This window comes from Eucalyptus grandis, chromosome 11 (genome assembly GCF_016545825.1).
Source record: "Eucalyptus grandis isolate ANBG69807.140 chromosome 11, ASM1654582v1, whole genome shotgun sequence".
NCBI lineage: Eukaryota > Viridiplantae > Streptophyta > Magnoliopsida > Myrtales > Myrtaceae > Eucalyptus > Eucalyptus grandis.
The window spans coordinates 4,213,019-4,285,107 of NC_052622.1; the positions used below are offsets into that span (position 1 = coordinate 4,213,019).

Here is a 72,089-nt window from a genome sequence, read left to right on the forward strand (position 1 = left end):
CGAAGAAATCAACTAGAATAAACTTTATTGTTTACGCAGCACTGGGCCCAGATCCAACTCCGAGATCGTAGAATTATGTACCAGAAATACTCATTTTCATATTGATGAAGTGTTTCCCGTCGGTCAAAAAAAAAGTGTTTCCCGAGAAGGATGGTAGGACCCCTGGTCAGAAGCTGCTTTTTCCTTCCTTTTTATGGTGGTAGGGACCGTGCGACCGATGTCAACAAAAATCCGTAGGACTAATTAAGGCAAATAGTGCAGATAAACTAATGAAAGGTATTAAGCATATTTATGCAAGACATTGTTTAAATTAGGATTTGCTCCTTCTTTACTTTAAGGAGATGAAATTCATTTCATCACTATGTTAATTTACGTCGATGACATTTTGATAACCAGAAATGAAATTGGTTAATTTTTCCATTTAAAGGAAACTTAAATAGAAATTTCAAATCAAAAGACATAAGAAAAATTAAAATATTTCTACGGAATTAGAAGTTGTTTGAAACAAAAGTGGAATTTTGCTTTCACAAATAACATTAAAGCACTGTTCATTCAAACCGGGAACAGAACGCGGCAACGCGATCATCTCCACTGGCTTAGCTCTCGTCGTTTTCTCTTCAGCCTCGCCACTGATCTTCACGCTCTCGGCCTATCAGTCTCGGACGATGACGACTCGATCGGCCTCAGATTGCGTCGGTCGATGAAGGGACGCCGCACCGGCGGGAGGGCCGATAGAGTGAAACCCAAAAAAATCTCATCCTTTGAATTGGCAGACAGTATCCAGAAATTCCCTTTGCCCACGAACTCTCTCCGATGAACGTTGCTTCGAGAAATCTCTGCAGACAGCTGTTCCTTGCTACATTCAGGCGTTGACGGAATCCATCATTCGATATTCACCCTTACCAGGTCGTTTTCATTCCCAATTTGTCTGTTTGATTTTCTGTTTCGCCTTTGTTCTCTCTCTCTCTCTCTCTCTGGTGTTTGATGGAATAACAAAGTCGGACTCTGTTTCGAAGAACGCCCCGTTCAAGAGAGATGGAGAATCGGCGATGTTTATCCAGCTTGATTGCTGTTTTGTTGAGAGGGGTTGCGGAAGAGTTGTGTGGCAGTGACGCCGTTACAGAGTTATGCTACTGCGGCAACAGAGATGGCTGCAAGAGAGGCATGGAAATCCCCTTTTTCCCCGTTTAAAACAATGAGGGAATTCAGTAGACATTGGTGTGAAAGTTTCTTTAATTGGCTAACCATGAAAAGAAGCAGCATGGATTGGAAAATCGCTTGGCCAGGCATATCAGATTCAGTTCATTTGACAAAATGAGTTCCGAATGCTCTTCACATGAGAAGAAACTAAGAAAACTTCAATTTGTGCCGCCCACATGCCAATAAAGGCTCGTCATAGAATCTTCATGAATTCGAAAAGAGACGATGAATAGAATCTAATGTATGTCCACATTGAGCTTGTAAAACCATGGGTTGTGCCTTGAAATTCAGAGTTGGTACATGGCTTAAGGGAAGCGTATTCGATGCTACTACAACTTCAACAGTTCCAAAGGTTGGGTTGAGCCACCGGAAACCTTAAAGAAGCAACTAATTTGAGAGATTGTTTCCAGAAATGGAAGTTATCAAATCAACATTAGTAATCAGCTTCCTCTGTATCATGACCTGTGGCCACATGGTGACTGCTAACACTAGGATCAAGGAAGGTATCATGTACATTCAGGAGCATTCCATTCATTAGAACGAAACTTGTGCTTTCATCCAATTTGCCGAATCAGAAGCAGATTTCATCCTAGCAATTCTGCAGTTCTGTTCTCACCAAAATTGAGCTAAAAGCAATGCTTCCTCTGCTGTGTCAATTGCATAGTATTGTTCACCCAAGTCTTCTCAGTGGTTCTGATAAAGGACCCTCCAAAAATGACATCATCCCTTCTAATAAAGGTCGAGCACACGTTGCCACCTGCCTTCAGAGAAGTTTATCTTGTGAATGCGGTCCAACTGGCAGAGAACTTTCCATGATAACCGTGGCTGATGAGCATTGCCGGCCATGATTTGTCTTAAAATATGAGAGCCACGGTCAGCGGACTTTTCTTGATGCGCATTTTTGGAGTGAGCCGGTAACTCTCTGCTCAAGTAGACATTTTGCAACAACCAATGAGCTCTGAGGAAGACAGTAGGAGGATCCTTTTCAAAGCATCTGAAGGATAAAAACAGAAAATTATTGACACGATGCACGCTTAACCTAGAGCTAACATAGTTTAGCAACTCTCTGTGATTTAAATCCAACAGTTTTCCTTGTCATGAGGATCCTATTGTGTTGCTTTTCTTCAGACATATTTACCTTGCTGCAACTTCGGAAGAAAGGATACTCGGGCTTAAATTTGCTGGCCGGTTCAAGAGCTCTGCACAAGCTCAACTCTTTCAGCTTACCTGCAGCAGTCGCAAACAGAACATGAAAAAAGCTTTCCATTTCTAGGCATACACTATTTTGGTCATGTGAAACTCATGTCCATCGACATAACAATGCTAAATCAATAGATGCGAGCTTTTCTAATGGTCTAACTTCTGAGGCCTATTTGCACAGCAATGTCATTTTCAGCACATTTAAGTCCAATATGACCGGTTCTGCTCGTCTTCATTGGCTTGACATACATGAGATCACCCAACACATACATATGCACACACGAGAGAGCTAGAGGCAGAGAAGAACTATGGGGATGAATTAGCTCTAACACAGTCTCTCTTAACTAGCGTCGTGGAGAGTTCCTATACAGAATTTGAATCAAACACAAGAACAACAGAGTCTGGAGGAGAATTAACTAGTGATTAAGATTCACACCTCGAAAATCTCGCGATGAGCAGTTTAAACTTTGGTCTCTCCCCAAACTCCGCAATGATGAATGTGCATAGGAACCGCCATGAACTTCACAAACTTGATCAGATTTTGTCGCCTTACAAAGCCGAGGACTCTTGGGTCAATGCACTTCATCTCCCAAGACTTAAAGCTTAACCGAAACATCACGGCAATCGCCGGCATCTTCCACTTTCGCAAGGCAAATCCACAATTGCTGAGGCTCAGTTCCTCGCATCACCACTCATTGGCGGACAGTCTATATCGGAGACGCCTTTATCAAATATGATTACATGGAAAATGGAGTCCACTTAAGATTTGAAGACCAAAAATTGGCCCTCGCAGATAGGGTAAATGCTCTGCAAATTCATTTCAACCCTTTGAAGTACGACCATCTCATCACATTTTCCAATTCCTTAGGCTAAATAATTGCACCATTTCTCACTTTGACAAGCATCCTTTTTTGAGAGATTTTCACCCTATTTTCTCATGAACCTCTTTGGCATTCCCTGTTGGAAGAATAAGACCCATAATCTTAATAAGCCTAAGAGACTTGATTTCAAATTCAAAATGAACAACCAAATAGGAATGCATTAACCGAAAAGGACATCCTGAAGCAAATCCTTATCGGTTCATTTAGATTCAGAATGTGGCAATAATGAGTGTGTGCATCTGGATTATTATGAACCTCACACGGGTGGGTTCCAGATCTGTTCTTCATCCTCGTCGAATCTCGGAAAATCTCAACTGAGATGGCTAGATGCGATGAGATGTTGACGGTGGTGGTGTGGAGAGAGGGAAGGAGAGAGAACTGAGTAAGCGATAGAGCGAGCTATACGGAGCCCCGAGCTGATGGGTTCCAGATCTGTTCCAAGACTGATGGAGACTCACCAAGTTATTTTTGCTTATGTCATGATAACGGCTGGACGATTAGTTGGAATTGCTCTAAAGTTTGATTAAAGCAAAGATTCATTTGACGTGATTAATGACTAAGAGATCGGCTACCTAACCCAAAAAATAATAATAACAAATTAGGGAGTGCCCTATTAGAACGAGTCCTTTCTATGGTCGGATTCCAATCTTGCGTTTCTAAATAGAAGTGAATGAAAGAACCACATATGCTAGATGTCTACATCACGAAGAATCACACTTACCTTTGTGGGGATTTTGTATAACTTGAACACTATAAGTGACCCGACAGCTCGTTTATCTAAAAGATTTTTAGTGGAGAGAAGCACCATGAATTGACAGCTCACGTGGGCGTTTCGGACTCTGTCTCGATCGATACGAGGCTTACTACCGAAACTGAGGGGTCCAACTATCCTGGCTAAGCCATTTGGAGATGTGGGCTTCTTTGGCCATGGAGTGTGCAGTCGGGCGTTGACCCAATCGGATCGTGCCGGCTGCATGAATATCGCCCAGAAGCAAATAACAAAAGTTCGTCCACATACCGCCGGAGCACAATTCAAGATTGCAGAATCATGTATAAGTACTACGATTTCACCGAGTAACTTAGGACTTGTAAACAAAAGATCACTTCATATTTCAAAGGGGGGAAAAAGTTATGCCACTCCCTGGCTTTCCGAGTTAGCCCCTTTTCCTACCAACTCTCTAAAACTCGCACTAATGTCAAGTGCTCATCACAATTCCACATGTGAGGCGCGAACTCATTGTGGTTATACCCAACTCATATGTTGCCCGCATGTTATATTAACTATGTGACATCAATCCAAGCAATAACGCTTTTACTTTGTAAGACCTTGATGGATCCACAAGATAATTGATACTACAAGAATAAAGTAGCAGTCTTGAAAATACACAAATCACCTATATGAATATCATGATTGCGTTTCAAGGCATCGTACGCATTGACTCTTTCCTTTTGTGCACCACAATGAGCTATGTAGTAGACACGATCCTGTCAAAGATAATCTATAGCAAGTGACGGTATTTCCCTTTGGTTCCATACGCAACTATAGTGAAAATCATCCTAAAGGACTTGGGCACTAAGATGGCAAGCATTAGTACAACTACTATAGCATGTATAATGATTCCACTGCAGTATGCTGCATGGATGGAGCATGTAATGGTGTGCTTCAAGGCCCAGGCTATACACCATGCATCGATTCTATGAGAAATCAACTCAAGCATGAGTGCAGCGACGTTATCACGCTGAAATTAAACTCAAAGATTATAGAGTTAAGCACAAGGACTATTCTTTCACAATAATGTTGTCTCAATATTGTGCAAATAAAGGATTGTAATAGAGTTCAGTATAAAGTAATTCTTTGGCCAAATGATGGAATGTTGTCTCTATTGACACTTGAATTTTGCCAGCGAGTCGAACACGCACTGTGGTAAAAATAAATATAAAAATATGGTATGAAAAATAGTAAAAAATAAGTAAAAACCCAAACAAAAAACAAGGAAGAAAAACAAGAAAGTAATGAAAAAATGTCCAATTCAGTCAGAATTGACAGGGCCATTTCCGGTCTGTTGTGCCTGTTCCACAAGCGCAACCCTGACCGTACCAAGCCCATCAGAATAAGCCTCGGCCCGTCAAACCATGCGCGCCAGACCACATACAATACAATTTGCCTTCAATTGAAGATTAGAAGCATCAATGAAAGGACTCGCTTAGTGCACTTTTTTCATGAAAGGCATATATACGAAGTACAATAGGCATTCAGAGGCTAACAAAAAGGATAAAAAGAAAATAGAGGAGATACAAATTATTCCCCATCTTTTTTGTCACATTGTTGTTTTTCAATATGATGAGAAATGCAATAATTAATTTGTTGGAGTATGTTGGGGATTTTCGAGTCAATTACTGATTTTTCTGAATATGTTATGTAAGGAAGAGATACAAACAGGGAAAAGATTATGAATTGCCTGAATCCAACAAATTAAAGGATATAATTTAATAATACAAGCCCAACAAATCAAAGGTTAGAATTGCATAATTCAATAGGAGTAAATCCATCTTGTTTTGTACCCGTGTAGGGAACATTTGTAAGGCAGATATAAAGTGGAGGACCTCTAATTTTTTGTCTTCATTTTTTTGATGTCTTTTGTGGATCGTGAACACGTCAATGAAATTAAATATCGACCGGCCATGTGAGAGAGTTTTCAGTTTTTAAGATCACATATCGATCTCCAATGGGAGAAGGATGAGCGACAAGGGCAAATTAATCTTTAGCGCAATCACGAGATTGATTGAAATAAATGCAACACTCATGGATTGAACTTTACAAAGAGGCTAGTCTAAATAGAATGAATATCCGGAAAATAGGACTTCGACTCGTATGAAAATGCTAACCTTGACAGTGGTATCATCTGATCCATTAAGCCAAACGTTAAATGCAACCAATATCTTTACGTGCACTGGTGAAGGAAGAAGGGAATCGAGGCCCGCAACGAATTCATCCGCAACGATTTCATCTCTGTGCACATCACAAATAGGCATTCTAGAGGCTTCTTCATCAGTTTTCGCTTCTCCATCATCCTCCAGACGCTGTAAGCCGCCACTGGAGCCACTCCGCCATTGCTGATTTCGCTGCAGCAAGGTCTCCTCTCGTTCTGCTCTGTTTTCTGGTCAGGATGGCCGAAAGAGCACGGACCCTTGGTCGCTCTCCCTTCGCCGGCGTCGATCGTTGAAGTCGACACCTCTAGGGACTTCATCTCTGATCTGATCACCGATCGAGGTCAAAACCTCACTCTCATCAAGGTAAATTACACACACTCTATTTCTGCCGCTTATGAACTAAAAACAGAGCCCATGAGCTTTAGCTAATAATGTCCGTGAGTCAAATAGCTGGAGTGGATATATTTGGGGCACGTTTGTGTCCGGATAAATTCTCCTGTTTTGTTTTCACTAATTAAAAATAAAAAAATAAAAATTTAGAAAAACGCAAGTCTCAGTTGGGCGATTACACGAATAATTTTATTTGAATTTCGTTTTATTCATGTTCTTTGAGTTTAGGGAGGTCATATCTCTTGAATCTTGAAATAAATTAAAATTTTACATTGTGTTTTTCTTAGATAAAATGACTAAGGAAAATAAATGATATAAAAAGAATCCCGTTTGCTTTAATATTAGGATTACATTCTGGGGTCACTTCGATGTATGTCTTCATTAGGCTTGGTTTTAATTTTCAGACTTAACTTATGAGATTTTTTGTCCCAAGGCTTGATAATGAGACGATATATGTTCTTTAGCCAACATAGCATTGAGTTGAATTCTTGGACTTTAATTTCTGTATTTACTTACTTTCGATCCTTTGATTATGAGCTTGATTTATTAGGTGATGTTTTCATTTACTATGTTTTGATTATGTGATTTAAATGCAAGAGCATTGCCATGAGGATTTGACCACATTGTTTATTTAAGATATATTTGTCTCACCGCAAGTTGCAAGGTAGAGTACCTGGATTTAAATTGCTTGCCGGTTTGAGGGCTATGCACGCACCTTGCTCTTTCAGCTTTACCTGCGTCGATTGCAAACAAAACAAGAGAAGAAAGCTTTCAATCTCTAGGCACACCTTGTTATGTGCGACTGGTATCTACCGGCATAGCAGCCTAAAAACAATAGATTGAGTCTTTCTAATGGTCTAGCTTTCGAGACCTATAAGCACAACACCAACGTCATTTTCCAGCATAATCATATCCTATATGACCGATTCAGTTTGTTTCCATTAGCTTGACATTTCCGAGATCCCCCCAACACATACCGGTTCTGTACGGAATTTGAATCAAACAAGAGAATAACACAGTCGCATGGGGATGCTTAGCTCGTAGATTATGACTCCCACCTCGAAAATCTTGTGACGAGCAGTTCGAGCATCTGTCTCTCCCCCAAACTCTCTGCTAAAATTAACGCGAATGGGAACTGCCATGACCTTCGCAAACTCACAAAGCTGAGGATGCTTAGGTGAATGCAATTCATCCCCCGAGACTTCAAGCTCAGACCAAAACTTCATGGCCGTCACCCACCGTCTTCCACTTTCATTGAGACAAATCCACAATAGCCATGGCTCTGTTCCTCGCCATTGCCATTCGGTGTCGATCGCGATCGCGGATATTCTATCTCGGACGAGCTTTTATCAAATACTATTTCATGGATTCATTCTAACCCTACTGAACCGTTTCGTCGCAATTTTCCCAATTCCATAGGTCAAATAATTGCACCGTTGGATGCTCTCAGAAATTCTCACCATATTTTATCACGAAAGTTCCCCATGGGAAAAAATAAAACATATGATTTTAATAAGCCTACGGAACTTGATTTCGAATTTAAAATGAAGAATGACATAACAGAATGCAGAAAATAAATTTTCAGCATTCGGGAGATAATGCTGAGAATTTCCTTCTCCTCCCAGTAGAACAGATTGTACAGTTTATGGAACATTACTCCAGAAACCACCAAAGAGAGCAACCTACACTTGGCGATCTCAAAGTAATATAGATATAGACGGAATCATCTTTGCAAGACATTTTGCAGGAAGAACTAAACAAGTATCGACCATCTAACAGACAAACATGCATTGTAGTGAATGTTGATTTGTGATTCAGATTGTTAATATTAACACTTCACGGTGAGCACTTCAGCGACGATCATACAAAGCACTTGTAGCGTGCATATTGACACGCCAGCAGTGAATTTGACAATAAAAATCACACAAAAATGCCTTGAGTCTCTCTTCATGAAACTAAGAACGAAGAAGAAGATTATAGTGTTTATTTTATCCGATGCACGAAGGACTATCGGACGAGAGGAAGAGGTTGTCTGAGACAATGATGCTGAGGATCGGAGCCAGCGAAGGAGAAACGAACAAGTTCAGAGCAGTCCGAGCAAAACTCACTCGAAAACAGGTGCTAACAGAGCTACGGCCTGCCGGTGGAGCAATGATCGGAGATGATGCTAACGGTGCTGGGAGGTTTGTTGAGGGTCACCACACGAAGCAAGAAGCCGAGAGAGATAACTCTCTGGACGTTCAGAAACCTCTGAGCCTCCCCACCGTGTGTGATTTGTGCTGAGTGCATAAGAGTTCTGGCTGGCGATGGAGGATGAGCGACGGTGGCAACCGGTGGACTGAGGCGACGGAGAGAGAGAGAGCGAAGATGGAGTAGCGTCTGGAAATGGGGTTGATCCGACAGAGAATTTTCTGCTGAGGCTCCCGTTCGTGTGCTCCTCTTCCCGAATGCACGCGCCTCGTGAGCGTCGATGGTCTGCTACTCGGACGCTTGACTTTTTGTGGACGAGGTATGCAGTGGAGAGCAGTACTCTGATCAGGACGATTATGCTGTGGCGTTCTACACCATCCCGTGCGATCTGAGGTCCGCTGTCGCGGAAAAGGGGTTCGACTACTACGCAAGCTTCTTTCCACCGTGGCCGAGTGCTTCGGCCACGGTGCGTGCAGTGGTGTGCGGACACATGCCAACCGTGCGCGGACATGAGGAGAGTACGAAGAAGAAGGAATTTTTTTTTAAATAATTAAAAATTCGATTTTTTATAAAATAAAATAGTAAAAATAAAAAGTAAAATGTTTTTGGTGAAAAAAAGTGTTTGGTTTAGAAGTGAAAGAAAGGGGATGGAAAAAAATGGAAAATATTTTCTCCACTTTTGAAGAAGTTTTCTCTGTTGACGGAAAATGTATTCCCCAATCAGTTTATTTTTCTTGAAACGAATGTTGAAAAATCTGAAAAACATTTTCTTGAAACTTGTTTTTGGTGAAACAAATGTAGTGTTAATGTGCACATAGAAATTTCTTAAGCTTAGTACCGTAGGAAACTCACATGAATCAGTTTTTTCACACCAACATTTGCGAGTCATCTCTTGCTTGGGTTAATTCATAAGGGTTCTCGCCTATATTATCTAATTCATGAGGTTTGTTTGGGTATTATTTGATGGAGACATTCTCCGAGGCGTGTTTTCTTAAAAAGAAAAAAAAAGGTGATATAACTTGCATGAAACTCAATTAATTGTGCATCATTTAGAATTTATTTATTAGAGTTTAAAATTAGACTGTCATTTTTCTTTAAAAAGATGCCCTTCCGCTTTTCTCGCCCCGATTGAATTTATGTACATTATATGAAGGGTGGTTCGGTCTTTTTAGTCAATCTTAAGATGCGAAGTGGGAATTTTAAATATCAAGAGCATGCAAAGTGGTGTGTGAACTGGGCACCAAACGTGAGGAGGGTATTGAAAATTTTATACAAATTAAATTTATGGGGAGACAATATATTATCCAATTATAGCTCCTGTGAATTTTAGGAAATGAACAGATAAAAATAAGACATTCAACAAGAAGATTCCACTTTATACAAGGTAATGAGATTGGGGGTTTGCAAGGACTTCATGAAATTTGTCTTTAATGAGAAATTTGCCTATTCATGAAATGGAAGACGCTCAAATTTGGAAACAATGGAAGCTATGCAGATTCACGTTCAATCAAAAGTGACAGAGTGTCTTATGAGAATGAATACTTTTTTATAGTCAAATTCCAATGACGTGGTGTGTTTCTCTATAGTATAAACAAAAATGAATCAAAGAACTACATCACATAGAATTACACTTATGGTCATGGGCAATTTATGTAATTTGAGTATCATACAAGTGTCTCGAAAGTCTTGCAATGGAGAACCACGAATTGGAAACTTACTCACAAGCTTTGGATTATGTCTCGATATGAGGTTTATTACTGAACTTGAGGGGTTTGCCTATTCTAACAAAGCCACATTTGGCATGTCAATCGCTTTGGTCAGGGAGTGCACAACGGGCTATTGACCTAATTGATTTTGCAAGAAATCAACTCAAGCATGAGTGCAACCATTCCATCAGTGCTCAAATTCAAATCAAGGATTATAGAGCTAGGTATGATAACTATCCTCACTGAATGACGTCGCAATATTGCACAAATAAGGGATTGTGGCAAAGTTGGTTGTGAAATTATTTTTTTGCCAGCAAGTTGAACATGCTTTTCTGTGAAGGTATGAGAGGGCCTGGTCCGATCTGTTGGGTCTGATCCACAATCGTAGCCCAGATCATGCCAGGCCCATCAAAGTAAACCTCTGCCGAGACAATTTCCCTCACCGCAGCGCTCAATCCACAGTTTCTCTCTCTCTCTCTCTCTCTCTCTCTCTCTCTCGATCAGCCGAGTTCCAGAAGATTCTCCACTGCTAAGTGCTAATCGACACCAGAAATACGCCGTCCGCCATCTCCAGTCACCAAACCAGCCACCGTTGAGCCACCATTGACGGCTGCCACAGGCTCAGCGATAACACAACAGAACGCATACGCTGAACTTGACGAAGAAACTCTCTTTCTCGGGAATTCTTGAGGCTTCTTGATCGGCTCTCCTTCTCTGTTGTTCTTCAGGCACTGTTAGCCACCCCTGTAGCAGCTCCGCCATTGCCGGTTTCGCTGTAGCAAGGCCAACTCTTGTTTTGCTCTGTTTTCTGGTCAGGACGCTCGCAAGTTCACGAACCTTGGTCGTTCCGCTTTCGCCGGCCCCGATCATCGGCGTCGACACCACTGGGAGCTTTTTCAGTGATCTGATCACCGTCCGAGGTCAAAAACTTAAATGTCATCAAGGTAAATTCCACACACTCTGTTTCTGCAGCTTATGAACGAAACAGAGCCGCCCGTGAGCTTCAGGTAATAATGTTTGTGAGTAAATCAGTTGAGATTGAAGCTCGATTAACAACTCGGACTTGTACTGTTGTTGTTGTGAGAATCTGAAAGTGAATCGTTGGTTTGAATTTGTGTATGAGCTCCTTGATTGAAATGCGTATCACATGTTCGATGAAATGCTCGAACTAGATCAGTATGTAAATTCGATTCAATCCTCAAACCACAAATTCATATTACATAAATTCGATTTGTTCTCAGCTTATCGAACCCTTATTATTGCCGAATTTTTCGGAATAGGATGCTCATTTGTCAAACGGTGTTATGATTCTCGAACACTAATTATTTGTCTTTTCCCCAACAGGATAGCGAAGAAAATCCAGTTAAGTAATTTTTTCCATTCTTGCTGGTCCAATTTCAGTTTTCTAGTTTTTCAAGTCAAATTGCGTGAACAACCTCAATTGGAATTGTCCAATTTCTCCAGATTCTAGCTCTTAAGACTTGCTTGATCATCTACTTTCCATGTAATTTTGAACTTGGGTTTTGACCGTCGACCAATTCGAGCTTAAGACAAACTAATATACGAGGCAAGCTTTCAAATTTGAAGACATGCCATGAATTAAAACCCTGGGGTCTTTAAAACAAAAGCCCAGCAAAGGGATATAAACGTAAATAATTCCATAAAGATTGGAGGGATGGGTCAGTCAAGAGGGAGGGAGAGCATTCGTACGTTAGTTTTTCACGACCCAATCAGCCATTTTGTTTGCGGACCGGTGACAATGGGCCAAGGAGAGAAACTGAAACTGGGCCGAAGATAGCTGGGCTTTCTCCATTAGAGCTGTCTTCATCAGCTATACGTTGACCATCTCTTCCCAGTTAGACTCGAGCTCCAACACACTCTCTCTCCTTGACTGAAAACGTTTCAAAGCTTCGAGCAGGGGAATGGCTTCCGTCTAAAACGCCGGCAATGCTGGAACTTTCGTAGTAGAGCCATCCAGTAGAGCTCCTGTTTCGTTGCGAAGAATTCCCAAAATAGCTTCAATTGTTTCACCTTCAAAAAAAAAAAGCTCTGCCGTCATTGATTTTCAAGGTTTGCGGCTTAGGAGGGTTCCAATTCTTTGCCGATTGAGACTTGTCTGTGTAAAGTTTCAGATTATGGTGATTCCAATTACAGAAATTACTGAGCATTGACTTAGTATGAAATGATTTAGCATACACTGGTAGTTAGTATTTCCATGGAAAATCAGAAAAATAAAACTGATGAAATAATTTTTCATCCCCTTCACATTAGAGCTAGTTACCCCACCAATTAATTACAATCTGCACTTCCCAAATATTATCGTATATATCAACATCCGAAACGCTGGTAAAAAAGAATTAAAGAATTTGGAAAGAATGAAGAAAAGGCACTGATAAAGGCAGAAACATGACTAATAAAACTACCATTCACAGCATCAAATTCTCATGATGAGTGAGTAATGGGCAGTTAGATACTTCGCTAGAACAAGGTAAAAGCGATTGAGATTGCAGGAACCCCCTAAATCTTCGAGTTCGACAACGTCATCCCTTCCTTGTTAGAAAAATCGATCCTAGGGGTTTGACATTTGGCCATTGCTCAAGGAATAATCTATCTCGGAAGCATCTTTATCAAGTATTAACACTTGAAAAAGGGAGTTGTCTCCACATTTGAAAAGGTTGAGATGAAAATGACCAATGGGGTAATGCTCCATAACATTCTGACCTCGTCGTTACTCTTTTCTAGTTGCCTAGGTTGAACTGCTTGTGAACTTTGGAAGCATCGAATTCGGGAGAGTATATCCATATCTCCTCAAAAACTTTTTCATAATCCCCCATTAACAAACAACGTAAAGTAAGTCCAAGGTCCTTATTAATCGCAAGCTAAATCCAAAGTGCAAAAGCGCAAAGAAGCCAGAGATTTGAGAATTTATACATTTTATGCTGTCAGCCAAAGAATAGCTTCCTCAAGGTGGTGTCTGTGCACGTGTAGATTGGGTCCATTCCTATAGTTGTTCATGTAAGTCTCACATTAATGTTGTATATGGGGCTTAGGCGATCAACCACTGACATAGACTCCGCCCAATGGACCCAATATAGGCAAGAAATTCCCTGACACATCAGTTGTTAAACCTCATTGGATCCATAAATGGTGAAAATCCCAAAGCCTACTTAAAATAAGTGCTTGAATTCATTCAAATATCGGCATGACATTGGCTATTGATGAGATAAGCCAAGCTTGACATGCAAGTCCGAAACTACGACACGGCTTCATTCAATTCTTACTCTACGATATTTGCAGCGTCTCTCGCTACCGAGAGAAAGAATGATGATGACTCAACAAATGAGAAATGCTTTTTTTTTTAATCTTTTCCTGATGTTGCTTGGGCTATTTTTTACCATTGTTTGAGTCTACCAAATCTGATAAGCATTCATTCCGTGAACATCATCATACCCAGCAGCAAAATTAACAAAAAATTGGCTGCACTTACAGAACATTAATTCCTTCTAGCAAGTCAATGTACTCTCAGCAGCAAATGCCACAAAGTAGCCAACCAAGGAAATACTCCATCCTAAATATCTATGATGAAATATCGTTTGAGGGCAAAGATCAAGCTCATACAGACACAGAATTCTGATCAACAAAAAAAGGGAAAAACTGAGGCTGATGGAATTTAATAGTTGAAAATTTTTACAACAAGCAACGTTTGGGAAACATATTGAGAAATGAATCAACAAGACCGTATCACATCACCATGTACACAAATTACAATGTGACTCGTATATTGAAAGCGGACCATAATAGGGGCCAAAGTCATTTGCAGAAAGAAGGATTAATCAACCAAAAGTCCGGACTACTATTTACCAGAAAGAGAGCAGAGCAAATACCAAACGTTCAAAAGAGAAATAAAGATACCACATGTTCACAAAGATAATCCAGAAATCAGCATCATTGCTCAAAAGCACACTTGTTATGCTACTTCGTTTCCATTTCCTGCAGAATAGAAATTCAGCAATTGTTGCTTGTGTCTTTTACACTACAAATTGTAGCCTGCGTCACTCTCTTCCTTATTAAGCTAACAATTCAAGCAATCGTATTCCTTCATTCAGAACAACTGAGGGCCCAGCCACCAAATTCACATTCCAGACAATCGAAACTTACCTTGGATTGTTACTTGGATTTATCAAACACAAAAGAAATCATATTAATCTCAATTATCAGGTGATCCAATGTAAAAAACATGAGAATAAATTTTAAGCATGTGGGAGATAATGCTGAGGATTTCTTTCACCTCCCAGTGGAACATATTGTACAATTTATAAAACATTAATCCAGAAACCACCAAAGACAGCAACCTACACAGCAATTTCAAAGTAACATAGATGAAGACGGAATCATCTTTGCAAGACTTTTGACAGGAAGAACTAAACAAGTGTCGACCATCTAACAGACAAATACGCATTGCAGTGAACATCGATTTGTGATTCAGATTGTTAATATGAACACTTCACGGTGAGCACTTCAGGCGATGATCATACAAAGCATTTATAGTGCGCGCATTGACACGCCAGCGGTGAATTTGAACAACGAAAATCACACAAATATGACTGGGTCTCTCTTCACGAAGCTAAGAACGAAGAAGGAAGATTATAGTGTTTATTTTATCCGATGTAGGAAGGATGATCGGATCAGAGGAAGAGGTTGTCCGAGACAATGAGCGTTGAGGATCGGAGCCAGCGAAGGAGAAACGAACAAATTCAGAGCAGTCCGAGCAAACTGATCGGAGAACGGTGCTGACAGAGCTACGGCCTGGTGGTGGAGCGATCCGGGAGGTCAGTTGGAGGTCACCAGACGAAGCAAGGAGCCAAGAGAGATAATTCTCTGGACGTTTAGAAATCTTTGAGCCTCCCCACCCTGTGTGATCTGTGCTGAATGCATGAGTGTTGTCGTGGTCGGCGATGGAGGACGAGCGGCGGTGGCTGCCCGGGGGACTGAGGCGATGGAGAGGGAGTGAAGATGGAGACGCTTCTAGAAATGGGTTGACCCGATAGAGAAATTCTCTCTTGCTGAGCTCCCGTTCGTGTATTCCTCTTCCCGAATGCGCGCGCCAGGCCCATCAGAGTAAGTCTCGACCCAGACAATTTCCCTCACCGCAGCCCACGATCCATAGTCTCTCCCTCTCTCGATCGGCCGAGTTGCGGAAGATTCTCCGCCACTAATCGATGCCAGAAATCCACCGTCCGCCATCTTTTTCTCGGGAATTCTCGAGGCTTCTTTGTCAGTTCTCCTTCTCCGTCGTCCTCCAGACACTGTTATCTGCCACCGTATCCGCTCTGCCATCGCCGGTTTTGCTGCAACAAGACTAGCCCTCGTTCTGCTCTGTTTTCTGGTCAGGACGCCCAAAAGTGCGCGAACCCTTGGTCGTTCCTCCTTCGCCGGCCCCGATTATCGACGGTGGACACCGCTTGGAACTTTGTCACTGAACGAAAGAGAGCCAGTGAGCTTTAGCTAATGTTTGTGAGTAAATCAATTGTGATTGAAGCTCGATTAGCAACTCGAACTCACAATGTTATTTTCGTGATGATTTGAATGTGAATCTTTGCCTTATTTTTGCGTACGAGCACCTTGATCGAAATGCCTATCACTTGTTGGATGAAACGTTCGAACTGAATCAATATGTAACTTCGATTCAATCCTTGAAATGCAAAATCATATTGCATCAATTCAATTTGTTCTCGACTTATTGAACCCTTATTATGGCCAAATACGTTCGTATGCTCAACAAATGATGTGAAAATTGCTGTGTTGTGGCTTGAGGATCTCTCTGGTTCGAGTTAAAGTGTGAATTCTGTGGTGAAAGAGTACGAGATCTGCATGGTCGTCTGCAAAGAATGGAGTGTCAGAATCGCCATCCATCTTTCTTGGGTGTTGCTCTCTTCCTCATTGTCTGCTGATGCGTGCACAAGAGGTGGAAATTTTTGGAAATGTGACTTTTCTGATGCTGCGGTTTTCATTTCGTATCCCATACTTAGAGGACTCGTTGACGGAGTCAGATAGCTTGGAATGGATTTATTTGGGGTACATTTGTTTCCGGATAAATTCTCCTATTTTGTTTTCACTAACTAAAAAAATCGAAATAAAAAATAAAAATGAAAATCGTAGAGAAAATGCAAGTCTCGGTTAGGCTGTTACGGTTTAAGAATAGAATTTCATTTGATTCATGTCCTTCAAGATTAGGGAGTCATGTCTCTTGAATCTATAAATAAATTGAAATGTTACATTGTGTTTTTCTCATATGAAATGGATAAAGAAATTAAATTAAATTAAATTAAATGATATAAAAAATCTTTTTTTTTTTTTTAATATTAGGATTACATTACACTTTAGGGTCACTTGGACGTAAGTCTTCATTTAGGCTTAGGTTTAATTTTTGGACTCAACTCATGGAGTTTTTTTGTCCCGAGGCTTGATGATGAGACAATATATATTCTTTAGCCAACACCGTATCGGATTAAATTCTTGGACGATGATTTCCATATTTTACTTACTTTCAATGCCTTGATTATGAGCTTGGTTTATTAGGTGATTTTTTCGTTTACTATATTTTGATTATGTTATTTAAATCCGAAAGTAGTCATTGTCACAAGGATTTGACCACATCGTTTTCTTCAAATATATTTGCCTTACCACAAGTTGTATTTAAATTTGTTGGCCGGTTCAAGAGCTTTGCATGCACCTAGCTCTTTTAGCTTTACCTACATCAATTACAGACAGAACATGAGAAAGAAAGCTTTCACTTTCTAGGCATACACTTATATGCGATACTCATAACTACCAATGTAGCGAACTTAAATTAATAGATCGAGTCTTTCTAATGATCTAGCTTTTAAGGCCTGTATGCACAACACCAATATCACATTCAACACCATCAAATCTGGTATGACCAGTTCGTTTTGTTTCCGTTGGCATGACATTTATGGGATCCCCTAGCACATAGATATGCACACACGGTTGAGCTACAAATAGGGAAATGTTATGAGGATCAATATGCTCTAACATAGTCTATCTTTGCCTAATGACGTGGTCAGTTTTTGTACTGAATTCAAATCAAACAAGAGAACAACACAGTCGTGGGGAGAATGAGCTTTTAGATTAAGAGATTCACATTCAAAAATCTCGTGATGAGCAATTCGAGGTTCGGTCTCTCCCCAAACTCCGTGCCTAAATTGATGCAAAATAGGGACTGCCATAAACTTCGCAAACTCACAAAGCTGAGGATGCTACTTAGGTGAATGCAATTCATTTCCCCAAGACTTCAATCTCAGACCGAAGCATCACGGCCATTGCCAACATCTTCCTCCCTCAATGACATTCGACATTTGGTGGTGGATACTCTATATCGGACGCGGCTTATATCGAATACGATTTCATGGAAAATGGAGTCCCCCTTCTTATCTCGGAGACCAAAATTGGCCCTCATATATTCATTCCAACCCTTTGATAACTAAATCATCTCATCACATTTTTTTTCCAATTCCACAGCACACTTTCTCAGAAGCATTTCACACTGAAGTTCGCCAGATAGAATGGTCTTGAAGCTATGTAGTGTCTTCGGCATGAAACATAAAATCATTTTCTTTTGTAGTCGATCATAAATTTTATTTCTCATTGATATAATGAAACTTCTGACAACTAAAACCATTTGAATCAGGTTGTAGCATAAATGATTCAATTTTTAAATTTCTCAAAAATATCAATAAAGATTTCAAAAGATATATAATATTTTGATGTACAATTGGATACCTTCAATTTCATGAATCCGAATTTGTTGTTAAGTCCGATTCAAAGAGAATATAAAAGTATCGGGGAGGCAAATCCATGCACAAGATAAAATCCCCACATTTCATGGTTTAGCATGTTGAGTTGAGAATTGAGAATAAGGGATTATGTGATTATTTCTCTTTTTAACTAATTTGGATGGAATTATCATTATTGATAGTTATATTAACATCTTATTTAATGTTTCGGTTATGCTAATAAGGTAATTTCTAGTCAAAGCAAGGTAAACAGGAATAATATATCAGAATAAAGATTTGATGTAGTAAAAGCTCACATTTTTTTTTTGCGTATTGGTTAATTAAATGCTTATGATTTAACATTAACAAGATCACAATCACTGAGTTAGCCAAGACAAGATGAATAACCTCAAGTTTATGGATGTATTTAAACATAAATTGCAGCAAACGATCCTGCTGCGGCTGCAGCAATTATTTGAGATCATCAACAATAATGAACTTGCACCTGAGCTTCGCGGCTATATTTCACAAGCTCAACTTAACTTGCGTTCAAAGAACGGATCCACGATCTCAAAAAATCTGAAGTAGAATTGCATTCTTCAATTGAAAAGTCACAAGAGTGATCCTAGCAACTCACAACATCACAACAACCCGTAGAAAATCTAAAAATGAGCTCAAAAAAGAAAACAAAGACACCTTCAAGGTGAATTTGCGTCCTAATCGAGGCTTAGGGTTTGACTCGCTAAGATTTTATCTCACCCCGTCGTGGGCTAACATTTTTCAAAGCTGTAGCGTCGAGATATGCTGAGTGTGGATGTGGTGGGCATGAGATGCAACAACTTTTGGTTGGCCCTGCTGTTAGCAAAGTTTAAGGTGACCCTGATCCCTGAGGTTTTTGAGAAGGTTGGTTGGAAGTTGCTAGTGTAAGGACTTGTAAATCATTAAACTTCCTAGGGACAACAATGGATAAATAAGTCGTGATTTTTATGGGAAAATCGTGGTTGTGTTTTACCATCCCTATATTTGTTTATTGGCTGGGTGTTTATTTAATTCGCTTCTGCATGTGCTTAATTGATAAGATAAAAAAAAGAAAAAAGAATGGGTTGGCGACGCGTCCTGCGACGTCACATTTTCAGTTGACCATCAAGGGATGTTCAGACGCTTGAGGTTGGGGCCATGACACCATTTATCCGATGTCTTATCAAATTGTTGCAGCTTGTGGACTTGAGCAACATGCATAGCTTTTCTTTTCTTTTCTTTTTCCCCAATGACAGAGCTTTATTGATTTGGAATCTTATGAAGATATTCAAATCATTATAGTCTGAAAAAAGGACAAATAGATTGCATGGCGATCAAGGCAAAGATGCTTGATAGTAAGACATTGAAGGCAAGCGAAAAAAGGAGTGACAATGGTTCCAAGAACACATGCCACCATGAAGCGCTTGGTGGAAGTTGCATCACGGGAGAACTTTAGGCTGGTTTTCATCTTGGAGATATACGGTCCAATTCACCTTGTTGATTCTAATTGTATGAGCTAAAGACAGCATTGCATTTTAGTGATAATTGTTTCATTTCACAAGCGTAAAGCCAGAGAATCCAAACTATAATTTATACATTGATTAGTGCAATAATGATATGGAACAACTTATTATTTTTTGTGAGAGGTATGGCACAGTGGGGTTTGGTAGAACAAAATGGTCATGCCAAATCCAGCAGTTGACATTAATTTTCTTTTATTTGATGGTTGAGATCATGCACGTAAGTTCAAGGCCATTACTTTGTTGCATCAATTTTCGTCGGTTAAATCTATGTATCTATGCAACTACTCTTCTTTTTAGAATAGTAAATAATTGTTGAAAGGATGTTGTGGAAACCCAAATCAAGTATATTGCACTTTATCACCATTGGTGAGGGACAATTGATTATGAATCCTTTGTAGATATTTAATCATTGAAGTAAAAAAAAAGGACAAACATATCATTTGGTGAACGAGGCAAAGATGCTTGAGCGTGCATCATTGATGCGAAGTGACAAAAGGAGCAACGAGAGGTTTGAGGAATCTGCCAAGCTATTCTCCAAACTCAAAGCTCTATAAGACAAAAGAGTACATTTGGACCTCACTTATGTTGGCATGGTACAATCATGAGACTGTGGTAATAATGCATGGCTGCCTTCTTCAAATAAGAACTTTAATAATTAAAATATTCACCTCGTAATGCTTTATGTTAATAGCAACTCATATTTTCAAGTACCTACCATTTGTAAAAGACGTGATTTAATTAAAAACCGTCAAAAGATTGCGATGCGAGAAAAGACATGGTTTATAAAACTACAAGCGACATTACCAAATTCTTGTGATTGATGTTCAAACCTTGCAAAGAATAAGGCATATGCAATTTAGTCTTCATCGTTTCAATAAGATGTGATAGATCATTCACGTAAGTTCAAGGCCATCACTTTGTTGCATCAATTTTTGTCGGTTAAATCTATGTATGCATGCAACTACTCTTCTTTGTAAATAACTATTGAAAGGATGTTGTGGAAACCCCCATTAAGCATAGTGCACTTTATCACTATAAAAAAGGACAAACAGATCACTTGGTGACTGAGACAAAGATGCTAGACCGTGCATCGTTAATGCAAAGTGACAAATGGAGCAACGAGAGGTTTGAGGAATCTACAAAGCTATTCTCCATACTTAGAGCTCTATAAGAAAAAAGAGTACAGTTGGACCTCACTTATGTGGGCATGGTACAATCATGAGACTATGGCAACAATGCATGGCTGCCTTCTTGATATAAGAACTTTAATAATAAAAATATTCACCTCATAATGCTTACTGTTAATAGATACTCATATTTTCAAGTACCTACCATTTGTAAAAGACATGATTTAATTAAACATTGTCAAAAGATTGCGATGCGAGAAAAGACATGGTTTATAAAACTACAAGCAACATTACTAAACTCTTGTGATTGCTGTTCAAACTTGGCAAAGAACAAGGCATATGTAATTTAGTCTTCATCATTTCAATAAGATGTGATGGATCATCGGTTTCTCCATGCACAATATCTAGATGACTCAGAGTTGCAATTTCGTCACTCCCTCAACATATCCCTCAGAGAATACAAAGAGACTTGTCTGCCCACGCGCATGTTTGAAGAAGCAATGCATGAATATGAAAGACCATAATATAAGCACATAAGAAATGAGAGAACACAATAATATGGATATTCACAGCCTTAGCTATATGAATGCGGACTCAAAAGGGAGTGGGGACACCCCATTTATCTTATGTCTTGTCAAATTATTGCATCTTGTGGACTAATGCAACATGCATAGCTTTTTCTTCTTCTTCTTCTTTTCCATTGACAAAGCTCTATCGATTTGGAATCTTATGAAGGTATTTAGATCATTATAGTATGAAAAAAGGAAAAATAGATCGCATGGCGATCAAGGCAAAGATGCTTGATAGTAAGACATTGAAGGGAAGTGAAAAAAGGAGTGACAATGGTTCCAAGAACACATGCCACCATGAAGCGACACGTGGAAGTCGCTTCACAGGAGAACTTTAGGCCTGTTTTCATCTTGGAGATATATGATCCAATTCACCTTGTCGATTCTAATTGGATGAGCTAAAGACATCATTACATTTTAATGATAATTGTTTCATTTCACAAGCTTAAAGCCAGAGAATCCAAACTATAGTTTATACATTGATTAGTGCAATAATGATATGGCATAGCTTATTATTTTTGGTGTGAGGTATGGCACAGTGGGGTTTGGTAGAACAAAATGGTCATGCCAAATCCAACAGTTAACATTAATTTTCTTTTATTCAAAGGCTGAGATCATGCATGTGTTTAGCCAAATTCAACTAATGATTGCCCTAGTTTGGTTAAAAAAATATGAAGCCTTTAATAGAAATTTTAAGTGTCAACATTTGTCATTGGAAAACATCTATTGAGATGCAATAGGACTGGACCATGATGATGTCTTTTTTCATGGATATATATGTGTATATGGTGTCTTTTTTCATGGATATGTGTGTGTGTGTGTGTGTGTGTGTGTGTGTGTGTGTGTGTGTGTGTGTGTGTGTGTGTGTGTGTGTGTGTGTGTGTGTGTGTTAAGGTGATTGGTTACAGAGTGAGTAATTTCCAATCTAGTAATTTGGAAACTATCTTGTTGGAATCAGTTCCCAATTTTGAAGCCAGATACTAAACTAATCAACTTTGGAATGTGCCTTTTTTTTCTTTTTTATTTATTTATTAGATATACAATATGCATTGTGTCAAATATGAATACATGTCTTATAAACATCAAATAGAATCAGATTTGGTAAATGAGAAGTAAATCTTCATAGACCACAACTCCTTTGAGGTAATTCATTGTGCAAGAGAGATGTGAGATCAAAGAAACCTACTAAAGTGAGAACTTTTCAAGAGGGAAAAGATCAAAGAAATCGAGTATTAGCGATAGAGAGAGTGAGACAGCTAAGAGTCTGTTTGCGTGAGAGAGAGAGAGAGAGAGAGAGAGAGAGAGAGAGAGAGAGAGAGAGAAGTAGTCGTGCAAAAAGGTTCCCAAATTTTGTGTTGGTTTTGACCGAGAAGTAGTCGTGCAAAAAGGTTCCCAAATTTTGTGTTGGTTTTGACCAATTCTACCCTAGAACCAGCCTTGACAAGTTTGTTTCTTGGGTAGAATCGACCATTACAATGCATAGAAACCAAACCTATCAAAGTCAATTTCCAAATTTTTTACAGAGGCACCAAACTGGTCTTTTATGAACCGACCAAGATGGACTGGTTCCAAGGTTGAATAGGTCTGATTACACGCCCCTAATATTTATGGCTTTCTATGTTGGAATTTAAGTGATTCATTCTAAAATAATACTATAAAAAAAGTCTCACAACATCATACACGGTATCAAAGGAAGATTTTTAAGTTCAAGTTATTTAAAACCCCTTATTTGTCTTTTTTTATTATATGTTTCCACTCTTAGCCTCAGGACGAGGGCATTGTGGGCCCTCCCCATTGCCAACAAGAGTCATTAACCGTTGCTAGGGCCCAAGTTATTTCGCCGGCTAGAAATCCTACGAAGGAAAAAGAAAAAAGAAAAGAAAAAAAAGAAAGAAAAAAAGAAATTTCATAAAACTTATTAAAATATTACATAAATCATCATCATCACTTTTGGTATAACCTAAAATATAAAAAAAATGGGAGGAAATAATTGTGAAATTTCTATGTATTTTAATGTGCATAGAAGAAGAGAACATAAGATAAGCTTTATTAAATGACCATCTAAAATAAAATAACAATCAAGGATATGTATAATCCAAATAAAATATAAGCGCAATCTTGAGAGATGAGGATACTCAAAAGGAATATCCTAATTAACTCTAACAATATGTTCGATTAAAATGTGCACATCAAATCCAAAAAAGTGAAAGGCACACACCTGCAGAATTTCAACAGTTGAAGCATGGACAATTTAGTAAAACAATTGGAGCATGCTTATTTTTATGTGCGCGAGGGTTGACGGGTCTTCATGCAATGTGGGTCCATGTATATATTTATTTAATACAAGATTCATTAAAAGGAGAAATTGACTTTGAAGACCCAGTTCCACTATTACTCCTGGTTTTATAAAATTGAAAATTCACAGCGAGGAATTAATGTTAGTCCCTCATTAAACATATATAATGCAATTCATGCTTTGCAGGGTAATAATCATGAAAATGACTTATTTTGGGAATAATGGAAGCATTTCCTACAATATGAATATTGGACCTTTTGTTCAATAGCAACACATGGACAATTGTAGCTATATGCTAGGGGTGAGCATGGTCCGGGTTGGGCCGACCCACCTCCTAACCCTAGGTACAACCTGCATAGTACTGGTCCTCAATTTTTGGGATTGATGATCGACCCTATTGAGCTTGGGACCGAGAACCGAACTGATCCAATGAGTTCGGTCCGATTCCAGGATCAACCCGAGACCAATTGATAATTTAGTTATTTCATTTTTTGTACTCTTTAAAAGGGCAACCAAGGACCGGACCAACCCAATGGGTTTGGTCTAGTTCCAGAGTCAACCTGGGATCAACCGATAATTTTTTGTTTCGTTTTTTGTACTTCCTAAAAAGGCGAGCAAGGACTGAACCGACCTTATGAGTTTAGTAAAGAGCGAGGCCAGCTAAGAGTGGTGAGCAATGAATGTCGAGTGGGGTGAGCATCGAGCGTCGAGCAGGAAGCAACAAGCTAGGCAAGCATCGAGCAGCAAGTGATACGAGTGACCCAAAGCTAGTGAGGCGAGTGTCAAGTGGCGAGTGGAGAAGTTGTTTCTTTCAATTTTGCTAAATTAAAGACTAAGAGGACAAATAAGATAGAAGAGAACGAGTAATAGAGAAGTATGCCGTGAGGAGCTATTTATGCCCTTTTGAACATCGTGAGGACTCCTCACAAAAACATTTTTCTCCTTTGTAAATTATGGTTGTTGATGCCGTAAAAGACATTAAAAGATCTAAGTTATTAAAAAATAGAGTAAAATTACTTGAACTCCTCACTAATGAGCTATTTAATGTTGTTGATGCCATTTATTTTGCAGTTTTCTTTATATAAAAAAATTATAAATAATATATTAGATATATAATATATATAGAATCAAGGTTGGTCTGGGTTGGACTGACCCTAAACTCCCAAGACCGAAGACTAACCCGCATAGTGCTGGTCTAGGAATCCTAAGACCAATGACCACCTCAATCTCCCTAAGAATCGAACCAAGACCAGCAGGGTTGGGCCGGTTCAAGATTAGTCCAGGGTTGACCCTAGACCGATGCTCACCCCTTGCTATATCTCTTTGGTTCTCAAAATTCTAAAACTCTTGGAAAGAATAAAACTTATCTTGGAGAGTAGATTTTCAAGAATATGAACCCATCAACAAATCATATTATTAAATCACCTTTTTTAAGAGTTTAAATCAATAAATTATAAGTCTACTAGATTTATTAACTACTCAATCCCTCTTAAATTAGTCGATATGGAATTTTTCTCTATGGTATGCTCACACTTGTACATTAATGAATACCTAACATGGATAATGACAACCCAACAATACTCTTCCTAATGCTAAAGATATATAGATAGTGCCTAAAAAGTGGTACTTTACCAAACACTCAACACAAACCCATTAATTCACAAAGAAAAATAGCACACACACCATTAGTGTAAAGAAAAAATTTACACGAACTTTCTATTTGCCCCTACCCGTGTAAAAATTTCTTACATTACTATATACTATGGCCACTCTTTCATAAATTGACTTTGAATCTATAAGATTCCCTTTTTTAGAAAGTACGTCACTTCATTGATGGAAGCATGTCATATAATACAACAAGCACAAGGAGCGCAACAACACTATGCTAGTCTTACTCAAAATTAAGAAAAAATATAAGCTGCACAAGTTATGCTAGAGCCACAAAGTAGATGCCCATCTATTAAGCGATGTGTCCACGAATGGCCCATTTGTCAAATTTTTCACTCCTCTCTCTCCTCTTGCAGACTCACACCTCCATTTCTCTTCTTCTTTGCCGTTTCTCCCTTCTTCTTCTTTTTTTTTTCACTTTCTTTCCTTCCACAACTTGTGTGTTTAATATTTTCTCACACAAATGGCCTCATATGCCCTTAATTTACTCTTAATATCCGATCAATGGTGTACAAAACCTCATGCATATAACTTTTTTTCACATTACTAGTGTATGTTATGGGTGCTCTTTCATAAATTGACATTTGTATCTATAAGATTTCCTTTTCTAGAAAGTACGTCACTTTATTAATGGAAGCATATCATATAAAACAATAGGCAAAAGTGGCGCAACACCACTGCGCTAGTCCTACTTAAAACCAAGGGCACGAAAACTAAGCTTCATATACTCATATCCATAGATGAGACTAGAACTTGCTTTTTAGCATGAGCTCATGCTGAATCAACTTTGAGAAAACATCCATGGTGTCGCGAGTAAGCCCCAGGGACACAACCAACTCGTCGCTCTCCCTACTCCGAGAAGTGACCAAGATGAGGCTGTCGGGGACTGTCGCCGGCGCCACCTGGAACGGCCTCCCAAACCCGAAATCCATCTTGTAGAAAGGGAGCCGGCTCCATTTGCTGATGCAGCAAGTGCTGCCCTCGCAGTCGACTAGGACCCTGTTCAACTCGATGTGGTCGATGGCTGACCTTATGTAACTCTCGGTGGCAGATGCGAGCGCCTCGTGCACGGTCTTGACAGCGAACGAGAAGGGATTGTGGGTCAATTCGCCCGCACTACACTCAGCGCAGGACCAAGCAATGCCGTTCCCGAAGTAGCCACTCGGCAGTGGGGGGTTGAACTTGAGGCGGCCGTCGACTGCGGTGAGTAGCTTCGTTGTCTCGTGAGGATCGATTCCGAGAGCTTTGGTTCGCGAGATCCACACGAGCGCCGATATGACTTCAAAGGTCGTCGGGACTACGGAAGAGCCATTCGGGGTTGTGATTCTTGACGCTTTCTTGAGCTGAATGAGAGCGTGTGGCTTGAAGCAGAAGGATCTATAAGCGAGGGGCTTGGTTTGGGGGTCGACCACGCGTCTGGGCCGCCGGTCTGTTGGAGCATACTCATGGTGGGGGAAATCGATGTGCGGAGGTCGCCTCGGGCGCAACACCGATCGATCGAGAAAAGGAAGAACTGATGGTGGCTTGGCTCGAGCCAGGTCTGTCCAGCAAGCTATGAAGTCCGTGAGGGCTTTCCCGTCAATGAGGACGTGATTCATGACGATGCCGATGACGATCCCTCCGCACTTGAACATCGTCACCTGGATTTCATGATAAACTGTAAGTGGATATCTACTTATGTGTACTAAACTAAATAAGACCGTCGGATCTAGTGAAACCCACCATTTTCAATAGTATTTACCTGCACCGTTAGCAAAGGTACTTCCAATATGGTCAAGGCTCTGTCACTGTGCTTCACGAGTTTTCGCAGCATGGCGGGATTGATGGCGCTGATATCACCCAACACTGCAATGTCATCCTCCGACGTCGCTTCGACGAACGGGACACCTTCTCCAGTGCATCTCACCGCCATCCTCCCGTCGCTCCCCATCACAAGTCTGCCCGCAAACGGATAGAACTCGACCAATGCCTTGGCCAGTGACTCTCTGATCGTCTCGATCGCAGTGGGACGCCTTCCCCTCCCTTCGCCCTTGAAGGTGAGCACGCTCTCAATCACGTAAGGGAAGGTCTGGTCAAGGTTCGAGAGAGCGTAGAGCCCACCAAACGTTTCCCTCGCCGGAGAAACATGAACTGCATTCGTGATCTTCACATCAAGCTTTCGCGTAGCTTCGGCATTTCTTAGCTTCTCATTTCCTGCTTCTTTGCACAGAATAATCAAAGCTGTATTTATTTATCTGCAGGCTTTGGGCGATACCATGGTAAATGTACGACTTGCTAATTGCTACAAACAACCCTAACCGTAATAAAAGGGTAAATTACAATATCAATTAATATAGTCCACATTATAAAAAAAATTACATTGATCAGTCATATACGAAATTGACCGGCCATATTTGTTTATATTGGTTGCATGAAAAATTACATGATCTTGTCAATTAAATATAAATATATTATTATATATTTGAGTAAATGCAGATTAAATTCAAAATGCGCATGCTACGTACCATTCTTGCTTTCATCCTCAAATGACTCAAACGTCCCTCTAAGAATTGCGGTACCCATCCTGTGGATAACAATTATGAAACATTAAGAAAATTAACCGATTAACCAACAGAAAATATTTTTATTATTAGTAACAATCTATATCTATAGATTATCATTAATGATGAAAATATTTTCATCACATTCATTATGCTAAGTGATACAAGCGATCATTTTAAGAAATTTTTTTCTTTTAAAAGCGTTGATTTTCTATGAGCATTCGTAGATTTTGCAATCAATTTGCCTCACTTTGATTTTTATTATCAGCACTGAACTTTTATTTCTTCACAATTGATGGCACTTTGACTGGGATCTAACCAACTTTCCAGTCGAATTTGACTTGATAGAGACACGGACCAATTTTCTCGCTTATAAGTATCACTATAGATGTAATATTTAAACTCACGTCAATATTTTAATATAAAAACTCTAGTTAAAATTAATCAAACTTGAATGCATATTTAATGTGCAAGATAAAAAAAAAAAAAAAAAAGGCACATACCTGAGCAATTTCAACTTCTAAAATTTTCGAATGTTGAGTTACAGCAATTAGAGCGAGTCTGTATTTATATGTGCAAGGTTTGATGGGTCTTCGTGGCCAAGCCCTGGGTCAACATCATGTGGGTTCCAGGCATTAATAATTTCAATACAGTATCCATTCCAAAGAGAAAATGACTTTGAAGACCCAATTCCAAAGAGAAAATGACAACCTCTTCTCGCTCCCTTCACAAATTCCAAGATGTGATCCTCATAAAACACATGAATCACGCGTAAGTACCGATCTCTTATTTGGGACAGTGCTAAGCCAAGATGTGATCCTCATAAAACACATGAATCACACAAAAGTACCGATTGCAAATTCCAAGATGTGATCCTAATAAAACACATGAATCACGCGTAAGTACCGATCTCTTATTTGGGACAGTGCTAAGCCAAGATGTGATCCTCATAAAACACATGAATCACGCATAAGTACCGATCACAAATTCCAAGATGTGATCCTCATAAAACACATGAATCACGCGTAAGTACCGATCTCTAATTCGGGACAGTGCTAAGCCAAGATGTGATCCTCATAAAACACATGAATCACGCCTAAGTATCGATCTTTTATTATCGGCACCAAACTTTTATTTCTTCACAATTGATGGCACTTTGATTGGGATCTGACCAACTTTCCAGTCAAATTTGACTCAATAGAGACACAGACCAATTTTCTCACTTATAAGTATCACTATAGATGTAATATTTAAACTCACGTTGATATTTTAATATAAAAAAAACTCTAGTTAAGATTAATCAAACTTGAATGCATATTTAATGTGCAAGATAAAAAAGGCACATACCTGAGCAATTTCAACTTTTAAAATTTTCGAATGTTGAGTTACAGCAATTAGAGCAAGTATGTATTTATATGTGCGAGGTTTGACGGGTCTTCGTGGCCAAGCCCTGGGTCAACCCAGCTATGTGGGTTCCATGCATTAATAATTTCAATACAATATACATTCCAAAGAGAAAATGACAACCTCTTCTCGCTTCCTTCGCAAATTCCAAGATGTGATCCTCATAAAACACATGAATCACGCGTAAGTACCAATCTCTTATTCGGGACAATGCTAAGCCTCTTACCTCCTGAATCTAAACCTGAGTCTTGATGCTCTGCTCACTTTCATCAACCTGCTTGCCAGCCGACGGTAGGTCCGTCGTGCGATCTCTGTTTACTGACTTGCCATTGCGCACCCCATGGCCGCATCAGTAACCGACAAAGCTTTGGCTTGCGACACCATAGTATGAAGCCGTCCAACGCCAAGTTATCAACCCACTTGATCAAGAACGTCTGACTTTGCACCCTTAAAGGGGTCCAAAGGCTTGTACATGTTGGAGGCTTTTGTTTGTAAAAACAAACAAAGTGCATTTTCCTTGTCCCACATAGGAAAAGTGGGAGGAAGTGGGCAAATTAATAAGTGTGGTACCTAAAGAGATGATTGGGTGTAGGCTAGACCTCACCATATCCGCGTGCGGGTGCGCGATTTTTGGCACGATTATTTTGCACGGTTTAATTAACACTAATCCCTTTGTTATTTTATTTTTATTTTTTTATTTCATATGGTTATCTTATTAACTTTAATCAATTCAAAGGTTGTTTTTGTTTATTGAGAATTTTCGGAAATTAAAAAAATAATAAATAATAATATCTATATTTTATTTATTAAATAATAATATTTTTTTTTATTCCGAATTTTTGTTTGTGTCTTTTTAAGACAACCTTTGAAAAAGATACTCATTCGGTTTGCAACATTTCCTGAAGTGTTGCATTTGTTCGTTTTTTAACTTCTTACGAATGGACGCCTTTGTTCATCTAGGCAATTTTCGAAAGGATACATTTGTTCACTTTGCAACATTTCACAAAGAGTTGTCTACGTTTTAAGAATGTTTTATATATACATGTCGGTTTTTAGAAGAAATGAGTGTGATCATTATCAAGACTTCTCTCTGAAAAAATTACAACCATCTTTTCAATTGTTTCCTAGAGAGATCCTGGAGAAATACTAAAATTGTTATCTAGTACTCTCATTTGAGACTTTGTTGTATCCTTTGTTGGTGACCATTAGCAACTTTGTGGGGCAAATAAATCCTTAAAGAAAGTGATATCATGCCTCAAAATCCGACTTGATTACTTGAAAAGTCCGACTTCATTGTTCTACCCAATTCGAAGCCATATTTTCCCAACAGTACATACGCCCATTGCAAATTTTGTATACCAAGGTGTATGCAATGTACTATGTTGTTTCTCCTCTTGGCTAAGTGCATTTTGGAATTTGCTAATTAGGTTGGCTAAGGCCCTGTTTGTTTATTTTTGTTTATGTTCCCCGAAACAAAAGCTTCTGTTCTTTTGTTCCGAGGAACAAAAAAAGAACAAAAACGTGTTTGGTAAAACTTTTGTTCCTTGGAACAAATTTTTTTTTTTTTGGTTTCCAGAAACAGATTTGGAACAGAAACAAGAAGTAGAAAAAAAAGTTGTTTCTTGTTCTCGGGAACAATTCCAAGAAACACTTATTTCTTCTTCTCCTTTTTCTTCATTTTTATTTCCTTCTTCTTCATTTTGGCCAGTCGTCGGCCTCGACCGTCGAGGGCCAACGACCTCGCCAGTGGCCTCGGTGGCCAGGCGAGGTCACCGGCGAGGCTCGACCTTGCCTAGGAGGCGCGAGGTCGGCCTCGCCCGACCGGCGAGGCTCGACCTCACCTTGGCGGGCGAGCTCGAGCTAGCCCAGATCTGGCAAGGCCAAGCTCGCCTAGCCACTGGTGGGGCTCGGTCTCACTGGGCCATCGTTGGGCGACGCCAACCTGGCGGTGGCCCAGCGAGGCTGCCGGCCCTCATCGGCCAGTCGCCGACCATGGCCGAGGCTGGCGATCGGCCAAAAGGAAGAAAGAAGAAAAAAAAAAGAAAAATATAATAAAATATTGAAAAATTAAAAGAAACAAAAAAAAATTATACAAGTTTACCAAACGTGCATTTATATTCTTGGAGTAGAATTTTTTTGCAATTAGCAAGCATGTTCTTATACTTAGAAATTGTTCCTTGAAATAGAAATAAATAAATAAATAACTATTTTTGTTCAAAAATTGTTCCATGGAATAAACGTTACGAAACGCGCCCTAAATAGGCTTCTCGAAGGAGTTGATCTTTCGTGGGTCAGGCGTCGCCCCCAAAATTCCATTTTTCTTTTAGCTTGTGGGTGTGATGTCGTTATCGCATTTTACATATGTCCAATTAATTAATACTTTTTTCTAATTCAGTATCAAAACTAACTAATGTCATTTAAATCATAAAAAATATATGACTAGTCACTCGTCCAATCCTCAACAAGATTAGTTCTTGGTTTCATTAAATGTTATAGTAATCAAATTTACAATGTGCAACATTTGAGGAAATAGTACTTCGAATCTATCTGAAAATGCCTTATGTGTGTATGAGCTGGAGACTTTGCATTTAATATTTTTTTTAAAGTGATCTCTTGTGAGAATGCCTCTACAATAGAGACATACTCTTTGCCTTCTCATCACCCAATGCCTAAATGAGAATGACACAATTTTCTAAGTGAGTGAGCCATGTTACCAATTGATCTTAAATGGCATCGAGTAAGCAAGGCATGCCAACAAAATCACATGACATAATGATATACTTAACAGAGACTTCACATTGAGCCTAATTTGAAAAGCTGAGATACTTGATTGACCACAAGATTTGAGTACAACATTCTAAGGGGGAAGAAAGTTCAGGTACTTGCGATATCGTGAGACTTGGCTATAATAAAACCATTATTTATTGTGTTATGCACTACTTGCTCCAATACACAAAAGAGGTAGCAGCACTAGAGGAGCATGAATTTTTGCCTCCTTCAATATCACCTGAACTTTTATCCTTGTTCAATCGAATACAAAATGTGACTTGAACTAGTAACTACATTAAAAGAATGGTCACATAATGTGTATCAACACGGCCTGCTTGCTCACATGTGACTTGCCTATTCGGCAAAAGTGTTGAGAAGGATTACCAAAGGAAACTTGAATAAATTAAAGGATGTGCTTTTCTATTTTCATTTTCATGTTCTCTTTCCTCGTGAGTTTTGCCAAACTCTTTCTCCACCACAAACGCTCCATCGCCTTCTTCCTTGTTGTCATCGTCTGTCATCGTCATTGTTTGCAGTGGGACCTCAATTAACGGTCACGACCTTTGTTCAAGGTCAATCAACAAAGTTAAGCAGTGGTGGTTGTCGGCAATAGGCAGGGATAGTCTTGAGAAATTATTGGGGTACAAGTGGGATGCCTCATTTTTATGCAAGTCCATTTAAAGAGTGACACGTGTCAGAAATTTTGAAACCCCCTCTCTCTCTTTATCTCTCTCCTTTCTTATGCACCTCTTGTTTGTCTTCTTCACCATTTCTTCCTTTATTTCCCTTTCCTTTTTTGTCCTTTCTTTCCCTTTGGCTTGCAGCCGGTACTTGGCCATAGTTGGCGACCGACCATAGGTGAGGGTTGCTTTTCCTGGATTCGATGAGGGCTCAATCTAGATCTAGAAGTTGTGGAGGGAGGTGATGACATCGGAGCCATGAGGGACCTCGAGGATGTAGGGGCTAAGAGAAGGCTTGGCGTCACAAACAGTAGGGGGCTTGGGCTTATTCTTGGACCTGTGGGGGCAGTGGATGACCTATGGAGGGAGGGGATGATATTGGAGCCGCAAGGGACCTCGAGGAGGCAAGGGTTAAAGGAGGGCTCGAGGTTGCAGGTAATGGCAATGGGAGACTTGGGCTTGTTCTTGAACTCGGGGGTGGCCGTAAGGGCAGTGAACAACCTCAATAGTGGAGAAATCATTGGAGTGGGGATCAGTGGATGAAACAATGGTGAAGGCAATTGACCAAGGCGTCGTTCGCAAGAGAGGGGGAGAGAGAACAAAGAGTAGAGGATCGCATGAGAGGGAAAGAGATAGAAGAGAGCATTTCTCACATGTGAGCTCAAATAGGACACGTGTTGCTCATTAAATGGACTTGCGCAAAAATGACATGGCCAAAGTATTTTTGTCTAATGTTATTTTTTTTTTCGGGGGGAGGGGGGGGGGAAACAAAAAGTAAAGTGACTTGTCAAAACCAATGGTCATCGTATCAACATAACATATCACCACTTATGGAGTAAGTGCCACATCACAGCATAACGTATAATCAGTTATGGAGTAAGTGCCACATCAACACTTCCCAACAAAGAATTTAATGGATGGATCACATTGAGCACAATTCACAAAGTTGAAACTACTCGGTAGAAACAAAAAAGTTTACCTTACTATCGTGCAAGTTTCACGTACTAAAGTTTTCAAATCCCCAACCTCTTAAATCTTTAGAGCTCTTCAAAACTCCAGCCTTCTAAGTTCCTTCAAGGAATGCCTTTTGGAATCTGAACCCATCGACATATAATGTCATTTGATTACTTTTATTTAAGAGTCTTAAGTAATAAATTATAATTCAACTAGATTTTATTAACTGGTCAATCCCTATTTAGTCGCCCAAAGATGGAATATTGCTTGTAATATGCTCACACGTATACCTCAACAGGTAATATATAGCATGAAGAAAAGACAATCCATCAATACTCTTCCAAACGCTAAAAATATATAGTAGTGCTAAAAGGGATTACGAAAATAATGTGGTAAAGTGGATGGATGAATAAATAGGGCATACTAAACACTCGAAAGAGTTGGCCTTGTCATGTAGTGAATCGATTATTCTAAATGTGTTTAGATAAATTTACACAAGTGGATACGTAAAACCTTTGGCTATAATGTAATTAACATTGCCTTTTTTAGCGTATGCTGTGGTTACTTTTTCATGAATTGACATTTGTTTCTCTAACATTCCCTTTTTTCATTGATGGAAGCGTATCATATATTACATTAGACATAAGCAGCCCAACAGGCTCTGCGATAGTCCTCCTTAGACTTCACCCATGTCTACCAAAACGAACACAAGTACTCATTTTCATAGATGAGGCTAAAAACTTGCTTTTCAGTGCGAGCTCAGACTGAGTCAATTTTGCAAAAACATCCATGGCATCGCGAGGAAGCCCCAGTGACGCGACCAACTTATCGCTCTCCGCGCTATGAGAGGAGACCTAGACGACGTTGTGGGGTACAGTAGCTGGTGCCACTTGGAATGGCCTCCCGAACCCGAAATCGTCTTGTAGAAAGGGAGCCGACTCCACTTGCTGATGCAGCAAGTGTTGCCCTCACGATCGACCACGACCGTGTTCATCTCGATGTGGTCAACGGACGACCGTATGTAACTGTTGGTGACGCATCGGAGCGCCTCGTGCACAATCTGGACAGCAAACGAGAAGGGCTTGTGAATCAGTTCACTCGCTCTGCACTCTGCACAGGACCAAACAAGGCCAGTCCCGAAGTAGCCGCTTGGCAACGGCGTGTTGAACTTGGACCGACTGTTGACTGCAATGAGAAGCTTTGCTGTTTCATGAGGATCGATTCTGAGAGCTTTAATTCACAAAATCCACACGAGCGCCGATATGACTTCGAAGCTCGTAGGGACTATAGAGGAGCCATCCCGTTGGTTGTGATTGTGGACGCTTTCTTGAGTTTTACGAGAATGAGTGGCTCAAAGCAGAATGATTTGTGAACAAGGGGCTTGGTTTGGAGGTTGACTATGCATTCGGGACGCCGATCCATCGGAGCATACTCGTGGTGGGGGAAATCGACGTGTAAAGGTCACCTCAGGCACAATACCAATCGATCGAGAAAGGGACGAATCGAAAGCGGCTTGGCTCGAGCCACATCAGTCCAACAAGTTATGAAGTCCGTGAGGGCTTTACCATCGACGACGACGTGATTTATGAGTTTTCGCACTGTCAGCAAAGGTTTTTGCCAATATGGTTTGGGCTCCATCGCTGTTGTTCATGAGTTTTCGCAGCATTGGCGGATCGATGATGCTGATGTCGCCCAGCATTCCGATGTCGTCCTCCGACATCGCTTCGACGAACGGGACACCTTCTCCTGTGCATCTCACTACCATCTTCCTGTCACTCCCGCGACGAGTCTCCCTGCGAATGGATAGAACTCGACCAGTATCTCGCCCAGCGATTCTCTGAGCATCTCGGTCGCAGCGAAATGAAGACGAGCAGATGCTGGGAGGAAGACGAAGTGACCAGATCTAGCCATGGCGGAAGACGAAGACGAACAGACGCTGGGAGGAAGATGAAGCCATGAATACTTTCTTCCCGAGCGGTGAGGTGGTCGGGGAGAAAACTAAAAAAGGGAAAAGTAATATTTTCTCCCCAAGCTACCATGGTGACGGCAGGAAGACGAAGCAACCAGATCTGGCCGATGACCCGAAGATGAAGACGAACAGACGCTGGGAGAAAGACGAATTGAGAAAGATGATGGAGAGGGTGACTCGGTTTGGATGTGCAGTTGGCCTGGACACGGTGTTGACGCCGGCAACGGCGGGAGGTGCAGAGGTCAAGCTGGTGGTGCGTACAAGAGAGGAACAGAGGAGGAAGAGAGAGAAAGTGGTGGAATGAGATAATTTCTATTTTTTCATTAATTCCATATCAGCAAATATGTGTCAAGCTGTAATTGGATGGAAGCAAAATGATGCTCGCCACGTCAACTAATGATGTGGTGAGAGCAAACCACTGAATATTTCCTCAAACTGGGGAGAGAACCGGAGGAGAGGAGAGAGAGAGAGATCCGGTGAGTGAGATCGGGAGAGAAAGAGGGAGTGAGCTCGAGATGGCTTCTTGATCGGCTGAAAACAGATGGAGAGAAAGGGCGAGGGCTGCTTCTCGAGGGGTTCGGCTGAAAACCAGAGACGGCGAGCGCTGCTCGAGAAGGAGACAGTGAGAGCTGCTCGTGGGAGCCACACAGAGAGAAAGCTCGAGAAAGGGTGAGCCAGAGGGAGGCTGGTTCTTGGAGAAAGAAAGATCGAGAGAGAACCGACTGTGCTCTCGACATCTTCGGCCATAGGGGTGTGCAACGGAAACCGCCCGAACCGGGAACCGGTCGGACCGGACCGGACCGATCGGTTTTGGGCGGTTCTAGAGGGTCTCGGTCCGGTCTTAGGTTCCTATTTTTGGAACCGGTGACCGGTTGGTCCGGTTCCCGGTTTTGGGGTTAGAACCGGACCGACCAGACCGGACTGACCATTTATATATAAGTTTCTAAACTAATTTACAATATGCATTACTAGATTCATTTTTCCTCAAAGCTAATCCGTTTTTTGCCTTTCTCTACACTCTACAGTAAGCATCACATCAGCTTTTTTTTTTTTCTAAATTTTGCAATTCTTATTTTCCTTTTCCCTCTTGAAACCTAAACGACTAAACCCCTCTTTATTTTTATTTTTGTTTCTGCTCTAATGTACAGTAACCATCACATCAACTTCTATTTTCCCAAATTTTACAACCCAATTCAGTGGCAATTCTCACTGTCTTTCCCTCTCAAAACCGTAAGCCCTCCCACTTGCTCGCTCGACGCCTTGCCCGACGCCCCTAACGCCTCACCAATAGATGGTATTGAACAATGGCCAAATTATGAGTTGAATTTTTGTTGAGTTCGGATTCTGTTTTTCTTTTGTTTTTTGCCTCTCTAATAACATTTACGTTCATGAGAATGAAGGTGAGTGTGTGAAATATGTTTGGAAAGAAAAACTTCTCCGATATTTCAAATGTGTGGATCTTTAGCTTATTTTTTTGTTTCATAACAGTGCAATGACATAGGGTATGATGCAAGATTTTAATTTTGTTTCCACAAAGTGGACGTATAATTTAATAGGGCGTCACTTTGTTGGTCACAGAGTGAATAAGAAAACTTGACCGGATCATAATCCCGTGTGTTACTTTACTAGTAATTACTATTTTTTTTTTGTTAAATGAAATGAAAACCAGTGATGATTCATTGGAACCGGACCGGACCGGACCGGACCGGTTGGTGCGGTCCGATTCTCAGTTCCAAGACAGCCGGTCCGGTCCACGGTCCAGAAAAGTGGGAACCGGTCCTCCCGGTCCGGTTCCCGGTTCTTGGGTGGAATCGGACCAAACCGGGAACTGATCACCCCTATTCGGCCATGGTAGCGTTTCGGTGGCGGAGGAGGTGACGTCGCGGCAGTGAAAGACCAGAGGTGGGGCTGGTCAAGTGCACTCCTCTCTCGCACGGACGCGAGAATCGAACGAAGAAGGTTCGGAGAATAGAGGGAGATCCGAGCGACAGCTGAGGAGGAGAGTGAAACTCGACAGCGATAAGGAGTTCTCCAGCAGCTCTGCCACGCCCCCACCCTCTCCGACGGCCTCTGGCCGACGCCCTCGAGCACACGATCTTTCTCTCCCAAATCTCTGCGTTGCCGGTGAGTTTCCTTTTTGGTTCGAACCTCCCTTGCCCGAGGATCTTGGCTCGAAGATGCCAAGGCGGCATACCATATAGCCCGATTTGTCACGAGCTTGCCCGCTCGTCGCCGTCTCCGAGCCGGAAGATGAGGACCTGAACAGCGTAAGAGAGGGGAACATTGGAGAGGGGCGTGGAGGGCAGAATGAATGAGGAAGGGAAATCAGAGATTTTGGGCTGACTTCTAGGCGATGGGATTAGTGGGCGTTGGACTCAAGTTGAAGCTTGGCAAATGTGGGCCGGTTTTGGTATTTAGTTGAGCTTGGGATCAGTATAATTATTTCGAAAGGTGAGCTTAGATCATTTTGTAAATGGAGCTTGTTGAAAGCCTGGTTCGCCAAACCCACGAGGTGTTAGATGGCAGCCTGTTTTTCTGACTGGGCCCTGGGGCCCGGCCTGAGTCTGTATTTTCGGAATATAAATTATTTTTATTAAAGATTCAAAAATATAAAAAAACGATATAAAAAATTAGAAGAATTAAAATTTAAAAATTTAAAAATTTCCAAAATTTCCAAAAATCTTCTGAAAAATGGAATTCCTCGGAAAAAGCTTGAAAATAGTCTTTTGGGAGTCTTCTCTTAAAATTATGGAAAATCATTGATAAAAAAAAAATCATCCTATATTTGAACAAACTCTTAGGACTTTGCAATAGGGCTTCGATGTTTCCTTTTGAGATGAATTATCAATTAATTACACGCTTTTCTATATAATGATTGTCGTTTACCTTTAGTTTAGTTAGGAATGGTATCTTTCTTATTCATTAGTGTTAAATGCTCATTTTACCATGCAATTTATTTGATGCCCTTGGTGCCGTTATTAGAATGATTGCACATCTACATAATTATTTCACATGTTAATGGATAGGTCTAAAATCAATTCAAACTGCTTGAAAAGTATATTTTTGTGAAATGAACAAGATTATACCGAAATAGCACTAATTAATTAATTAGTGGAACCAAGTTCTCGACCCTATGATCCTAGGCCTATTGTGGAATTGAAGTCAGCATTGCTTCTATGGTCCTAGGCCTGTCATGGAGTCTACGACATTCGATCTCGCTGTGCAGCCGATTGACTACATTATAAATTCTCCTGCAAAGATGAACTATATGTCGGCTAGCGATATGTCAGTCACTATAGTTTCAAGAGGAGCTACAGCAGGAGTCAAAGCCCAACAAAGACGTTGCCATCTAACTTGGGGGAATCTTTATCGGATCTGGCCTTGTTAGATGACTCATCACCCTCAAGATCTATCAGACTCGAGAGTTGCTCATGAACAGCGTAACATCTTTAGCATGTTCCTCCAACCAAAGTGCTTCCTCATCCTCTGTCTTTTTCAGATTGGCAATCACTAATTTCTCAATACAGTGTGTTAGTTACATTGTTTGAATGCATTTTCCTCATGGAGTGGATAGTTTCCGTGGTCGCAAATTTACTCAAAACTTCTTGTCAGTTTGACATTCAGTATCAACATAAGCACAAAAAAATGAGATAATCCACTGACACATGCTCAATATAATAACATTGGCGAAGGATGGAACAATTGTTATTACACTAATTTCATCATCTTGTAATGTTTGGTATTAGCCACCGAAAGTTTCACATCTCCTCCGTCCTTTTCCTGCCTTCCTTTGTTTGAAAGGTAAGCAATTATTCACAAATTATTGACAAGCCTGTCTCGTTCCGAAGTAGTAATAGCTTTGCTATTCAGTGACTCTTTGCCCTCATAAACTTTGATGGGTAACCCATAACACTATTCTCTAAATTGTCATTCCATTTGATAACAAGTGTAATTAGTTGATGATTCAATCTTGTCGAATTCGATTTGTTAGATACGTGCTCTGCTATTCTAGGTGTTGAATTAATTTTTTTCTGGGTCTGCTTTGCTTCATGGTTATTAGTATCAATATTATTTGTTGTTTCATTCTACTCAAATGCGGGGTAGGATATTGGAGAGCTCCGAAAGCTCACTCTAGGCAACTTCTTCGTTGATGATAGGCCATTTGGTGCATTTGTTTTTTTATACATGGATCTTATGATGCTAGATTAGCATAAAGACTCTGGAAATACAAATCATGAAGATATGAGGTAGTGTCTTTGTGGATTTTTGACACTAAACATGGGGAAGAAAAAGCACATAGTTACATGGAGGTACAATCACAAATAGTGATAAGTACATGGTATCGATAAGGTGTTGCTACAAAGAATGCAGGCCTTCAGGTAATTATCCTTGTTCATCCATTCATGCAAACATTTCCTACATGTAGGTGAGTTTCTCTCTGAAATGCACGTCAACCAGAAGAAAAGGACAGAAATAGAGCCCCTCTGACGAGTCTATAGCTCCTGATGAACTTCACTGTCGGAATACCTAAGAGTTGCTCTTTGCTTTTCTTGAATATGTTGCTTGATGAATCTATTTGGAATATTCCGCACATTTGCATCTTTGAACGATCAAATTATATAAGTGAAATGAGAAATCCAAAGGTAAATCTGAGGGCAAAGAGCAAGAAGGTAATGATTTGAAGGCGAGGAAATCCGAGGATAAATTTATCCATTTAAAAGTGCTCAAGGATGAAATAATTAATTGCGGAGATCATTTTCTAATGCATGTTATTAATGAGTATTGTTTTAGTATTTTATTGGATTATATATAAACACAATATAGATGAAAAAAAAAATCTCCAACAAGGGGACATCAACTACTAAAGCGGTCATGGTATTGTAAGTGCTAGCAATCACAATTGAGCTCTAGGTATACTGGTGAAGATTTAAGCTCAAGATCTTACTAGACTATTCATATAAGATGTCGGATTTAGCGATTGTCTCAATGAGATTCAGATGCTATCGAGACCGTTTTGAAGAAGGATAGTTATAAATCGAATTTGCAGGCTAATTTAGGAGTAATGAGAGGTATTTGAAGTGTAAGACCATGAAAAATCTGCTCTGTCTGTATCCTATGACATCATTTCATTTAGTTGCATGGCGGGGGGTAAGGGGGTGGGTAGAAATCCATTTTGCACAGTTGAATAATGATGAATTTAGACTTCATTTGTTCTGTGAAAACCAACTTTAAAGAAAATATTTTTTTGAATTTTTCAGCATTCGTTTCACGGAAAATAAATTTGTCTAAGAAAACATTTTTTTCATCAATGGAAAGAAGTTCTCTTAAATAGGGCAAAATATTTTTTACTTTTCAAATTGGAGAAAATATTTTTCTTGATCATTCTCTCTTATTCCACACCCATTATCCTTCCTATCTTTCTTTTTTTTTTATAAATAAAATATGAATTTTTACTTATATATTTTTTCTCTTTTCTTTTTTCTTTTCTTCTTCTGTCTTGGTCGATCACCAAAGTCTTAAGCAAGCTCGACGACCTCTAGCGATCTCACTACTTGTTGATCGAGCAAGCCTTTGGCAAGGCCTAAGACCTCGAGCTTGGCGTTTGCCAGATTGGCGAGCCAGGCAAGCGGCAAACTTGGGTCTCACCAGATCAACAAGCCTTGAGCTCAAGCGCCTTCCAGCTGAATAAGGAGAAGGAAGGGAATATAAATAAATAAATAAAAAGTAGAAAAATAAAAATTTGAAAAATAAAAATTTGAAAAAAATAAAAATGTTGAATTTTTTTTTTTAAATAAAAAGATGTTAAAAGGAGTGCGCAAAGGAAATGAAAATCGAATTTTTCAAATTAAATGACAGAAAATGTTTTCTAAATATTTTCAAGTTTCAAGTAAACCTCAGAAAATATCGTCATTTTTCAGAAACACGATACTTTTTGCAAAACAAATAGGACCTTAATAGACATTGGTAGAAAAATTTGTTTAATTGACTCACCATGAAGAGATGTAGTATAGATTGATTATTGTTTTACCGTGCATATCATGAATGCTCTTTGCAGACAATTGAGGTCGTAAAGAAGAAATAATTCAAGAGAATAAAGATCCTAAAGCATCGAAGCTCTTCAAAATTGAAATGATAAAAGATCAATAATCATCATCCAACAAATTTTCCTATGATAATAGTCCAAAAGTTTTTCTAAGTCAAAGTCCATGAGTCTTTCTGCAAATCGTTCGAGTCCAGCTCCTCCATTTTCAAATAGCAAGGTTCCTCCTTGGAGAAAAAAGAAAAGTATGGACTTTGTTATAGATAAGGGTATAAAATGGTCAAATTAAGCTCAAATAAAGATCAAAGCCAGTGACTTAAACAAGGGTAATTTTGTCCTAAATTTGTAATTTGATAAAAAAAAAGAATATATTTCCCAAATTAATTGAGAGTATGTTTTCTTTTCTAATTTCACAATTTCAAGTCACTCCTGTCACACAACTTGGAAACTCCTCCATTTTTTTCTTCTCCTCCCCTTGTCACGTTTTCATTTTGAATAAGAAAATGAAATTGCCTAATCAGTATTAATAAAAATTTGATCTCACTGGCCAGCCAAATATTTACACCACATTTTTCAGCAATTTAAATTGAGGTAATTTTTTTTCCGAAATTTGTGATTGGCCAAAAATAAAGAAAATTCCCCAACGAATAGGGATCAGGTTTCCCTTTTCAATTTCACGGTTTTCTAGTCCCTTCCGTTGCAATTCTTGGAAACACCTCCATTGCTTCATCTCCTTCCTCTCGCGCCAAGCCATTGCCGCCGCCCTCGACACCACCATCGCCGCTGCTGGGAAGTCCGATCTCCAACGCACCCGAGGATCAGGAGCCACCCCGGCAACGCCACCGCAGTCCCAACAGCAGACCGTTCCTCCTCTTTTCACCACACGGCTTCTCCCCCCTCCTCCTCTTCCCGTAAGTTTTCTTAAGCCGCTTCCGATGCGAAGTTGAGGTCTTGGAATTTGACACTTGTCGATTCGCTTTCGATCGATGCTAGATTCAATGGTGATGATGATGTTGCCGCAAGATTCAATATCAGGTCTTGGATGAGAATCGTTATGTAGCTCGTTCTAGTGGCTTCACACGTGAACCATAGTGGTTCCTGATCTTATGTCTAGGGCTAGATTATTTAATTCTATTCGATGCATAATCTGTAACTCTTGAATTTTTCTGCTACCCACCAAGGAACGAATCATGTCCATAGTGGAAATGAAATCTCGTAGGATTTTCACTTTCTAGCCTTTTACCAGCTTGTGTCTCATTGTCTTGATTTGGGCTTCTAGCTACATATATTCATCGTCAGTTCTCGATATGTAAATTCTGTATATTTAGAACTGTTCAGTGATGCAATCGCTTTTTTGGAGCTAGCTTTAGGACGAATCATGTGATGCTTTTGCCTTTCAAATTTCTGGTTAAGCCCTTTCTACTTCAACTTGGCGATCATTCAGTTGTCTTTCACACTGACTGGTTTTAATATATCTCCACAAGTGCTATGTTTCACTAGAACTATGGAGAAAAATAATGGTTATAGGACTACACTTAAACAAGCTTTTATTGCACACTTCTCTCTCGTCCCTATGCCCCATTTTAGGCCCAATCTTTGTGGAAGTAAGTAATATGATGATTAATGTTTACATAGTTTCGTACATTTGTTAACTAGCATCTGTTGTTTTAGGGGATTTTGATAAAGCATCTCTATTTGTGACTTTTCAAGCGCAGGATGGAAATAGATTTTTTGAGTGCTTTAGTAATATATGTCCTTTAAATTTGATACCTTGTCTTTTCTGGCTCAAATGTAATAGAATGGCAGTTTCACTTTTCTTGGATTCGTTTCTCCTTAATGGTGTCCACAGTTGTGGCGTTTGGTGGAAATGTAGTCACCATTTTCATGATTGCCATGCTGGGCATTACAAACAAGAACAGACTGAGAACTTGGAGGATATGTTTTGGTTCTACATGAATCACTTCAACCAAGAGGTTGTGTCATATAATGCTGTTTACATATATGTTGATGTGTGTTCGATTGCTGATGTAGTCAAATTAGAATCATGACAAACAGGGTGGTTCCTTGGTCCACTAAATGTTTATGTGTTGGGCATCTAACTCCTGTGCATGCATGAGTTTTTTACCCTCCTAATATGGCATTGTGGAAGTTACTAATGTGTTTTGGCCAGTTGGTCAGAATCAAATCACATAGGCGAGGCCTGTTTTGCTAAGCTAAGCTAATCATTCAGCTTTGTTGTCCATCCGAGGCATGTTCATAAAAGCAGTTTTCTACGTGCTTCCAATCCTTGGAGCAAAGTCTCTCATTTTTTGAAATGGCTTTCTTGCTGAACGCTACATATTATGGAGGCTTGGTTATGTATCATTCATAGCTTTTTAGATGTTCTAGGTTTGCAGTCTAGGTAAGCCTCTTAGCTATGTTGGTTACCTCATTGAATATTGTAGCATTTCCTAGATGTCTTCTATAGTTCTCTTCCTTCTGCTTTACGCTCCTAAGACTGTCCTGTGGAAGTTATATGCGGTTTTTAATTGATTCGTTCGGAAGTACTAAGTGTATAAACATTGTAGGTATGACATGGACTGGACAAAATATCACCAGCAAGAGTGACTACCCCAAGGGTGTCATTTTCTTCATGCTCAGTTTCAAAAACTCTTAATTGAGAGACTGATATAAATAGGAAGAAAACTCAAGCAAAGAACGGGGGTATCACTTTTGTTTATGCAAAGGAAAAAGCACCAATAGTAGCAGCCACCCACACATGCAAGAACCAAAGAAAGAGAGAATGAAGTACTAGCATATATAGTAGATACCCACCATGAGGACCAACTTGTTGGAAGGCAGGACGTAACATCTAGAGAATGGAGGAATCATACAGGAATAAACAAGGAAGAAAAACCAAAATTTGATAAATTGCAAGAAGTAATGTGCCACAAAAAATTCAAGAGCAACCGTTCAGCAATTCCAAAAATATTGAAGCATGCAACACTGCAGTTGTATCGAAGCAGTAGAAGACGGCGTTTCGATCCAGCCAAAATAGGAAGAGAAAACAAACAAAAAAGAGTATGTCCACACAGTTTTTTGTAACATAAGAAGAGACATTAATCAGAAATGAGGATACGAACAAAATGACAGAAAATAATCATAATGAAGAAATTTAAAGTGATATGGAAAGAAACGAAAATTGTAGGTATGCTAGCGAATGTCTGTGCATTGTACTTTAGCTTGATAGATGTCAAAATGAGAACACCAAGAAGTGCTACAACACCACCTTTGAGAAGCAACTGCATCCTCTATCTTAGTACTTGTGAAAAATCTGGGATTGCACACAAGTTAAAATTACAGACTTTTCAACTACCAATTAAAAGATAGAGCTTTTCCAAGTAATTTCTCAAAACACCCAATAGAAAAAAGGGCCATTTTACGCTGTCATTTCTTCTATTTTCTCCTGTTTTGGTATATCAATTGTTTATACCCAGCACTTTCCACACCATTGACTACATCGACCATTAGGTACAATGCAACTCTAAGATATTCCCACATTAAAAATGAGGGATTATTACATTCTAGATGGATTCCATATTGAACGTGAAACTAGCTTAGCATGGAAAATATTGAGACAAAGTGAGGTTATTTGATGAAATGCGAAAACTTATGTTTCGAGGTTTATTGGAGTTGAGATTTTTTACTCTTGGAGTCCTTAGTGGGAAAAAAGAAGAAGAATCAAAACGAAAACTAAACCTTCAAGCCGACGTCCTGACACGTGAGACGAAGAAATCAGCTAGAATAAACTTTATTATTTACGCAGCACTGGGCCCAGATCCAACTCCGAGATTGTAGAATTAGGTACCAGAAATACTCATTTTCATATTGATGAAGTGTTTCCCGCGAAGGATGGTAGGACCCCTGGACAGAAGCTGCTTTTTCCTTCCTTTTTATGGTGGTAAGGACCGTGCGACCGATGTCAACAAAAATCCGTAGGACTAATTAAGGCAAATAGTGGAGTTAAACTATTGAAAGGTATTAAGCACATTTATGCAAGACATTGTTTAAATTAGGATTTACTCCTGCTTTACTTTAAGGAGATGAAATTCATTTCATCACAATGTTAATTTAGGTCAATGATATCTCAATAACCGGAAATGAAATTGGTTAATTTTTCCAATTAAAGGAAATTTAAATAGAAATCTCAAGTCGAAAGACTTGGGAAAAATTAAAATATTTCTACGGAATTAGAAGTTGTTTGAAACAAAAGTGGAATTTTGCTTTCACAAATGACATTAAAGCACTGTTCATTCAAACCGGGAACAGAACGCGGCAACACAATCATCTCCACCGGCTTAGCTCTCGTTGTTTTCTCTTCAGCCTCGCCACCGATCTTCAAGCTCTCGGCCTATCAGTCTCGGACGATGACGACTCGATCGGCCTCAGATTGCGTCGGCCGATGAAGGGACGCCGCACTGGCGGGAGGGCCGATAGAGTGAAACCCAAAAAAATCTCATCCTTTGAATTGGCAGATAGTATCCAGACATTCCCTTTGCCCACGAACTCTCTCCGATGAACGTTGCTTCGAGAAATCTCTGCAGACAGCTGTTCCTTGCTACATTCAGGCGATGACGGAATCCATCATTCGGTATTCACCCTTACCAGGTCGTTTTCATTCCCAATTTGTCTGTTTGATTTTCTGTTTCGCCTTTGTTCTCTCTCTCTCTCTCTCTCTCTGGTGTTTGATGGAATAAGGAAGTCGGACTTTGTTTCGAAGAACGCCCCGTTCAAGAGAGATGGAGAATCGGCGATGTTTATCCAGCTTGATTGCTGTTTTGTTGAGAGGGGGTTGCGGAAGAGTTGTGTGGCAGTGACGCCGTTACAGAGTTATGCTACTGCGGCAAAAGAGATGGCTGCAAGAGAGGCATGAAAATCCCCTTTTCCCCGTTTGAAACAATGAGGGAATTCAGTAGACATTGGTGTGAAAGTTTCTTTAATTGGCTAACCATGAAAGGAAGCAGCATGGCTTGGAAAATCGCTTGGCCAGGCATATCAGATTCAGTTCATTTGACAAAATGAGTTCCAAATGCTCTTCACATGAGAAGAAACTAAGAAAACTTCAATTTGTGCGGCCCACGTGCCAAAAAAGTCTCGTCATAGAATCTTCATGAATTCAAAAAGAGACGATGAATAGAATCTAATGTATGTCCACATTGAGCTTGTAAAACCATGGGTTGTGCCTTGAAATTCAGAGTTGGTACATGGCTTAAGGGAAGCGTATTTGATGCTACTACAACTTCAACAGTTCCAAAGGTTGGGTTGAGCCACCAGAAACCTTAAAGAAGCAACTAATTCGAGAGATTGTTTCCAGAAATGGAAGTTATCAAATCGACATTAGTAATCGGCTTCCTCCGTCTCATGACCCGTGGCCACATGGTGACTGCCAACACTAGGATCAAGGAAGGTATCATGTGCATTCAGGAGCATTCCATTCATTAGAACGGAACTTGTGCTTTTATCCAATTTGCTGAATCAGAAGCAGATTTCAGCCTAGCAATTCTGCAGTTCTGTTCTCACCAAAATTGAGCTAAAAGCAATGCTTCCTCTGCTGTGTCCATTGCATAGTATTGTTCACCCAAGTCTTCTCAGCGGTTCTGATAAAGGACCCTCCAAAAATGACATCATCCCTTCTAATAAAGCTCGAGCACACATTGCCACCTGCCTTCAGAGAAGTTTATCTTGTGAATGCGGTCCAACTGGCAGAGAACTTTCCATGATAACCGTGGCTGATGAGCATCGCCGGCCATGATTTGTCTTAAAATATGAGAGCCACGGTCTGCGGACTTTTCTTGATGCGCATTTTTGGAGTGAGCCAGTAACTCTCTGCTCAAGTAGACATTTTGCAACAACCAATGAGCTCTGAGGAAGACCGTAGGAGGATCCTTTTCAAAGCATCTGAAGGATAAAAACAGAAATTATTGACACGATGCACGCTTAACCTAGAGCTAACATAGTTGAGCAACTCTGTGTGATTTAAATCCAACAGTTTTCCTTGTCATGAGGATCCTATCGCGTTGCTTTTCTTCAGATATATTTACCTTGCTGCAACTTCGGAAGAGAGGATAATCGGGCTTAAATTTGCTGGCCGGTTCAAGAGCTCTGCACAAGGTCAGCTCTTTCAGCTTACCTGCAGCAGTCGCAAACAGAACATGAAAAAATCAATGTCATAACTTCTGAGGCCTATATGCACAGCAATGTCATTTTCAGCACATTTAAGTCCAATATGACCGGTTCTGCTCGTCTTCATTGGCTTGACATATATGAGATCACCCAACACATACATATGCACACACTAGAGAGCTAGAGGCAGAGAAGAACTACGGGGATGAATTAGCTCTAACACAGTCTCTCTTAACTAGTGTCATGGAGAGTTCCTATACAGAATTTGAATCAAACACAAGAACAACAGAGTCTGGAGGAGAATTAACTAGTGATTAAGATTCACACCTCGAAAATCTCGTGATGAGCAGTTTAAACTTTGGTCTCTCCCCAAACTCCGCAATGATGAATGTGCATAGGAACCACCATGAACTTCACAAATTTGATCAGATTTTGTTGCCTTACAAAGCCGAGGACTCTTGGGTCAATGCACTTCATCTCCCAAGACTTCAAGCTTGATCGAAACATCACGGCAATCGCCAGCATCTTCCACTTTCGCGAGGCGAATCCACAATTGCTGAGGCTCGGTTCCTCGCATCACCACTCATTGGCGGACATGCTATATTGGAGACGCCTTTATCAAATATGATTACATGGAAAATGGAGTCCACTTCAGATTTAAAGACCAAAAATTGGCCCTCGCAGATAGGGTAAATGCTCTACAAATTCATTTCAACCCTTTGAAGTACGACCATCTCATCACATTTTTCCAATTCCTTAGGCCAAATAATTGCACCATTTCACACTTTGACAAGCATCCTTTTTTGAGAGATTTTCACCCTATTTTCTCATGAACCTCTTTGGCATTCCCTGTTGGAAGAATAAGACCCATAAACTTAATAAGCCTAAGAGACTTGATTTCAAATTCAAAATGAACAACAACCAAATAGGAATGCATTAACCGAAAAGGACATCCTGAAGCAAATCCTTATCGGTTCATTTAGATTCAGAATGTGGCAATAATGAGTGTGTGCATCTGGATTATTATGAACCTCACACCGGTGGGTTCCAGATCTGTTCTTCATCCTCGTCGAATCTCGGAAAATCTCAACTGAGATGGCTAGATGCGATGAGATGTTGACGGTGGTGGTGTCGAGAGAGGGAAGGAGAGAGAACTGAGTAAGCGATAGAGCGAGCTATACGGAGCCCCGAGCTGATGGCATGACGCGAACACAAACCGTGGCAAAGGATCTTTATCGCTTAGTGCGCACATAGAAATTTCCTAGGTTGCACAATAGTTGCATGAATTCGATCAACATAAAAGTTTCCTTAGAAAGAAAATAAAAACAATACAGCTTGCTTGAATCCCGATTAGTCACGCATCATCCAGAATTTTTATTGTTCAGTAGAGTTTAAATTAGACTATATTTTCACTTTTTTATTGAAAAAATGCTCCTCCACTTTTCTGACGCCAACTTAAGTTTTGTTCACCATTGAATGGTGATTTGGTCTTTCAAGTTAATCTAAGATGCAAATTGGGAATTTCAAACGTCTATCATGTAAAGTGGTGTGGGGACTGCGAACCAATCGTGAGGGTATTGAAAAATTTTATATGGATTAAATTTAAGGCGAAACTAATATTTGATTCAATTATACCTTGTGTGAATTTTAGGAAATAAGCAAATAGAAATAAGACATTCATATATATATATATATATTCTACTTTACACAAGGTTGTGAGATGAGGGGTTGCATTATAGGGACGTCAAGAAATTTTGTCCTGTATGACAAACCTTGAAGTAATGAAAACAACGAAGATTTGCATTTAGTCAAGATTCCAAGACTGATGGAGAATCACTAAGTTATTTTTGCCTATATCATAACAATGGCTGGACGATTAGTTGGAATTGCTCTAAAGTTTGATTAAAGCAAAGATCCATTTTACGTGATTAATGACTAAGAAATCAGCTACTTAACCCAAAAAATAAAAATAATATTAATAAATAAGGGAGTGCCTATTAGAACGAGTCCTTTTTATGGCTGGATTCCAATCTTGTGTTTCTAAACAAAAGTGAATGAAAGAACCACATATGCTAGATGTCTACATCACAAAGAATCACACTTACGTTCGTGGGGATTTTCTATAGCTTGAACACTTTAAGTGATCTGACATCTCGTTTATTAAAAAGATTTGTAGTGGAGAGAAGCACCATGAATTGAAAGATTACGTGGGCGTTTTGGACCATGTCTCCATTGATACAAGGCTTATTACCGAAACTTAGGGGTTCGACTATCCTTGCTAAGTCAATTGGTGATGTGGACTCCTTTGGCCATGGAGTGTGCAGTCGAGCATTGACTGTCGCGACCTACCCTCGGGGGGAGGGAACGGGTTTAGGGGTATTGCCTAAAGGATGGGTCAAAGGCCCATGATTAGGCGCGGGCTCTCCCAAGCCCATACCCCGCGTGACATTGGGATATTCTTAAGAGATTTTGCACAAAAGGAGTCGCCACTAGCCTATTAGGGTCGGCTAGAAACCAAGTGAGGCATGAGAGCGTGCCTCACTTCCTACACAACCAGAGAATCTAGGTTCGGGGACTTGATCACACTAATTAACCAATTAGTGCCCTTTCGGTACCTAATCTTGTTCATTTTAACAAAATGATTTTTTGGCAGGCAATTTGAATTGGTTTTATGCTTATCCACTAACATGTGAGGTGATCATGCGGGTGCGCAATCATTAAAAGCATAACCACAACTACCAAGATCCTAATTGCTATAAAATTAAACACATGCAATCAAACATAATTAGATATGCAAATTAAACATGCAACATAATTAATATACGAGTACATAAAAGTCTAATTACCTTAAAATGGCAATACATGGCAAGTCCTAATCAAACCCCATCATTTTTGAATTTTCGAAATTTTTAATTTTTTTTTTTTAATTTTTTTAAAAGAAAAGTAATTATTTTTTAATTTTTTTAATTTTTTTTTAATTTTCGAAATTGTTTTTTTTAATATTAATATATATATTTTTTTTTTTTTTAACCAGACAGGGTCCGGGCCGATCCAACCCGACCCGGGTTCGGCCCAGTCGACGCGGATCCGGACCCGAGTTCGGTCCAACAGGCCCAAGTGGGCTCCAAGCTGGGGCCCAGCCCAAGAATTCCGCTCTCCTCTCTTTTTAAAAAATACAGGCCCAAAAGCCCAATCTAATTTTCTTAAAATAAAACTCATAAGCCCAACTAAACCTATAAGCCCGTAAGTTCAAAAGCCTAAAACCAGCCCACATTATTCGAAACCCTACTCGATTGGGATCCACGACCGACCCGGTTCGACCCGGTTTGCATCTTCTTCCCGAGGTTTTTCGTGGCTTAGAGGGGGACGGGACGCCGGTGACTTGGCTGTGGTGGCGGCAGCGGAAGCGGCTCGGAGGGACGAGGGCGGCGGCTCGGACGCTCTCGGATGGGCAAAGCGAGAGAGGAAGCGAGCAAATGAGTCGCGGGTGTGGCTGGCGGAACAGCGACGCGGCGTCCGGCAACGGAAGTAGCAGATCGTCGGGGCTCGGCACGCGAGTCGCGGCGTGAGCGATGCGGAGCGGGACCAGCAGAGGCGGTATCGCGACCGGGCGCGGCGATGGTGAGGTTCGGTGGCTCGGCGCGGCACATTGAGTTGCGGGCGGTGGGTCGTTGCGGGCGGAGGCGCAGGAAGCGGCGCGTCGCTTCGAGGCGGGGCGTGGCGGTGATGGCGGATGCCTGGCGCTTCGATAGCAACGGCGCGAAGGATGGGCGTCGGGCAGGAGGGCGGCGGCCGAGACAACGTCGGATTGAGGCGACGAGGCCTCCTCGCTCCTCGGCCGCCGTCCTCTTCTCCCCCTCGAGCTCTCTTTCTCTCTCTGTGTTTTTCTTTGTTCTTCCTTCCAACTCTCTCCCTCTCCCGCCCTTCTCTGTGCTCCATCCCCTCTCTCTTTGTTTTTTCCTCTGTTGCTAGGGTTTCACCGAAGATGAAGGCAGGAGAAAGCGGCATGGGCCGGGCCAAGGCCAGATCTAGCTCGGCCCCTTCCATGCCTTCCTTTTTTCTATTTTTTTGTTGTGTTTTGTTTTTGTTTTTTTGTTTGTTTGTTTTGTTGTTCTTTTTTTTTTTTAAACGACTAATTCCTAATTCTATAGACAATTAAATCCTAAATGGAAAATGGGAAAATTTAGGTGTCAACAGCTGCCCCTCTTTGAATGAGAGCTCGAAGAGGTTCCTTTCAAAGACAAAAGACACCTAAATTATTTTGACGCATAGGCACGTATTAGGTCGATGGAAAGAACTCATAACTATGGAAACGCGTCTTGTCAATAAGAGGAAGAAAGACTTCGGGCTACAAAGCTCTCCGGGCTACAAAGCACACCGTGTCATAGGAAGAAGGACTCCGGGCTACAAAGCTCTCCGGGCTACAAAAGCTCTCCGGGCTACAAAGCTCACTGTGTCATAGGAAGAAGGACTCCGGGCTACAAAGCTCTCCGGGCTACAAAAGCTCTCCGGGCTACAAAGCTCACCATGTCATAGGAAGAAAGACTCCGGGCTACAAAGCTCTCCGGGTTACAAAAGCTCTCCGAGCTACAAAGCTCACCGTGTCATAAGAAAAAGAACTCCGGGCTACAAAGCTCTCCGGGCTACAAAAGCTTTCCGGGCTACAAAGCTCACCGTGTCATAAGAAGAAGGACTCCGGGCTACAAAGCTCTTTGGGCTACAAAAGCTCTCCGGGCTACAAAAGCTCTCCGGGCTACAAAGCTCACCGGGTCATAGGAAGAAAGACTCCGAGCTACAAAGCTCTCCGGGCTACAAAAGCTCTCCGGGCTACAAAGCTCACTGTGTCATAAGAAGAAGGACTCCGGGCTACAAAGCTTTCCGGGCTACAAAGCTCACCGTGTCATAAGAAGAAGGACTCCGGGCTACAAAGCTTTCCGGGCTACAAAGCTCACCGTGTCATAAGAAGAAGGACTCCGGGCTACAAAGCTCACCGTGTCATAGGAAGAAAGACTCCGGGCTACAAAGCTCTCCGGGCTACAAAAGCTCTCCGGGCTACGAAGCTCGCCGTGTCATAGGAAGAAAGACTCCGAGCTACAAAGCTCTCCAGGCTACAAAAGCTCTCCGGGCTACAAAGCTCACCGTGTCATAAGAAGGAGGACTCCAGGCTACAAAGCTCTCCGGGCTATAAAGCTCACTGTGTCATAAGAAGAAGGACTCCGGGCTACAAAGCTCTCCGGGCTACAAAAGCTCTCCGGGCTACAAAGCTCACCGTGTCATAAGAAGAAGGAGAGAAATGAGGTCTCACCATGTAACAATGGGTTTTGACCGGGTTGAAAACGCATGATTTGAGGAAAACCAATGAACCTTTGTAGATAATATGGTTTAAGGTTGACCATGAACCTTTTGAAAAATTGCAATTTAGAAATAAACTCATGAACATTTTAAAAGCGGGGTTTAAGGATGACCCACGAACCGTGTGATTTAAGGATGACCCACGAACCTTGTGGTTTAAGGATAGACCCACGAACCGTGTGGTTTAGACTGTAAAAAATGTCTCACAATGTAAAAACGGGTTTCGACTAGATGTGATGGTCTCGCCGTGTAAAAACTGGTTTCGACTAGATGTGATGGTCTCGCCGTGTAAAAACTGGTTTTGACTTGATGTGATGGTCTCACCGTGTAAAAACGGGTTTTGATTTGATATGATAGTTTTTGACTAGATATGATAGTCTTATCATGTACAAACGGGTTTCGACCGAAATGAAGGTCTCATCGTTTACAAACGGGTTTTGGCCGAAAGGAAGATCTCACCGCGTACAAACGGGTTTCGGCCGAGAGGAAGGTCTCACTGTGTACAAATGGGTTTCAACTGGAGGAAGGTCTCACCGTGTACAAACGGGTTTCGACCGGATGATAGTCTCACCGTGTACAAACGGGTTTCGACCGGATGATAGTCTCACCGTGTACAAACGGGTTTCGACCGGATGATAGTCTCACCGTGTACAAACGGGTTTCGACTAGAGGAAGGTCTCGCCGTGTAGAAACTGGTTTTGACTTGATGTGATGGTTTCACCATGTAAAAACGGGTTTCGACCGGATGATAGTCTCACCGTGTAAAAACGGGTTTCGACTGGGAGGAAGGTCTCACCGTGTACAAATGAGTTTCGACCGGATGATAGTCTCACCGTGTAAAAACGGGTTTCGACCGGATGATAGTCTCACCGTGTACAAACGGGTTTCGACTGAAAGGAATGTCTCACCGTGTACAAACGGGTTTCGACCATGTGGTTTAGAAAAAGCCACCAATCCCGTGGTTTAAGGATAGACCCACGAACCGTGTGGTTTAGGAAAGCCACCAACCTCGTGGTTTAAGGATAAACCCACCAACCGTGTGGTTTAAGGATAGACCCACAAACCGTGTGGTTTAGGAAAGCCACCAACCCCGTGGTTTAAGGATAAACCCACCAACCATGTGGTTTAAGGATAGACCCACAAACTGTGTGGTTTAGGAAAGCCACCAACCCCGTGGTTTAAGGATAAACCCACCAACCGTGTGGTTTAAGGATAGACCCACAAACCGTGTGGCTTAGGAAAGCCACCAACCTCGTAAATGACATGGTTTAAGGCTGACCATGAACCTTTGGAAATTGAATGGTTTAAGGTTAACCATGAACCTTTGGAGATGGCATGGTTTAAGGTTGACCATGAACCTTTGATTTTTAGGGAAGCACCTGCTAATCCCTTGAAAGCTGCATGGCTTCACTAAGGAATCCTATGAAACTCAACTTGGGCAAATGTCATTAGGGACGTCGTATTAGAAATATTGCAGCATTAATTGAACAAGCTAATCAAGCTAAGTCTCGATCGCTTTGGAAAAACATTTTATTTCAATCAGCATCATGTGGCGCAAAATTGTCATCTTGTTCGAGAATGCATCGTTAATCATCAAATTCTCTATGAGTCAAGTTCTTACCAGAATGATTTCTATTCGTGAAAAGACTCATTAAGCATGCCAAACTCGGAGCTTCTTAGTCGAAAGGGCTTCTCACATACTCGATAAAATGACTACTTGATCACATCCATTCACATGAGAAGTAACTGATTGCTGAAAGTATCTCACATAGCCTATGTCGAAGGCTTTCGGAAACATTCGCAATGAGCACAATCTGATCGATAAAAAAGGTCTTTTGAAAGGACCGCAATATAGGCTTGGTTAGGGCTTACACAAAGGAATGATTACTTTTGAGGCCAATAAAGGAACATTTGCCGCTATCTTCATTGGGTTTACGAGTCGAGAACTTGGAAGATAAGACAAGATAGAATTATTTCCACTCCTTCGCGCATCTTCTTTGTGGTATTCTCGGTTTCACTCAAATCATCCCAATCGAAGAGGCTTCGGAAAAGGGTTATAATGTTGGCTCGGGAAAGGCTTGAAAGGCTTAAAATTTTCAAGAGGGTCTTTAAGAGTCAGTGATCATCATGGCATCGTGACCGGGTCACTTGACCTTTCGAAAGCATTTGGCTCTTGAAACACAGCACATCTCGAGAGTTCATTCACTGATCATTTCTGCATGAGAGCTTTGCTCTTTTCTCTAATTTCCTTTGTCCTTTGCGATGATTTTTTTTCGCAGGCACTTGGATTTTGATAATTTGTCCTTCACATAAGATGCAGCCTTTTGGCTCTTTTTCTTGACGGGTATTGGCCTTGCTTTTACTAGGCACACTGCTTTTTCATGCTCCATAGTTTGTCGAGCTTTTTGCTCTTTGGACTTTGGTAGCTTATGACTTTCGAGATGCTTTTCACATTTTCCCGTGATTGTCAATTATATTTGGTCAATACTTATGCCTTGCCCTAGTGAAGGGAGATGATCACCGCTCGGGATTCAGAAATGAATAATCAGGCCCAAATTGGTTATAGCAATGGGTATCAGTGTTTGGGTAGAGAAGGAAATGCTCTTCTTCACCTTGGGATGAGTCAAGCTCCGATGAGAATTCCTCTGAAGCTACCACAAGAAGATTGATGTAAGTGAAAGTAATAGAATCTTTCTCAACCTTTCATTTTATAACACGACCGTAACCTCCTATGTTGCCCCAATGTAGGGTCGTTCTCGATAGGGGTACTTTGAAGGATCATCTTTTTTTTCCAGCCCAAAGGGGTAACAAGAGATCAGTGCAATGCTTGGGATTGATGAAGGTAACGCCTTTATCATATCGATCTTTGCGCTCAATGCGAATGAATCATTTGTCCTAAGAAAATGTCTATTTTCACTCAACTCTCAAAAGTGTTTAAAGGACGTGTTTGGAAATGAGCTTGCCTTTCTTCATCATAAGCACTTCTTGTTTGGCATGGTTAACATTTCCATTTCACTCGCTCGAAATCATTCGAGTATATCAATCTCCATAGGGAATTTTGATTCAAAATGAATAATCCACAAGACAATAAAACAATTTTGAGATAGAAAGGATGCTCAAAAGGTTTGTAATTTTTTTCTTTTCTCAATTATCATTTTTTTTTTGTTTGTCTCTAGGAAAGCCCAAAAGTTCTCTTTTGTAATGGAAATTTCTTTTCTTTCTTTTTTTTTTACTTAAAAAAGATCGAGAAGAAGGGTACTTACCCGCAACATGGCGACCCGATAATCCTGTAAAGAATGTAAAAGAATATGTTAGTGCAAAGATCCTTAGGGATTGAAATGTTGGAAACAATACATTATTACCATTCACTCGCTTTCATCCTTTAGGCGCTAACATCTCTTGGATTCACCTTCATGGGTATTTGGTAACTCGACAATACCCTTCCCCGCATTCGCTTTTAAGTGTTTGATGTTTTCCTGATTCCTTGGTAGAAGGCGTCGCTTCTGCGGTCAGGTGTAAACCTTTTTTTATTATTATTATCACCCAGGTAAGAAAGGGAGATGAAATGAGTTATCTCTATTCTTAGTTAGGTTCAACTAAGGAATGATACATCATTCTTGATGAATTTGACAATGTTGTTCCAGCACACTTTGTCTGTGGGGAGATGAGAGATTTTTTTTTTAAATCAAACGTTGCTCTGCCACTCTTTATTTGACAATCCTTTGTTATGTTCGAACCCATCCTGTATCAAAGAAAAGGACATGTCATTTTTTATGCTGAAGAGAAATCAAGTTTAGGAACGAGATACATCCTTTTCAAAGTCAAGCGATCAACACCCCAATGTATCTCTCATGGAGGAAGGGATAATATTGCCCCGTTGTTTCATCATTTGAATATCTCTTTGTTTAAGATGAACATGACTCAATAATGCTCCATCGCATTTGTTGGAACATTTCAAAACTTGGTTCTCTTGATGTCTCCTTGACAATGAAAGGAAAATCAAGTCAGAAATGGTATCATAAATGAATAATTGAAATCAATACAGTTTACTCTTCCTTCGAATTCGCCCTTTTAGATATTTGGCAACTCCTTTCATTTGTCTCAGCATACAAAGTGAATGAGATCGATGGGTTATTTTGGCACCTAAGGCATCTCCAAATAAAGAAACTTCCTTGAATGGAATTCCATTGCGTTCCGCCTCTTTGGAAGATTGGCGCCAATGAAGCATCGACGCAATCTTGCTCCTTGAGTTCCATGAGCCCAAAAAAAAAACGACTACATGAAGAGAGGGCATTAAACAATTTTTTTTTTAGATTCATTTTGGAAGGTAAATGTATAGGTTCACTTAAAACACTTTTGAATTTGCTCTTTTTTTTGTGTGTTTTTTTTAAATGATGATTTCCGAATTCCATCATTAAAAATGTGAGTCACACGATTTACAAGAGCATCAATTGGATTTGCAAATCAAAACCCAAAACGGAAAACATGTTTCCTAACAAGAATAAAGACTGATAAAATACAAGAGACTCTTTTACAAATGAAAGTAAAAAAAAAACAACTCTTGTCCTCGCTCTAGAATTCACTTTCTTGAATGGTCACCATGAGAATGTCAAAGAGCATTGCGCATAACCCGCAAAAAGACGACAATGTCAATATGTGAATAAGAGAAAATGATATTTTAATGACGTCGCTACTTACAATAAAATCGAGGCGACGATACATGCCCCACAATCTTTATTACAGGACTTTAGTACTTCGCCAAGATTTTATCATAAGAGAAGATATCATTAAAATTATCAATCAACGGCCATCAATCGAATGTCCACTTTTATTCCAAAAGTTTCATATGCAAAAGTGTTATTGATTTTTGAAAGATTGATTTGTGATTTTATTCCTAGAAAAATGAAGTGATTTCTATTTTCAGGAATTTGTACACAAAATGATTTGCATTATAGTCCCAAAATATGAGAATGAGAAAATTTGATAAAAATGCAATTTTAATTTTTGTACCCCAACATAAAATCACAACTTGAAAGTTTTTTTTTTTTTTTTTTAAATGATTTCGAGCCAATAACTAGAAATTTAAACAAAACCACGTGTTCAACAAGGCCAAATCAAAGTGTTTAGAACTTGCCTTTAATGTTCACTTATCAAAAGTGACTGCCAATTTCTTTTAATCATAAGCCTACATCGCTGAGGGCATTCGATTGGTTTCCGCGAATTTCAAGATGAAAATGCAATACAAAGTGGGCAAACAAAAGGAAAATGATACTTACACTGAATGTCAACCTGTCTTTGTTTCTTTTACATAGACATGCATATGGAACGTGGTTCGATTTCTACTCTATACGGCTCAAAATGAAGCCATAGGATCACTGGACTGAACCAACAAGGTCGTGGCTGGGTCGGGTTACCCATGACTCCGGCTTCGTCAAAGGACCGACCCGTGTCGCATGCTCGCAGACCGGGGTGGGTACCTTCGACGTGAAGAAAGAAATTTCGGGGTAGAGGTGGGCGACTCGTACTACGCGGTTGTAGTCGGAGTGGTATCCACCTCAACACCATCCTAAGTAATCCTATGCGGCCCGGGTCCGGCGGCAGATTGTGTGTGCTATGGTGTAGTGTAATGCAGGAAACGCAGGCATGACAATTTTTAAGCAATCAACACTTCATACATAAAAAATAAACCATACATTCCTACGCCTCACTGCAAGACAAAGGTGAGCAAACACAGCAAACACTTCCCTTTATACCTCCCATTCTGCAAAAACATTTAACACCTTTAATGTTAGGGACGCACCTGGAATCCTCGCTGCCAAACAAAAATATTTTTGAACAAGATTAATTTTGGCCTAAGTCCTCTAAGGTCTAAAACCAAGTCCCCAGTGGAGTCGCCAAGCTGTCGCGACCTACCCTCGGGGGGAGGGAACAGGTTTAGGGGTATTTCCTAAAGGACGAGCCAAAGGCCCATGATTAGGCGCGGGCTCTCCCAAGCCCATACCCCGCGTGACATTGGGATATTCTTAAGAGATTTTGCACAAAAGGAGTCGCCACTAGCCTATTAGGTCGGCTAGAAACCAAGTGAGGCATGGGAGCGTGCCTCACTTCCTACACAACCCAGAGAATCTAGGTTCGGGGACTTGATTACACTAATTAACCAATTAGTGCCATTTCGGTACCTAATCTTGTTCATTTTAACTAAATGATTTTTTGGCAGGCAATTTGAATTGGTTTTATGCTTATCCACTAACATGTGAGGTGATCATGCGGGTGCGCAATCATTAAAATAATAACCACAACTACCAAGATCCTAATTGCTATAAAATTAAACACATGCAATCAAACATAATTAGATATGCAAATTAAACATGCAACATAATTAATATACGAGTACATAAAAGTCTAATTACCCTAAAATGGCAATACATGGCAAGTCCTAATCAAACCCCATCATTTTTGAATTTTCGAAATTTTTTATTTTTTTTTTTTTAAAAGAAAAGTAATTATTTTTTAATTATTTTTTAATTTTTTAATTTTTTAATTTTTCGAAATTGTTTTTTTTAATATTAATATATATATATATATATATATATATATATATATTTTTTTTTAAACTCGGACAGGTCCGGGCCGATCCGGGTCGCGGATCCGACCCGAGTTCGGTCCAACAGCCCAAGTGGGCTCCAAGTCGGGGCCCAGCCCAAGAATTCCCCTCTCCTCTCTTTTTAAAAATACAGGCCCAAAAGCCCAATCTAATTTTCTTAAAATAAAATTCATAAGCCCAACTAAACCTATAAGCCTAGAAGTTCAAAAGCCTAAAACCGGCCCACATTATTCGAAACCCTACTCCGATTGGGATCCACGACCGATCCGGTTCGACCCGGTTTGCATCTTCTTCCCGAGGTTTTTCGTGGCTTAGAGGGGGACGCAGTGGACGCCGGTGACTTGGCGTGGCGGTGGCAGCAGTGAGCGTGGACGGCGATGGTGTCGTGCGAGGCACGCAGGGGCTGCGTCGGGTCACGGCTGAGGAGCGGCATCGGGCGGAGACGTCAGGTCGTCGCGGCTGCAACAGGCGCAGGAGCGACGGCTTCTGGCGTTGAGGCGGGGCGCGTCGGTGGGGACGAGGGCGGCAGCTCGGACGCTCCTCGGATGGGCAGCAGAGAGGCAGCGAGCAGCCGGAGTCATGGGTGTTCTTCGGCGGAACAAGCCGACGCGGCTTCCGGCAACGGAAGTAGTAGACCGTCAGGGGCTCGGCTACTGCGAGTCGCGGGCAGAGCAGATGCGAAGCGGGACCAGCAGAGGCGGTATCGCGACTTCAGGGGCGCGAAGCGGTGGTGAGGTTCGGTGGCTCGGCTGCAGACGTTGAGTTGCGGGGCGGTGGGTCGTTGCGGCGGAGGCGCAGGAGCGCGGCGCTCGGCTTCAAGGCGGGCGCGACGGTGATGGCGGATGCCCGGGGCTTCGGTAGCAATGGCGCGAAGGATGGGCGTCGGGCAGGAGGGGGCGGCGGCCGAGACGACGTCGGATTGAGGTGACGAGGCCTCCTCGCTCCTCGGCCGCCGTCCTCCTCTCCCCTCGAGCTCTCTTTCTCTCTCTCGTGTTTTTCTTTGTTCTTCCTTCCAACTCTCTCCCTCTCCCCAGTTCTCTGTGCTCCGTCCCCTCTCTCTTTGTTTTTTCCTCTGTTGCTAGGGTTTCACCGAAGATGAAGGCAGGAGAAAGCGGCATGGGCCGGGCCAAGGCCAGATCTAGCCCCCTTCCATGTCTTCCTTTTTTCTATTTTTTTGTTGTGTTTTGTTTTTGTTTTTTTGTTTGTTTGTTTGTTTTGTTGTTCTCTTTTTTTAAAAAAAAATGACTAATTCCTAATTCTATAGACGATTAAATCCTAAATGGAAAATGGGAAAATTTAGGTGTCAACATTGACCCAATCGAATCGTGCCGGTTGCATGAATATTGCCCAGAAGCAATTAACGAAAGTTTGTCCACATACCGCCGAAGCACAATTCAAGATTGCAGAATCATGTATAAGTACTACGATTTCACCGAGTAACTTAGGACTTGTAAACAAAAGACCAGTTCATATTTCAAAGGGGAGAAAAAGTTATGCCACTCCCTGGCTTTCCGAGTTAGCCCATTTTCCTACCAACTCTCTAAAACTCTCGCCAGCACTAATGTCAAGTGCTCATCGCAATTCCACATGTGAGGCGCGAACTCATTGTGGTTATACCCAACTCATATGTTGCCTGCATGTTATATTAACTATGTGACATCGATCCAAGCAATAACTCTTTTACTTTGTAAGACCTGGATGGATCCACAAGATAATTGATACTATAGGAATAAAGTAGCAGTCTTGAAAATACACAAATCACCTATATGAATATCATGATTGCGTTTCAAGGCATTGTACGCATCGACTCTTTCCTTTTGTGCACCACAATGAGCTATGCAGTAGACACGATCCTGTCAAAGACAATCTATAGCAAGTGATGGTATTTCCCTTTGGTTCCATACGCAACTATAGTGAAAATCATCCTAAAGGACTTGGGCACTAAGATGGCAAGCATTAGTACAACTACTATAGCATGTATAATGATTCCACCGCAATGTGCTGCATGGATGGAGCATGTAATGGTGTGCTTCAAGGCCCAGGCTATACACCATGCATCGATTCTATGAGAAATCAACTCAAGCATGAGCGCAGCGACGTTATCACGCTGAAATTCAACTCAAAGATTATAGAGTTAAGCACTAGGACTATTCTTTCACAATAATGTTTTGTGCAAATAAAGGATTATAGTAGAGTTTAGTATAAAGTAATTCTTTGGCCAAATGATGGAATGTTGCCTCTATTGACACTTGAATTTTTGCCAGCAAGTTGAACACGCATTGTGGTAAAAATAAATATAAAAATATGGTATGAAAAATAGTAAAAAATAAATAAATACCCAAACAAAAAACAAGGAAAAAAACAAGAAAGTAATGAAAAAATGTCCAATTCAGTCAGAATTGACAGGGCCAGTTCCGGTCTGTTGTGCCTGATCCACAAGCGCAACCCTGACCGTACCAAGCCCATCGGAATAAGCCTCGGCCCGTCAAACCATGCGCGCCAGATCACATACAATTTGCAGTCAATCGAAAATTAGAAGCATCAATGAAAGGACCCGCTTAGTGCACTTTTTTCATGAAAGGCATATATACGCAGTACAATAGGCATTCAGAAGCTAACAAAAAAGGATAAAAAGAAAATAGAGGAGATACAAATTATTCCCCATCTTTTTTTTTTTTGTCACATTGTTGATTTTCAATACAATGAGAAATGCAATAATTAATTTGTTGGAGTATGTGGGGATTTTCGAGTCGATCACTGAAACATCTGTGAATATGCTATGTAAGGAAGAGATGCAAACAGGGAAAAGACTATGAATTGCACGAATCCAACAAATTAAAGGATATAATTTAATAATACAAATCCAACAAATCAAAGGTATAATTGCATAATGTCCAATAGGAGTAAATGCATCTTGTTTCGTACCCGTGTAGGGAACATTTGTCTTTCGCAGATCGTGAGCACGTCAATGAAATTAAATATTGACTAGCCGTGGGAGAGAGTTTTAGGCGTTTAAGATCACATATCGATCTCTAATGGGAAAAGGACGAGCAACGTGGGCAAATTAATCTTTAGTGCAATCGCAAGATTGATTGAAATAAACGCGACATTGATGGATCAAACTTTATAAAGGGGCTGGCCTGAATAGAATGAATACCTAGAATAAAGGATCTCGACTTGGCTGAAAATGCTAACCTTGACAATGGTGTCATCTAATCCATTTAGCCAAACGTTAGATGCAACCAACATCTTTACGCGCGCTCGTAAAGGAAGAAGGGAATCAAAGCCTGCCACGAATTCATCTACAACGATTTCATCTCTGCGCACATGACATATAGGCATTCTAGAGGCTTCTTCATCAGTTTTCCCTTCTCCATCGTCCTCCAGACGTCGTTAGCCGCCACCGTAGCCACTCCGCCATCGCCAACTTCACTGCAGCAAGGCCTCCTCTCGTTCTGCTCTGTTTTCTGATCAGGACGGCCGAAAGAGCACGGACCCTTGGTCGCTCCCCCTTCACTGGCCTCGATCGTCGATGTCGACACCTTCAGGGACTTCGTCTCCGATCTGATCACCGATCGAGGTCAAAACCTCACTCTCATCAAGGTAAATTCCACACACTCTGTTTCTGCCACTTATGAAAAAAGCAGAGCCCGTGAGCTTTAGCTAAGAATGTTCATGAGTCAAATAGCTGGAGTGGATATATTTGGGGTACATTTGTTTCCGGATAAATTCTCCTATTTTTTTTTCACTAATTAAAAATAAAATAAAATAAAAGATAAAAATGGTAGACAAAGGCAAGTCTCAGTTGGGCGATTACGTTTTAAGAATGATTTTATTTGAATTTCATTTTATTCATATTCTTCGGGTTTAGGAGGTCATATCTCTTGAATCTTGACATAAATTGAAATTTTTACATTATGTTTTTCTTAGATGAAATGGATAAAGAAAAAAAAATGAAAAAAAATGATACAAAAAAATCCCGTTTACTTCAATATTGGGATTACATTCTGGGGTCACTTCGACGTATGTCTTCATTAGGCTTGGTTTTAATTTCCAGACTTAACTTATGAGATTTTTTGTCCCAAGTCTTGATAATGAGACAATATATATTATTTACCCAACATTGTATCGAGTTGAATTCTCGGACTTTAATTTCTGTATTTACTTACTTTCAATCCTTTGATTATGTTTATTTGGTGATGTTTTTATTTACTATGTTTCGATTATGTGATTTAAATCCAAGGGCAGTCATTGCCATGAGGATTTGACCACATTGTTTTCTTTTTCCAGATATATTTACCTCACCGCAAGTTGCAAGATAGAATACCTAGATTTAAATTGCTTGCTAGTTTGAGGGCTATGCACACACCTTGTTCTTTCAGCTTTACCAGCGTCGATTGCAAACAAAAGAAGAGCAGAAAGCTTTCAATCTCTAGGCATACCTTGTTATGTGCAACTGGTATCTACCGGCATAGAGGCCTAAAAACAATAGATCGAGTCTTTCTAATGGTCTAGCTTTCGAGACCTATAGGCACAACACCAACGTCATTTTCCAGCACAATCATATCCTATATGACCGATTCAGCTTGTTTCCATTAGCTTGACATTTCCGAGATCCCCCCAACACATACAGATTCTGTACGGAATTTGAATCAAACAGGAGAACAACACAGTCGCATGGGGAGGTTTAGCTCGTAGACTATGACTCGCACCTCGAAAGTCTTGTGACGAGTAGTTCGAGCATCTGTCTCTCCCCAAACTCTGCTAAAATTAATGCGAATGGGAACTGCCATGAACTTTGCAAACTCACAAAGCTGAGGATGCTAAGGTGAATGCAATTCATCCCCCAAGATTTCAAAGCTCAGACCAAAACATCATGGCCGTCGCCGACGTCTTCCATTTTCATTGAGAAAAATCCACAATAGCCATGGCTCTGTTCCTCGCCATTGGCATTCGGCGTCGATGGCGGATATTCTATCTCGGACGAGCTTTTATCAAGTACGATTTCATGGATTCATTCTAACCCTACCAAACCATTTCATCGCAATTTTCCCAATTCCATAGGCCAAATAATTGCACCGTTCGACGCTCTCAGAAATTCTCACCATATTTTCTCATGAAAGTTCCCCATAGGAAAAAATAAAACATATGATTTTAATAAGCCTACGGAACTTGATTTCGAATTTAAAACGAAGAATGACATAACAGAATGCAGAAAATAAATTTTCAGCATTCGGGAGATAATGCTGAGAATTTCCTTCTCCTCCCAGTAGAACAGATTGTACAGTTTATGGAACATTACTCCAGAATCCGCCAAAGAGAGCAACCTACACTTGGCGATCTCAAAGTAACATAGATGTAGACGGAATCATCTTTGCAAGACATTTTGTAGGAAGAACTAAACAAGCATCAACCATCTAACAGACAAACACGCATTGCAGGGATCGTTGATTTGTGATTCAGATTGTTATTGTGAACACTTCACGGTGAGCACTTCAGCGACGATCATACAAAGCACTTGTAGCGTGCATATTGACACGCCAGCAGTGAATTTGACAATAAAAATCACACAAAAATGCCTTGAGTCTCTCTTCATGAAACTAAGAACGAAGAAGAAGATTATAGTGTTTATTTTATCCGATGCACGAAGGACTATCGGACGAGAGGAAGAGGTTGTCTGAGACAATGATGCTGAGGATCGGAGCCAGCGAAGGAGAAACGACCAAGTTCAGAGCACTCCGAGCAAACTCACTGGAAAACAGGTACTAACAGAGCTACGTTCTGCCGGTGGAGCAATGATCGGAGATGATGCTAACAGTGCCGGGAGGTTTGTTGAAGGTCACCATACGAAGCAAGAAGCCGAGAGACATAACTCTCTGGACGTTCAGAAATCTCTGAGCCTCCCCACCGTGTGTGATTTGTGCTGAGTGCATAAGAGTTCTGACTGGCGATGGAGGATGAGCGACGGTGGCAACTGGTGGACTGAGGCGACGGAGAGAGAGCGAAGATGGAGTAGCGTCTGGAAATGGGGTTGATCCGATAGAGAATTTTCTGCTGAGCTCCCGTTCGTGTTCCTCTTTCCCGAATGCACGCGCCTCGCGAGCGTCGATGCTCTGCTACTCGGACGCTTGTACTTTTGTGGACGAGGTATGCAGTGGAGAGCAGTACTCTGATCGGGACGATTATGCTGTGGCATTCTACACCATCCCGTGCGATCTGAGGTCCGCTGTCGCGGAAAAGGGGTTCGACTACTACGCCTGCTTCTTTCCACCATGGCTGAGTGCTTCGGCCACGGTGCGTGCAGTGGTGTGCGGACACATGCCAACCGTGCGCGGACACGAGGAGAGTACGAAGAAGAAGGAAATTTTTTTTTAAATAATTAAAAATTCGATTTTTTTATAAAATAAAATAATAAAAATAAAAGGAAAATGTGTTTGGTGCAAAAAAAGTGTTTGGTTTAGAAGCGAAAGAAAGTGGATGGAAAAAAAGGAAAACATTTTTTTCATTTTTGAAGAAGTTTTTTCTGTTGACAGAAAATGTATTCCACTAGTCACTTTATTCTCCATGAAACGAATGTCGGAAAATCCGGAAAATGTTTTCTCGAAACTTGTTTTTCGCAAAACAAATATAGTGTTAATGTGCACATAGAAATTTCTTAGGCTTAGTACCGTAGGAAACTCACATGAATCAGTTTTTTTTTTCACACTAACAATTGCAAGTCATCTTTTGCTTGGGTTAATTCATAAGGGTTCTTGCCTATATTATCTAATTCATGAGGTTTGTCTGGGTATTATTTGATGGAGACATTCTCCTAGGCGTGTTTTCTTAAAAAGAAAAACAAGGTGATATAACTTGCATGAAACTCAATTAATCGTGCATCATTTAGAATTTATTTATTAGAGTTTAAAATTAGATTGAACTATCACTCTTCTTTAAAAAAAAGCCCTTCCGCTTTTCTCGCCCCGATTGAATTTATGTACATTAATTGAAGGGTGATTCGGTCTTTTTAGTCAATCTTAAGATACGAAGTGGGAATTCTAAATATCAAGAGCATGCAAAGTGGCAAGTGGTGTGTGAACTGGGCACCAACGGGAAGAGGATCTTGGAAATTTTATACAAATTAAATTTATGGGGAGACAATATATTATGCAATTATAGCTCCTGCGAATTTTAGGAAATAAACAGATGGAAATAAGACATTCAGCAAGAAGATTCCACTTTATATAAGGTAATGAGATTGGGGGTTTGCAAGGGCGTCATGAAATTTATCTTTAATGACAAATGCGAAATTCGCCTATTCATGAAATGGAAGACAGTCAAATTTCAAAACAATGAAAGCCATGCAAATTCACGTTCAATCAAAAGTGACGGAGTGTCCTATAAGAATGAGTACTTTCTATAGCTAAATTCCAATGGTGTGTTTCTCTATAGTATAAACAAAAGTGAATCAAAGAACTACATCACATAGAATTACACTTATGGTCATGGGCAATTTATGTAATTTGAGTATCATACAAGTGTCCCGAAAGTCTAGCAATGGAGAACCGCGAATTGGAAACTTACTCACAAGTTTTGGATTATGTCTCGATATGAGGTTTATTACTTAACTTGAGGGGTTTGCCTATTCTAACGAAGCCACATTTGGCATGCGGATTGCTTTGGTCAGGGAGTGTGCAACGGGCTATTGATCTAATTGATTTTGCAAGAAATCAACTCAAGCATGAGTGTAACCATGCCATCAATGCTCAAATTCAAATCAAGGACTATAGAGCTAGGTATAATAACTATCCTCACTGAATGATGTCGCAATATTGCACAAATAAGGGATTGTGGCAGAGTCGGTTGTGAAGTTATTCTTTTGCCAGCAAGTTGAACATGGTTTTTTTTAAAGGTGTATAAGATAATAAAGAAAATTTAAAAAAGAAAGCAATAAAAAAGCTCCCCCTCGGTCAGAATTGAGAGGGCCTGGTCCGATCTGTTGGGTCTGATCCATAATCGTAGCCCAGATCATGCCAGGCCCATCAGAGTAAACCTCGGCCCAGACAATTTCCCTCATTGCAGCCCACAATCCACAGTCTCTCTCTCTCTCTCTCTCTCTCTCTCTCTCTCTCTCTCCCTCTTGATTAGCCGAGTTCCGGAAGATTCTACACTACCAATCGACACCAGAAATCCACCGTCCGCCATCTCCAATCGCCAAACCAGCCACAGTTGAGCCCCCATTGACGGTCGCCACAGGCTCAGCGATAACACAACAGAACGCGTACGCTGAACCTGACGAAGAAACTCTCTTTCTCGGGAATTCTTGAGGCTTCTAGATCGGCTCTCCTTCTCCGTCGTCCTTCAGGCACCGTTAGCCACCCGTGTAGCCGCTCCGACATAGCCGGTTTCGCTGTAGCAAGGCCGACTCTCGTTCTGCTCTGTTTTCCGGTCACGAAGCTCGCAAGTTCACAAACCTTGGTCGTTCCGCTTTCGCCGACCCCGATCATCGACGTCGACACCACCAGGAGCTTTGTCAGTGATCTGATCACCGTCCGAGGTCAAAAACTTAAATGTCATCAAGGTAAATCCCACACACACTGTTTCCGCCGCTCATGAACGAAACAGAGCCTATTAGCATTAGCTAATGTCTGTGAGTAAATCAGTTGAGATTGAAGCTCTATTAGCAACTCGAACTTGTACTGTTATTTTCATGATGATCTAAAAGTCAATCGTTGCCGTACATTTGCGTATGAGCTCCTTGATCAAAATGTGTATTACTTGTTTGATGAAATGCTCGAACTAGATTAGTATGTAGATTCGATTCAATCCTAAAACCACAAAATGATATTACATAAATTCAATTTGTTCTCAACTTATTGAACCCTTATTATGGCCGACTTTGTCGGAATAGGATGTCATTTGTCAAATGGTGTCATGACTCTTGTCATTCGTATGCTCAACCTTGATATGGTGGTAAAGACTGTGCGACCTGTGAGTACTCATGTCATATTTGTCAACAAAAGTACGATAAAATCTGTAGGACTAGTTAAGGCAAAAAGTGCAGATAAACTATTGAAAGGTCTTATGTGCATTTATCCGAGACATTGTTTAAGTTAGGATTTACTCCTATTTACATTAAGGAGAAGAAATTCATTTATCATGATGTTAATTTACATGGATGACATCTCGATAACTGGAAATGAACTTAGTTCAATTTGCTTTCCAATAAGAGAGAACTTACATAGAAATCTCAAATTGAAAGACTTAAGGAAAAATTAAAATGTTTCTATGGAGTTGAAGTTGCGAGAGATAAAAGTGGAAATTTCCCTTTGTAAATGAACACGATTGGCCATCATCTCCACGGGCTTCGCTTTGCACTGCATTCTCTCATTGTTTTCTCTTCAAGCTCGCCGCCAATCTTCACGCCCTTGGCCTGTAGTCTCAAACGATGATGACTCAATTGGCCTCCGATTGCATTGGTCGATGAAGTAAAAAATTAATAAAAAATAAAAAAATAAAATAAAATATTATTAATAGTTGCCCACATAATTGTTAGCTGACGGACCAACATCCACGTCAGGCCTGGGACACCGCACTAGCGGGAAGACCGAGAAATCTCATCCATCGAATCGGCATATCATATCCAAACATCCCCTTTGCACGTGGGCCTAAACAACGGCAACGGAATCCGAAGGACGTGATGAAGTGGAAGAGAGCAGAACAAAGCAAAAATCGACCAACATATTTGGAATGAGTGATGAAGCTCGGGACCCATGGTCTCTCTCTCTCTCTCTCTCAAGCAAAAGTCATTCAGGCCGAACTCTCCTTGATGAACGTTGCTGCTTCAAGAAATACCCGCAGATAGCCGGTTCCTTGTGACATTCAGACGATGCCGACATACGTCATTTGATGGTCCCCCTTACCAGGTTGTTTCATTCCAAATTGCTTTGACACGCATTTCAAGACTCAGTTCATTTGACAAAATAAGTTCTAAAATGCTCCACATGAGAAGAAACTCAGAAACTTCAATTTGCGCAGCCCACATGGAAAAAAAGGCTCGTTATAGAATCTTCATGAATTCGAAAGGAGAAAATGAAAAGAATCTAATGTATGTCCACATTAAGCTTGTAAAATCATGGGCTGTGCCTTGAAATTCAGAGTCGCTAATATGGCTGAAGGGAAGTGCATTCGATGTTACTACACTTTACAGCTCCAAATGTCAGGTTGAGCCACTAGAAACATTGAAGAAGCACTTAATTTGACATTAGCAATCAGTTTCCTCCATCTCATGACTCGTGCCCACATGATGACAGCTAACACTAAGATCAAGGGAAGGTATCATCCACATTCAGGACCATTCCATTCATTAGAACAAAACTCACGCTTTCATCTGATTTGCCGAATTGGAAGCAGATTTCAGCCTAGGAAATCTGAAGTTATGTTCCACCAAAAATGGCCTAAAGGATTCTTCCTCTGCTGTGTCCTTTTGCATAGTATCCTGATCCCAAGTCTTCTCAGTGGTTCTGAAGATGGATACTCAGAACATGATATCTTCCCTTCTAATGAGCTCAATCAGGTATGTATCCTGCCTTCAGAGAAGTTTCTCTTGTTAATGTGGCCCAACCGGAAAATAACTTCCCATAATGTTCATGGCTAATGAGCTTCACCGGCCAAGATTTGTCGGGAAATATGAGAGCCATGGTCTGCGGACTTTTCTTGATGTGTATCTGTGACAATGAACCAGGAACCATCTGCTTAAGTAGATGTTTCGCAATTTCGTCATCAGAAAGAAGAAAACAACCAATGATATCTGAGGATGACAATACATGTGAAGGATAAAAACAGAAACCTTGACATGATGTACGATTAACCTAGAGCTAGCATAGTCTAGCAACTATATGGTATTTAAATTCAAGAGTTGTCATTGTCATTAGGATCTTACCACGTTACTTTTCTCCAATACATTCACGTCACTGCAATTTGGAAGAAAGGATACTTGGCCAGTTCAAGAGCTCTGCACCATCGTGGCTCTTTCAGCTTACCTGCAGTAATCACAAACAAAACATGAAGAAAGCTTTTGCTCTCTAGGCATATCCTATTCTTGTTAAGTGAAACTCATATCTACTGACATAGCAACGACAAATCAATAGATCTAAGTCTTTCAAGTGGTCTAGCTTCCAGGGCCTATATGGCATGTGGACACCAATATCATTTTCAGCACAGTCAAAATTGACACTATTTGTTTCACTTGTTTCCATTGGCTTGACATTTATGAAATCACCCAACACATACAAATGCACACACGTAAAAGCTAAAGACAGAGAAACACTACAAGGACGAATTAGCACTAACACAGTCTCTATTAGCCTAACGACATGGAGAATTCCTGTATGAAATTCAAATCAAATAGGAGAACAACACAATCAAGGAGAGAATTCGGTAGTAGATTAAGATTTACACCTCGAAAATCTCATGAAGAGCAGTTCGCCATCTCTCCCCAAACTCTGTGCTGATGATTGTACATGGGCCATGAACTCTGCACACCTGATGAGATTCCTTGCCTTACAAAGATGAGGACACTTGGGTGAATGCAATTCACTTCCAGCAAGACAAATCCACAATTGCCAAGCTTGGTTCCTCAGATCAGCATTTGTTGGCAAGTATTCTATCTTAGACGTGCAATAATCAAATATTATTACATGGAAAATGGAGTCCATTCAAATCAAAGACCAAAATTTGGCCCTCACATATAGAGTGATGCTCTGCAAATTCATTCCAACCCTTTGATAACGAAACCATCTCATCACATTTTTCCTATTCCACAGGCCAATGAATTGCACCATTTGACACTCAGAAGCATCTTTTAGGGAGATTCTCACCATATTTTCTCATGATCCTCTTTGGTAATCCCTGTAAGAAAAATAAAACCCATAAATCTTCATAAGCCTAGGACACTTGATTTCAAATTTAAATTGAACAACAAGAACGCATAAATCAAACAGGACATCCTAAAGCACATCATTTTTGGTTCATTTAGATTTGGTATGTGGCATTAACGAGTGTGCATTTAGATTATTATGAACCTCACAAACCCAATCAGAATATAAGTACACTTCATTGATTCATCAAGACAAAATACAGGAG

The 72,089-nt window shown here is 40.6% G+C and overlaps 2 long non-coding RNA genes across 3 annotated transcripts in view; both read right to left on the bottom strand.

Moving 5' to 3' along the window:
- Positions 1-2,044: 2,044 nt before the first annotated feature.
- On the bottom strand, positions 2,045-49,040 carry LOC120289406. 2 transcript variants are annotated; one of them, XR_005547370.1, is made up of 3 exons: positions 2,837-3,230; positions 2,339-2,427; positions 2,045-2,194 (listed from the first exon to the last, which is right to left on the bottom strand). It is a non-coding gene; the product is annotated as an uncharacterized LOC120289406 (long non-coding RNA). The 2 variants fall into 2 exon arrangements; XR_005547369.1 differs by lacking the exon at positions 2,837-3,230 and adding an exon at positions 48,338-49,040 and having other exon boundaries at positions 2,046-2,194.
- A 21,074-nt stretch (positions 49,041-70,114) lies between these two features.
- Positions 70,115-72,089, bottom strand: part of LOC104452769 — a 2,001-nt gene continuing 26 nt past the window's right edge. The window contains exons 1-3 of the long non-coding RNA XR_005547452.1: positions 71,406-72,089; positions 70,888-70,987; positions 70,115-70,672 (exon numbers count right to left, since the gene is read on the bottom strand). The exon at positions 71,406-72,089 is cut by the window's right edge and continues 26 nt beyond it. This is a non-coding gene — a long non-coding RNA (uncharacterized LOC104452769). The remainder of the gene's footprint in view (positions 70,673-70,887; positions 70,988-71,405) is intronic.